The following is a 72,089-nucleotide window of genomic DNA, read 5'->3' as shown; positions in this document are numbered from 1 at the left end:
ACTGAGGTGGAATGGGCCCTAACTATCACTGTTAGTGAGGTGGAATGGGCCCTAACTATCATTACTAGTGAGGTGGAATGGCCCCAATATCACTGGTAGTCTGGTGGAATGGGCCCCAACTGTCACTGCTAGTGAGGTGGAATAGGCCCCAACTATCACTGCTAGTGAGGTGAATAAGCCCTAACTATCACTGCTAGTGAGGTGGAAAGGGCCCTAACTATCATTGTGTGAGGTGGAATGGGCCCAACTATCACTACTAGTGAGGTGGAATGGGCCCCACTATCACTGCTAGTGAGGTGGAATGAGTCCTAACTATCACTACTAGTGAGGTGGAATGGGCCCTAATTATCACTGGCAATCTGGTGGAATGGGCCCCAACTGTCACTGCTAGTGAGGTGAATAGGCCCCAACTATCACCGCAGTGAGGTGAATGGGCCCTCATCACTGCTAGTGAGGTGGAATGGGTCCCAACTGTCACCTAGTGAGATGGAATACAACTATCACTGCTAGTGAGGTGGAATGGCCTAAATCATCACTGCTAGGTGAGGAATGGAATGCCCTAACTATCACCTAGTAGAGGTGGAATGGCCTTAACTATCACTGCTAGAGGTGGAATGGGCCCTAACTATCAATGCTAGTGAGGTGGAATGGGCCCTACTGCTAGTGTGAGGTGAATGGGCCCCTAACCATCACATCTAGTGAGGTGGAGTGCCCTAACTATCACTGCTAGTGAGGTGGAATGAGCCCTATTATCACTGCTGAGCTGGAATGGCCTCAACCATCACTGCTAGTCAGGTGGTGGCCTCACAATCACTGCTAGTGAGGTGGAATGGGCCCCAACTATCACTGCTAGTGAGGAATGGCCCCAACTATCACTGGTAGTCTGGGTGAATGGGCCCACTATCACTGCTAGTTTGGTGGAATGGGCCCTAACTATCACTGCTGGAGGTGGAAGGGCCCTAACTATCACGGTAGTCTGGTGGAATGGGCCCTAACTATCACTGCTAGTGAGGTGGAATGGGTCCTAACTATCACTGCTAGTAAGGTGAATGGACCCTACTATCACTGCTAGTGAGGTGGAATGGGCCCTAACTATCACTGGTAGTTGGTGGAATGGGCCCTTAACTATGACGGCTGTGAGGTGAATGGGCCCCAACTGTCACTGCTAGTGAGGAATGGGCCCTATCACTGGTAGTCTGGTGAATGGCCCTAACTATCACTGTTAGCGAGTGTGGGGGGCCCTGACTATCACTGCTAGTGAGGTGGAATGGCCTCACTATCACTGGTAGTCTGGTGGAATGGGCCTTCATCACTTCTAGTGAGGTGGAATGGGTCCCTAACTCACCACTGCTTAGTGAGGTGAATGGGCCCCAACTATCACTGCTTGGAGGTGGTATCCCAACTATCCCTGGTAGTTTAGTGGAATGGGCCCCAACTGTCACTAGTGAGGTGGGAATGGGCCCAAACTACCACTGCTAGTGAGGGAATGGGCCCTAACTATCACTGCTAGTGAGGTGAATGAGCCCCAACTATCACTGCTAGTGAGTGGAATGGGCGCCAACTATCAGTGCTACTTGAGGTGGAATGGGCCCTAACTATCACTGTTAGTGAGTGGAATGGGCCCTAACTATCATTACTAGTGAGGTGGAATGGCCCACTATCACTGGTAGTCTGGGAATGGCCCTAACTGTCACTGCTAGTGAATAGCCCCAACTATCACTGTGAATAAGCCCTAACTATCACTGCTAGTGAGGTGAGAAAGCCCCAACTATCATTGTTAGTGAGGTGGAATGGGCCCTAACTATCACTACTAGTGAGGTGAATGGGCCCCAATTATCACTGCTAGTGAGGTGGAATGAGCCCCAACTATCACTACTAGTGAGGAATGGGCCCAATTATCACCAATCCAGAATAGGCCTAACTATCACTGCTAGTGATGGGGCCTCACTATCACTGCTAGTGAGGTGAATGGGTCCAACTGTCACTGCTAGTGAGATGGAATGGGCCATAACTCATCACTGCTAGTGAGGTGGAATGGCCCCCAACTATCACTGCTAGTGAGGTGGAATGGGCCCTAACTATCACTGCTAGTGAGGTGGAATGGGCCTTAACTATCACTGCTAGTGAGGTGAATGGGCCCTAACTATCAATGCTAGAGGTGGAATGGGCCCTATCACTGCAGTGAGGAATGGCCCTAACTATCACATCTAGTGAGGTGGAATGGTGCCCTAACTATCACTGCTAGTGAGGTGAATGAGCCCCAATTATCACTGCTGAGCTGGAATGGGCCCTAACTATCACTGCTAGTCAGGTGAGTGGGCCCTCACAATCACTGCTAGTGAGGTGGAATGGGCCCAACTATCACTGCTATGAGGTGGAATGGCCCTAACTATCACTGGTAGTCTGTGAATGGGCCCTAATATCACTGCTAGTTTGGTGGAATGGGCCTAACTATCACTGCTGGTGAGGTGGAATGGCCCCAACTATCACTGGTAGTCTGGTGGAATGGGCCCTAACTATCACTGCTAGTGAGGTGGAATGGGTCCCAACTATCACTGCTAGTAAGGTGAAATGGACCCTAATTATCACTGCTAGTGAGGTGGAATGGGCCCTAACTTGGTAGTCTGGTGGAATGGGCCCCAACTATGACGCATAGTGAGGTGGAATGGGCCCTAACTGGATAGTGAGGTGGAATGGGCCCTATCACTGGTAGTCTGGTGGAATGGGCCCTAACTATCACTGTTAGCGAGGTGGGTGGCCCTGACTATCACTGCTAGTGAGGTGGAATGGCCCTCACTATCACTGTAGTCTGGTGGAATGGGCCCCAACTATCACTTCTAGTGAGGTGGAATGGCCCCAACTGTCACTGCTAGAGGTGAATGGCCCTAACTATCACTGGTAGTCTGGGGAATGGGCCCCAACTATCACTGTTAGTGAGGTGGGATGGCCCTAACTACCACTGCTAGTGAGGTGGAATGGTCCCTAACTATTACTGCTATGAGGTGAATGGTCCCTAACTATCACTGCTAGTGAGGTGAATGGCCCTAACTCATCACTGCTAGTGAGGTGAATAGGCCCCAAACTATTACTGGTAGTTTGGTGGAATGGGCCCAACTATCACTGCTAGTGAGGTGGAATGGGCCCAACTGTAACTGCTAGTGAGGAATGGGCCCAACTATCACTGCAAGTGAGGTGGAATAGGCCCAACTATCACTGGTAGTTTGGTGAATGGCCCTAACCATCACTGCTAGAGGTGGAATGGGCCCCAACTATCACTGGGAGTCTGGTGAATGGGCCCTAACTGTCACTGCTAGTGAGGTGAATGGGCCCTAACTATCACTGCTAGAGGAATGGGCCCTCAACTATCACTGCTAGTGAGGTGAATGGGCCCCAACTATCACTGCTAGTGGTGGTATGGTCCTAACTGTTCATCAGAGGTGGAATGGGCCCTAACTATCACTGCTAGTGATGGAATGGGCCCTCACTATCACTGATAGTAAGTTGAATAGCCCTAACTACCACTGCTAGTGAGGTGAATGGCCCCAACTATAACTGCTAGTCTGGTGAATGGGCCATAACTACCACTGCTAGTGAGGTAGGGGCCCCAACTATAACTGCTAGTCTGGATGATCTCACTACTCGGTAGTCTGGTTGAATGGGCCCTAACTATTACTGCTAGTGAGGTGGAATGGGCCCTCACTATCACTGCTAGTCTGGTGGAATGGGCCATAACTACCACTGCTAGTGAGAATGGCCCAACTATAACTGCTAGTCTGGTGAATGGGCCCTCACTATCACTGGTAGTCTGGTATGGGCCCCAACTATCACTGCTAGTGGGGTGAATAGGCCCATGTCATTGCTAGCCTGGTGAATGGGCCCCAACAATCACTGCTAATCTGGTGGAATGGCCCTCACTATCACTGCTAGTAAGATGGAATAGGCCCCAACTACCATCTGCAGTGAGGAATGGCCCCAAACTACCACTGCTAGTGAGGTGGAATGGACCCCAACTATCACTGATAGTGAGGCGTAGGCCGTAATTATCACTGCTAGTGAGGTGGAATGGGCCCTAACTATCACTGCTAATGTGGAAGGCCTCACTATCACTGATAGTAAGTTGAATAGGCCCTAAGTACCACTGCTAGTAGGTAATGGGCCCCAACTATCACTGCTAGTGAGGTGAATGGGCCCCAACCACTGCTAGTGAGGTGGAATGGACCCTAACTATTACTGCTAGTGAGGAATGGGCCCCAACCATCACTGCTAGTGAGGTGGAAAGGGCCCTAACTACCACTGCTAGTGATGGAATGGACCCTAACTATTACTGCTAGTGAGGTGAATGGGCCCCAACTATCACCTAGTGAGGGTATGGGTCCTAACTGTCACTGCTAGTGAGTGTGAATGGGCCCAAGTACCACTGCTAGTGAGGAATGGACCCCAACTATTACTGCTAGTGAGGTGAATGGGCCCTAACCACTGCTAGTGAGGTGGAAAGGGCCCTAACTACCACTAGCTAGTGAGGTGAATGGACCCTAACTATTACTGCTAGTGGTGGAATGGGCCCTAACTATCACTGCTAGTGAGGTGGAATGGGCCCAACTATAACTGCTAGTGAGGTGGAATGGGCCCTAACTATCACTGCTAGTGAGGTGGAATGGGCCCTAACTATCACTGCTAGTGAGGTGAAAGGGCCCAACTGAACTGCTAGTGAGGTGAATGGGCCCCAACTATCAGAGTGAATAGGCCCCAACTATCACTGCTAGTGGGTGGAATGGGCCCCAACTTTTACTGCTAGTGAGTTGAATAGGCCCCAACTATCACTACTAGTGAGGTGAATGGGCCCAACTATAACTGCTAGTGAGGTGGAATGGGTCCTAACTATCACTACTAGTGAGGTGAATGGCCCTAACTATAACTGCTAGTCTGGTGGAATGGGCCCTCACTATCACTGGTAGTCTGGTGGAATGGGCTCTAACTATCACTGCTAGTGAGGTGGAATAGGCCCTAAGTGTCATTGCTAGCCTGGTGAATGGGCCCCAACTATCACTGCTAGTGAGGTGGAATGGGCCCAACTATCACTGCTAGTGAGGAATGGGCCCAAACTATCACTGCTAGTGAGGTGAATGGCCTACATCACTGCTAGTGAGGTGAATGGGCCCCAACTATCACTGCTAGTGAGGTGGAATGGCCCCAACTATCACTGCTAGTGAGGTGAATGGCCCAACTATCACTGCTAGTGAGGTGGTATGGGTCCCAACTGTCACTGCTAGTGAGGAATGGGCCCAACTATCACTGCTAGTGGGTGAATGGGCCCTAACTATTACTGCTAGTGAGTTGAATAGGCCATAACTACCACTGCTAGTGAGGTGAATGGGTCCCAACTATCACTGCTAGTGAGGGGAATGGGCCCCAACCCTAACTGCTAGTTCTGGAATGGGCCTCACTATCACTGGTAGTCTGGTGGAATGGGCCCAAATATCACTGCTAGTAAGGTGGAATAGGCCCTAAGTGTCATTGCTAGCCTGGTGGAATGGGCCCTAACAATCACAGCTAATTTGGTGGAATGGGCCCTCACTATCACTGCTAGTAAGTTGGAATAGGCCCTAACTACCACTGTTAGTGAGGTGGAATGGGCCCTAACTACCACTGCTAGTGAGGTGGAATGGACCCTAACTATCACTGATAGTGAGGCAGAGAAGGCAACTATCACTGCTAGTGAGGTGGAATTGGCCCCAACTATCACTGCTAGTGTGTGGGCCCCTCACTATCACTGCTAGTGAGGTGAATAGGCCCCAAGTGTCATTGCTAGCCTGGTGAATGGGCCCCAACAATCACTGCTAATCTGGTGGAATGGGCCCTCACTATCACTATAGTAAGTTGAATAGGCCCTAACTACCACTGCTAGTGAGGTGGAATGGGCCCTAACTATCACTGGTAGTCTGGGTGGAATGGGCCCCAATCTATTACTGCTAGGTGAGGTGAATGGGCCCCAACTGTCACTGCTAGTGAAGTGAATGGACCTAACTATCACTGCTAGTGAGGTGAATGGGCCCCAACTATCAGTAGTCTGGTGAATGGCCCCAACTGTCACTGCTAGTGAAGTGAATGGGCCCTAACTCCTACTGCTAGTGAGGAATGGCCCCAACTATTACTGCTATGAGGTGGAATGGGCCCCAACTATCACTGCTAGTGAGGTGAATGGGCCTAACTATCACTGCTAGTGAGGTGAATGGCCCCAACTATCACTGGTAGTCCTGTGAATGGGCCCCAACTATCACTGATAGTGAGCTGAATAGCCCTAACTATCACTGCTAGTGAGGAATGGGCCCACTAACTGAGTGAGGTGAATGGGCCCCAACTATCACTGCTAGTGGGAGGGAATGGCCCAACCATCACTGCTAGTGCAGGTGAATGGGCCCCAACTATCACTGCTAGTAAGGTGGAATGGGCCCATCTATCACTGCTAGTGGTGGAATGGCCCCAACTATCACTTAGTGAGGTGAATGAGCCCAACTATCACTGCGAGTGTGGTGAATGGGCCCTAACCATCACTGCTAGGAGGTGGAGGCCCCAACCATCACTGGTAGTGTGTGGAATGGCCAACTATCACTGTAGTGAGGTGATGGGCCCTAACTATCACTGCTAGTGAGTTGAATGGCCCCATTTATCAATGCTAGTGAGTGAATGGGCCCCAACTATCACTGCTAGTGTGGTGAATGGGCCCCAACTATCACTGGTATGAGGTGGAATGGGCCTCAACCTCACTGCTAAGGTGAGGTGGAATGGGCCCCCACCATCACGCTAGTAGGAATGTGCCCCAACTATCACTGCTAGTAAGGGGAATGGGCCCTAACTATCACTGCTAGTGGGTGGAAGGCCCCTAACTATCACTGCTGGTGGTGAAATGGGCCTAAATATCACTGCTAGTGAGGTGTATGGGCCCCAACTATCACTGCTAGTGTGAATGGGCCCTAACTATCATCTAGCAAGGTGAAGGCCCTTCACTGTGTGAGGTAATGGGCCCTATCTATCACTGCTAGTGAGGTGAATGGGCCCCAACTATCACCAAGCAGTGAGGTGAAATGGGCTCAACTATCACTGCTAGTAGAGGTGAATGGGCCCCAACTATCACCGCTAGTGAGGTGAATGGGCCCCCACCATCACTGCTGGTGAGGGAGGTAATGGCCCAACTGTCACCACTGCTAGTGAGGTGGGATGGGCCCAACCATCACTGCTAGTGGGGTGAATGGGCCCAACTATCACTGCTAGTGAGGAATGGGCCCCAACTATCACTGCTAGTGAGGTGAATGGGCCCCATCACTGATAGTGAGGTGAATGGGCCCTATCACTGCTAGTGAGGTGAATGGACCCTAACTATCACTGCTAGTGAGGTGGATTGGGCCCTAACTATCACTGCTAGTGAGGTGAATGTCTCATCACCGATAGTGGGTGAATGGCCCCAACCATACTGCTAGTGAGGTGAATGGGCCCATCAATGATAGTGGGGTGAATGGCCCTATCACTGCTAGTGAGGGTGAATGGGCCCTAACTATCACTGCTTATGAGGTGAATGGGGCCCTTCATCACTGCTAGTGAGGTGAATGGCCCCAACCATCACTGCTAGTAAGGTGAATGGCCCTATCACCGATAGTGGGTGAAGGCCCCATCACTGATAGTGAGGTGAATGGGCCCTATCACTGTTGGGGTGACCCCAACTGTCACTGCTAGTGGTGTGACTGGGCCCAGCTTGACCAAGCGAGGTGGAATGGCCCCAATTATCACTGCTAGTGGGGTGAATGGGCCCCAACTATCACTGCTAGGTGAGGGAATGGGCCCATCACTGCCAGTGAGGTGACGGGCCCCATCACCGATAGTGGGGGTGGAATGGGCCCTACCCACTGCTAGTGTGAATGGGCCTATCACTGCTAGTGGGTGGAATGGGCCCCATCACTGCTAGTGAGGTGGAATGGACCCTAACCATCATCACAGTGGGGAGGTGGGCGCCTGTGCTATTACTGCTGGTGAGGTGAATGGGCCCCAATCATCACTGCTAGTGAGGTGGAATGGGCCCCAATCACTGCTAGTGAGGTAATGGCCCCTCACTGCTAGTGAGGTGAATGGGCCCCATCACTGTGTGAGGGGTGTGGGTGGAATGGCCCCTAACTATCACTGTTAGTGAGGTGAATGGGCCCTAACTATCACTAGTGAGGTGGAATGGGCCCAACTATCACTGCTAGTGGGAATGGGCCCAACTATCACTGCTAGTGCGGAATGGGCCCCACCAATCACTGCTAGTGAGTGGAATGGGCCCCAAACTATCACTGCTAGTGAGGTGGAATGAACTATCACTGCTAGTGAGGTGAATGGGCCCTAACTCTACTGCTAGTCTGTTGGAATGGGCCCCACATTATCACTGCTATGTTGGGGAATGGGCCCAACTATCACTGGGCGAGAGGTGATAGGCCCCAAGTATTGCTAGTGAGTGGAATGGCCCATTCATCATCAAGCAGTGTGGTGGAATGGCCCCAACCATCACTAGAGTGAATGGCCCCAACTATCACTGTTAGTGAGGTGGAATGGCCTCAACCACCACAGTGGAGGAATGACCCTAACTATCACTGCTAGTGGAGTGTGAATGGGCTCAAATATCATCCTGCAGTGGGTATGGCCTCAACTATCACTGCTAGTGGGTTGAATGGGCCCTAACTATCACTGCTAGTGAGGTGGAATGGGCCCCAACTATCACTGCTAGTGAGGTGGTATGGGCCCCAACTATCATCAAGTAGTGGGGTGGAATGGGCCCTAATATCAGTGCTAGTGGGGTGGAATGGGCCCCAACCATCACTGCTAGGGGAATGGGTCCCAACATCAGCTAGTGGGGGTGAATGGGCCCTAGCATCAGTTGGTGAGGTGGAATGGCCCCAACTATCACTCACAGAGTTGGAATGGCCCCAACTATCAGTGCTAGTGGGGTGGAATGGGCCCCAACATCACTGCTAGTGAGGGGAATGGGCTCCCAAATATCACTGCTAGTGAGGTGGAATGGGCCCCAACCATCACTGTAGTGAGGTGAATGAGTCTCAACCATCACTGCTAGGATGGGTGTGTAATGGGCCTCAACTATCACTGCTAGTGGGGTGGAGATGGGCCCCAACTATCACTGCTAGTGATGTGAATGGCCCTATCACTGTTAGTGGGGTGAATGGGCCCCAACTATCACTGCTAGTGGGTGGTGGAGGGCCCCAGCCATCACTGCAGTGGGGTGAATGGGCCATCCACAGTAGTGGGGGTTTAATGGCCCCATCAGTGCTTGGTGTGGGGTGGATGGGCCCCAACCATCAGTGCTAGTGAGGTGGAATGGGCCCCAACCATCACTGCTAGTGGGGTGGAATGGGCCCCAACCATCAGTGCTAGTGGGGTGGAATGGGCCCAACCATCAATAGCAGGGGGTGGAATGGGCCCCAACTATCACTGCTGGTGAGGTGGAATGGGTCCCAAACATCAGTGCTAGTGGGGTGGAATGTCCCCAACATCAGTGCTAGTGGGGTGAATGGGTCCCAACCATCAGTAGGTGAGGTGGGTGGAGGCTCACCATCATGCTAGTGGTGGTGGAATGGCCCAACTATCAGTGCTAGTGAGGTGGAATGGGCCCACCATTAGTGCTAGTGAGTTGAATGGGCCCCACATTACCGGGTAGTGGGGTGGAATGGGCTCAACTATCAGTGCTAGTGGGGTGAATGGGCCCAACCACTTGCTAGTGAGGTGAATGGTCCCAAATATCAGTGCTAGTGGGGTGGAATGGGCCCCAACTATCAGTGCTGGTGAGGTGAATGGGCCCCAACTATCACTGCTAGTGGGGTGAATGGGTCCCAACTATCAGTGCTAGTGGGGTGGAATGGGCCCCAACTATCACTGCTAGTGGAGGTGGAATGGCCCCAACTATCACTGCTAGTGAGGTGATGGGCTCACAACCAATGTGCTGGGTGGTGGTTGGCCCCAACCATCACTGCTAGTGGGGTGGAATGGCCCCTAACCATCAGTGCTAGTGAGGTGGAATGGGCTCTAACCATCAGTGCTAGTGGGGAATGGGTCCCAACCATCAGTGCTAGTGAGGTGGAATGGGCCCCAACCATCAGTGCTAGTGGGGTGGAATGGGTCCCAACTATCAGTGCTAGTGGGGTGGAATGGGTCCTAACTATCAGTGCTAGTGGGGTGGAATGGGCCCAACCATCAGTGCTAGTGGGGTGGAATGGGCCCTAACCTTCATCAGTGCTAGTGTGGTAATGGGCCCTAACCATCAGTGCTAGTGGGGTGAATGGGCCCCAACATCAGTGCTAGTGGGGTGGAATGGGCCCTAACCATCAGTGCAGTGGGGTGGAATGGCCCAACCATCAGTGCTAGTGGGGTGGAATGGGCCCCAACCATCAGTGCTAGTGGGGTGGAATGGGCAACCATCAGTGCTAGTGGGGTGGAATGGGCCCCAACCATCAGTGCTAGTGGGGTGGAATGGGCCCCAACCATCAGTGCTAGTGGGGTGGAATGGGCCCCAACCATCAGTGCTAGTGGGGTGGAATGGGCCCTAACCATCAGTGCTAGTGGGTGGAATGGGCCCCAACATCATCAGTTAGTGGGGTGGAATGGGCCCAACTATCAGTGCTAGTGGGGTGGAATGGGCCCCAACTATCAGTGCTAGTGGGGTGAATGGGCCCTAACTCTCAGTGCTAGGGGGTGGAATGGGCCCCAACCATCAGTGCTAGTGGGGTGGAATGGGCCCAACCATCAGTGCTAGTGGGGTGGAATGGGCCCTAACCATCAGTGCTAGTGGGGTGGAATGGGCTCAACCATCAGTGCTAGTGGGGTGGAATGGGCCCCAACCATCAGTGCTAGTGGGGTGGAATGGGCCCCAACCATCAGTGCTAGTGAGGTAATGGGCCCCAATCATCAGTGCTAGTGGGGTGGAATGGGCCCCAACCATCAGTGCTAGTGGGGGGAATGGGCACAACTATCAGTGCTAGTGAGGTGAATGGGCCCAACTATCACTAGTGAGGTGGAATGGGCCCAACCTCAGTGCTAGTGGTGGAATGGGCCCTAACCATCAGTGCAGTGGGGTGGAATGGGCCCAACCATCAGTGCTAGTGAGGTGGAATGGGCCCCAACTATCAGTGCTAGTGAGGAATGGGCACCAACCATCAGTGCTAGTGAGGTGGAATGGGCCCTAACCATCAGTGCTAGTGGGGTGGAATGGGCCAACTATCAGTGCTAGTGGGGTGGAATGGGCCCAAACTACTGCTAGTGGGGTGGAATGGGCCCAACCATCAGTGCTAGTGAGGTGGAATGGGCCCAACCATCAGTGCTAGTGAGGGTGGAATGGGCCTAACCATCAGTGCTAGTGAGGTGGAATGGGCCCCAACTATCACTGGTGATTAGGTGAATGGGCCCCAACCATCAGTGCTAGTGAGGTGGAATGGCCCCAACCATCAGTGCTAGTGAGTGGAATGGGCCCTAACCATCAGTGCTAGTGAGGTGGAATGGGCCCCAACCATCAGTGCTAGTGGGTGGAATGGGCCTAACCATCAGTGCTAGTGGGTGATGGGCCCAACTATCATGCTGGGTGAGGTGGAATGGGCCCTAACCATCAGTGCTAGTGGGGTGGAAAGGCCCTAACTATCAGTGCTAATGTGTGGAATGGGCCCTCAACTATCAGTGCTAGTGAGGTGGAATGGCCCCAACTATCAGTGCTAGTGGGTGGAATGGGCCCCAACCATCAGTGCTAGTGAGGTGGAATGGCCCTAACCATCAGTGCTAGTGAGGTGGAATGGGCCCCAACTTCAGTACTAGTGAGGTGGAATGGGCCCCAACCATCAGTGCTAGTGGGTGGAATGGGCCCCAACCATCAGTGCTAGTGGGGTGGAATGGGCCTCAACCATCAGTGCTATAAAATGCTAGTATGGAATGGGCCCTCATCAGTGCTAGTGGGTGGAATGGGCCCCATCAGTGCTAGTGGGGTGGAATGGCCCCAACCATCAGTGCTAGTGAGGTGGAATGGGCCCAACCATCAGTGCTAGTGAGGTGGAATCAACCATCAGTCAGTTAGTGGTGGAATGGGCCCCATCAGTGCTAGTGGGGTGGAATGGGCCCCCATCAGTGCTAGTGGGGAATGGGCCAACCATCAGTGCTAGTGGGGTGGATTGGCCCAAACTATCAGTGCTAGTGGGTGGAATGGCCCCAACCATCAGTGCTAGTGAGGTGGAATGGGCCCCAACCATCAGTGCTAGTGGGGTGGAATGGGCCCCAACCATCACTGGTAGTGAGGTGGAATGGGCCCTAACCATCAGTGCTAGTGAGGTGGAATGGGCCCTAACCATCAGTGCTAGTGGGGTGGAATGGGCCCCAACCATCAGTGCTAGTGGTGGAATGGGCCCTAACTCAGTGCTAGTGAGTGGAATAACACCATTATCAGTGCTAGTGGGGTGGAATGGGCCCCAACCATCAGTGCTAGTGGTGGATGGGCCTAACTATCAGTGCTAGTGGGTGAATGGGCCCCCAACTATCAGTGCTAGTGGGGTGGAATGGGCCCCAACCATCAGTGCTAGTGAGGTGGAATGGCCCCAACCATCAGTGCTAGTGAGGTGGAATGGGCCCCAACTCATCAAGCAGTGAGGTGGAATGGGCCCTAACTATCAGTGCTAGTGGGTGGAATGGGCCCCAACCATCAGTGCTAGTAGGGGGAATGCCCCAACTATCAGTGCTAGTGGGGTGGAATGGGCCCCAACTATCAGTGCTAGTGAGGTGGAATGGGCCAAACTATCAGTGCTAGTGAGGTGGAATGGGCCCCAACCATCAGTGCTAGTGGGTGGAATGGGCCAACCATCAGTGCTAGTGGGGTGGAATGGGCCCCAACTATCAGTGCTAGTGGGGGAATGGGCCTCAACTATCAGTGCTAGTGAGGTGGAATGGGCCCTAACTATCAGTGCTAGTGAGGTGGAATGGCCCTAACTATCAGTGCTAGTGGGGTGGAATGGGCCCCAACTATCAGTGCTAGTGAGGAATGGGCCCCAACTATCAGTGCTAGTGAGGTGGAATGGGCCCCAACTATCAGTGCTAGTGAGGTGGAATGGGCCCCAACTATCAGTGCTAGTGGGTGAATGGGCCCCAACTATCAGTGCTAGTGAGGTGGAATGGCCCCAACTATCAGTGCTAGTGGGGTGGAATGGGCCCTATCAGTGCTAGTGGGTGAATGGGCCCCATCAATGCTAGTGAGGTGGAATGGCTCAACCACTGCTAGTGAGGTGGGATTGGGCCCCAACTATCAGTGCTAGTGAGGTGGAATGGGCCTAACTATCACCGTAGTGAGGTGGAATGGGCCCCAACTATCAGTGCTAGTGAGGTGGAATGGGCCCCAACTATCGCTAGTGGGTGGAATGGGCCCTAACTATCAGTGCTAGTGGGGTGAATGGGCCCAACCATCAGTGCTAGTGAGGTGAATGGGCCCTATCAGTGCTAGTGGGGTGGAATGGGCCCCATCAGTGCTAGTGGGGTGGAATGGATCAGTGCTAGTGGGGTGGAATGGGCCCTCAGCTAACAGTGCTAGTGGTGGAATGGGCCCCAACCATCAACAAGCTAGTGGGGTGGAATGGGCCCCAACCATCAGTGCTAGTGGGGTGGAATGGGCCTCTAACCATCAGTGCTAAGTGGGTGGAATGGGCCCAACCATCAGTGCTGGGTGAGGTGGAATGGGCCTAACCATCAGTGCTAGTGGGGTGAATGGGCTAACCATCAGTGCTAGTGAGGTGGAATGGGCCCTAACCATTAGTGCTAGTGGGTTGGAATGGCCCCAACCATCAGTGCTAGTGGGTGGAATGGGCCCCAACTATCAGTGCTAGTGGGGTGGAATGGCCCTAACTATCAGTGCTAGTGGAGTTGAATGGGCCCCAACCATCAGTGCAGTGGTGGAATGGGCCCCAACTATCAGTGCTATGGGGTGGAATGGCCCCAACTATCAGTGCGAGGTGGAATGGGCCCTAACCTCAGTGCTAGTGGGGTGAATGGGCCCTAACATCAGTGCTAGTGGGGTGGAATGGGCCCCAACTATCAGTGCTGGGTAGTGGAATGGGCCCAACCATCAGTGCGTGGGGTGGAATGGCCCTAACCATCAGTGCTAGTGGGGTGTGAATGGGCTCCAACTATCAGTGCTAGTGAGGTGGAATGGGCCCCAACCATCAGTGCTAGTGGGGTGGAATGGGCCCCAACCATCAGTGCTGGTGGGGTGGAATGGGCCCCAACCATCAGTGCTAGTGGGGTGGAATGGGCCCCAACTATCAGTGCTAGTGGGGTGGAATGGGCCCCAACTATCAGTGCTAGTGGGGTGAATGGGCCCAAACATCAGTGCTAGTGAGGTGGAATGGGCCCCAACCATCAGTGCTAGTGGGGTGGAATTCCCCAAATTGCTAGTGGGGTGGAATGCACCATCCATCAGTTATGATGAGTGGAATGGGCTAACCATCAGTGCTAGTAGCGTGGAATGGGCCCTCACTACTACCAGTAGGTGGAATGGGCTAACTATCAGTGCTAGTGGGGTGGAATGGGCACAACTATCAGTGCTAGTGGGGTGGAAGGGCTAACCATCGTACTGAGTGAATTGGAGACATAACCATCAGTGCTAGTGGGGTTGGAATGGGCCCCAACCATCAGTGCTAGTGGGTTGAATGCATCTAACCATCAGTGCTAGTGGAGTTGGAATGTAACCATCGTACTAGTTGAGGTGGGAATGGACTATACATCAGTGCTAGTGGGGTGGAATGGGCCATTAACCATCAGTGGTAGGTGGAATGGGCTGACCATCAGTACTAGTGGGGTGGATAATTTTAACCATCAGTATAATTAGGTGGAATGGATCCAACCATCAGTGCTAGTGGGTGGTGGGCTAACCATCAGTGCTAGTGGGGTGGAATGGTCCAACCATCAGTGCTAGTTGGGTTGAATGGGCTAACCATCAATTACTAGTGGGGTGGAATGGTCCAACCATCAGTGCTAGTGGGGTGGAATGGGCCCCAACCATCAGTGCTGATGGGGTGGAATGGGCTAACCATCGAATGCTAGTGGGGTGGAATGATTTAACCATCAATTCTAGTGAGTGGAATGGATTCAAAACTATCAGTGCTAGTAGCGTGGAATTTAACTATCAGTGCTATTGGGAAGAATGGATTCTAACTATCAGTGCTAGTGGGGTGGAAGGGCTACAACCATCAGTGCTAGTTGGGTGGAATGGAGCTAACCATCAGGTCTTGTAAGGTGGGAATGGGCCCCAACCATCAGTGCTAGTGGAGTTGGAATGGGCCCCAACTATCAGTGCTAGTGGGATGGAATGGGCCCCATCTATCAGTGCCAGTTGGGAAGAATGGGCAACCATCAGTGCTAGTAGTGGAATGGGCCATCTATCTCACTACCGAGTGGGATGGGAATGGGCTAACTATCAGTGCTGGTGAATGGAATGGGCCTCAACTATCATGCTAGTGGGGTGGAATGGGCCCAACCATCATTGCTAGTGGGGTGAATGGGCCCACTATCTAGTGCTAGTAGTGGAATGGGCCAACTATCAGGTGCTAGTGGGTTGGAATGGGCCCCAACTATCAGTGCCAGTGGAGGTGGAATGGGCCCCAACTATCAGTGCTGATGGAGTGGAATGGGCCAACTATCAGTGCTAGTGGGGTGGAATGGGCCCCAACTATCAGTGCTAGTGGGGTGGAATGGGCCCAACTATCAGTGCTAGTGGGGTGGAATGGGCCCAACTATCAGTGCTAGTGGTGGAATGGGCCCCAACCATCAGTGCTAGTGGGTGGAATGGGCTACTATCAGTGCTAGTGGGGTGGAATGGGCCCACTATCAGTCTTAGTGGGTGAGATGAATTGTATCAGTGCTAGTGGGGTGGAATGGCCCCAACTATCAGTGCTAGTGGGGTGGAATGGGCTCACTATCAGTGCTAGTGGGGTGGAATGGGCCTCAACTATCAGTGCTAGTGGGGTGGAATGGGCTAACTATCAGTGCTAGTGGGTGGGCCCCAACTATCAGTGCCAATTGGAGTGGAATGGGCCCAACTATCAGTGCTAGTGGAGGTGGAATGGGCCTCAACTATCAGTGCTAGTGGGTGGAATGGGCCCCAACTATCAGTGCTAGTGTGGGGTGGAATGGGCTCCCTATCAGTGCTAGTGGATGGAATGGGCCCAACTATCAATGCTAGTGGAGTGGAATGGGCCCCAACTATCAGTGCTAGTGGGGTGGAATGGGCCCCAATAATCAGTGCTAGTGGGGTGGAATGGGCTCCAAACAGTGCCCAGTCCGCCTCTGTGCCACTCGGTGTATCAACATTTTTCATTGGGGGACTCTTTCATAAATGCAAAATAGGAACACCAAAACCAACTCTTATTTTTATTTATATAATATACATAATAATATATGAAAAACAAAGAACATGCATTTATACAAAATAACTAAAATAATCCCTTCGTCTCTCACTGCAAGAAGTAAATTTGGAAGGCAATTTAGTTAGGCTGTTCTCCTTAAGTCTATTGCACTACGCCAGGTTTTGATACGCCTGAAAGTAGAAAGTTTCCATTCTGCTGTTGCTGTAGTAACTGGAATGGTTTAGTAGAGCCTCGAGAATTTCATCCAAGAGGGAATTACAGACTGGTTGTTGATTGATAAGTTGACATATCTCCACCTTCGTCATCTGCCTGATTGTCTGTGGCTTAACACCTGCCATCATCAACAACTTCGTCGAAAGTTTCTGAATTTCAAGATCCTCCTGATATTGTTCCCTAACCTCATTTGCGATATCCACTTCCTCTCCATTGGCTGATCAATATCATGGGCATTTCGAAGCCATATTCTGAGTTCAATAGTATATTACTTTTTACTACACAAAAACGCCTCACTACAATACTGCATTAAAGAAAAGTTTTTGAATTTTCTGATGAAAAGGGATGGTCTGGACCCCCCCAGACACACAGTGTGACCCGTGATACAGAAGCTTCCTGTGGCTCACTGCACACAGAAGCAGTAAGCACAAGTTTAAACCAGTGTAGACCCGTTTGTACCTCTTAAAGCGATGGTATGCTTTGAGTGTACAGTATTGTATTGCAGTAAATGTTAGTGTTTCATTATGCAGCTGAGAACTGAGCAACGAACAATTCTATCTCAAACATACAGTATTTAAATAAAAAAACATATATAATCAAGAACTTTCAGTGAAAAGTCCTAAGATGTAAACGCTCCATCAGATACTGTTATTTAGCCAATATGACAACAGTTCAGAGGGACTAGCTCAGTGTTGAATAAAAAACATAATTATTGTGGCCGGGTGAGCAGGGAGGACGCACGTGACGTTACCCCGGCCATGATCAACAGCAACCCTCGTACAGTACCTCTTATGCCAGGCAAGGTTTTACGAGAATTACGTCCGGTTGACAATAAGGTGTCTGCTTGGTGATACTCATAGTTCTTGGCACCTTTATCTTTATGACAGTTATGTGGCTGTGTGTGTGTGTGTGTATGTATGTGTGTGTGTGTGTGTGTGTGTGTGTGGGTGTGTGTGTGTGTGTGTGTGTTGTCCCTCCACCTACAGTAGAGCAAGCCGGGTAAATCTCCTTGTATATAATAATTATATTTTTTGAAGTTTGTAGAAGAAGCGTCATGTAATGTGCTTACGTCGATTATGATATCATACCGTACTGATATTCGTACTGATATTCGTCCCAGCTTATTTCACTCTATCGCTACCTGGGGGTTGGGTTGTGTTATATTGTGATAGGTTAAGTGAGGTTATTTTAGATAACGTTACGTTAGAACAATCTCCAGGTGAAATAAGCTTGGAGGGTCGGCAAATATGCAGGTGGCTGATCTTTACTACTGTATTTTATTACACAATATTTTCAATTTCTGGTTTTACAAAATAATTACTCACGTTGTTAACGCTCATAGGAGCGTTATTGGTTTGTTGCTGGAGAAATAAACCCTCAACGTTGACGCGTACCATATATTTCGGTCAAAACCTGTTAAAGAACAACTCACATATAACAAATGCTGTTATCTCAGGACACATAGTATGAATAATACAATCAATATACAGTACATAGCCTGTTAACATCTTAAGTATAACTCACATGTTACATCTGTTGATACATCAGGAGACAAGTTGTATAATATGATCAAATTACAGAACATAAATATACTTATTAAAGTTATTTAGAGTTTATATTTACGTTTTAGGGTCTTGGGGTCTTGGGTTCGACCAGTGTTGTTTCTCCTGCAAGAATTGGTGGCTACTGTGAGCAATCGCCACCCAATCGCAGCCCTAGGCGAGCCATCTGTTTTGTATTAGACACGACCAACAAACTCGTTGTCAGCCCTACCCCCTTTTTCTCACCCTCTCTCTCTCTCTGTCATGTTTATCACGAATAGCAAGAGAATCAGGCGAATCCCAAGGGATTTTCCAGTTATATAGAACAAATGTCAAGGACAAAGTTGGGCCTTTAAAAGGTCGGGGAGAAGTGATCAATGGCAGTGGAGAAATAAGCAAAGCATTGAACAGCTACTTCTTATCGGTTTTCACAGAAGAATTCGCCAGGAAATTCCAGAGGTGAAATAGATATTTAGAGGAAAGGAAGAAGAAATTAAAGAATATTACTATCAGAAAGAGGATGTTCTTAAGAGGATAAATAAACTAAAAGACAAAATTCCCAGGTCTGGATGAAATTTTCCCTCGAGTCTTGAAAGAGTTAGGGAACAGATTAGCATACCCTCATAAATTTATTTACAAAATCATTAGACACGAGTTGTGCCAGAGTTGTGAAACAGGCAAATGTAGTACCCATATTCAAAAAGGGAACAGAGCATCAGTGTCAAATTACCGGCCGATCAGTTTGACGTCAGTAGTGGAAATTTCTTGAATCAATTATAGCAGATAGCATCCGATCGCATTTAGAAAAGCAAATTAATCTACGATTCTCGACATGAGGAAAATCTTCTCTAACAAATCTGCTGACGTTTTTAGGAAAAGTCTTCGAGGTAGTAGATAATGACGAAAATTACGATGTTATTTACTTTGACTTTAGCAAAGCATTTGACAGAGTACCGCATCAGAGGCTTCTGAGAAAAGTTAAGGCTCATGGTATCGAGGGAAAGTTTTAAATGGATAAAATCATGGCTCACCGATAGAAAGCAGAGGGTCAGCGTAGATGGTGTTAAATCTGAGTGGGGCTGTGTAACCAGTGGAGTTCCCCAGGGGTCAGTACTAGGCCCACTCTTGTTCATAATCTACATAAACGATCTAGATACTGGGATCAGCAGTGACATAAGCAAGTTTGCGGATGACACCAAAATAGGGTTGGCACATTAATTCAGGGCAGGATGCAAATGCATTACAGGAGGATTTAAATAAACTGCAAGAATGGTCTGAAAAATGGCAAATGAAATTCAACACCAGCAAGTGCAGCGTACTTAATATTGGAAGAACAAATACTGTCAATGTACAGCCTTAACAACATCAACCTAGAAGTCGACTTGTGAAAGAGACTTGGGTGTACTTATTGCCAGGACCGACGGCCTGAAAACAGTGCGTTAATGTTCGAAATAAGGCAAACACAGTATTGGGTTTTATATCTAGAAGTGTAGTAACAAGAGTGCAGAGGTCTTATTGCAACTATATCTTGCGCTAGTCAGGCTGCACCTCGATTATGCGGTTCAGTTCTGGTGCCCTTATTATAGAATGGATATCAATTCACTAGAGTCAGTGCAGCGAAGAATGACGAAAATGATTCCGGGACTTAGAAACCTTCCATATCAGGATAGGTTAAAGAAACTAAACTTGCATTCCTAAGAAAGACGAATGCGGGAGATATGATAAAAGTATTTAGGTGGGTGAAAGGAATCAATAAAGGGATAGATAAAGTCCTTATAATATCCGAGCAGGATAGGACTCGGAGCAACGGATTTAAGTGGGATAAGTTTAGGTTTAGGAGGGAGATAGGAAGGAACTGGTTCACAAATAGGGTGGTGGACGAGTGGAACAAGCTTAGCAACTTTGTAGTAAGTGCTGTAACGTTGGAAAGTTTCAAAAGGAGGCTAGATAGATTCATGGATGATAGAGAGTGGTAGTAACTCTCGACAGGAGCTGCCATGCACAGGCCAACCGGCCTATTGCAGACTCCTTATTTTCTTACGTTCTTACTGTGGCGTAACACACGTTGTTTACTCGTTAGGCAGCGAGCCTTGGCAGAATGATGCCTACTTACGATTTTTTTGTTTTTGCCTAATGGCCACCCAACTTGAAGTGACCATGAGGAGGGAAGGAAATCTCTTGTGTATGTACAGGTTAGGTTAGGTTGCATCTTTACCGCGGAATTATAGGATCTATGATGTTATCTGATTATTCGTATCACTGTAATTTTTTTATGTTTATAGCATCAAAAAACACTTATATATATATATATATATATATATATATATATATATATATATATATATATATATATATATATATATATATATATATATATATATATAGTAAACAAGCTCTAGTTGTTTAATCAGCCAATCAGAGCTGGCGTTCAAGAGTGCATACCTGTTATCCATGTAAGAGACATCACGGGGTGTTAAGTTGCCAGGTCGGGATAAAGTAGGCTTTGTGGTGTGGTACCTCAGTCCTAGTCATTGTGTGTTTTGACCTGAAGACTCCCACGAGGCAGCCACCACCACGTGCTTGTACTCTACCTAACTGTTAGTAATTTTTCGAGTAGCTTGGAGGTTCTTACTCAACCTTTACGAAGCACAATGAAACTTCCATCCAAGAGAATGTAAGTCATTGGTGTTGTTCATACAATATTCTGTAAATAGGACAATGAATAGGACTATTAATAGCGGTGGTGACGTATGGATCTGCACGCCGTATTCTTTCCAACACTCAAAATTGTGTATTTAAACAACCAGTTTATGAGCCCAAAGGTAAATTACTAGATACTATTCTGAGATGAAAATGCTTAATATTAATTTAATAATCATAACAATAATAATAATAATCGCTCGCTATTTACATATTAATCAATAAAAGCTTGTTATGGACTGTAGACTTCTTATCTAATGTTTCACTTAAGCTATGGCAGCAAAAATGGCGCCAAAATAATGTAGCCTGTAAGTCTTGTGTTAACCACCTGAGCGAGTGGATGTGTGGTAAACGAAGTTCAGGAATGCCGTTTGCTGTACCAATGATATGGCGTGAACCTAAAGACCACAGTAGTGACTGCTACTTCTGTCTCACAAATATTAAGGGAATAAAAATCAAGACACGAGGCAAGGTACAGTACCCCAATATTGCTTCTGCAATCCGACCAGTACCGCACAGTGCTGAACTTCCAGTCCCAAATCCACCGACTGAACAAGAATTGAGTGATTCCGATTCTACCTCTACCTCAATGGAAAACGACTACCAGGATGACTCTGAAAATAACAGGCCTAAACTATTTACTCAAGAAGCGCTTCATGATCTCATCAGGGACCTAAACTTGTCAAAAGAAAAGGCTGAAGTTTTGGGATCCAGACTAAAGCAGCGTAACCTGCTAGAAGATGGAGTGCATATCACTACAGCGCGTTACCGACATAGACAGCTGTCTGCATTTTTCAAGATGGCAAACAACCTTTGTTATTGCGAGGACGCAGTATCTCTCATGCAACAACTCTGCAAGTCTGAAACATACAAGACAGAGGATTGGAGGCTGTTTATAGACTCAGGAAAAGACTCTCTGAAAGCTGTTCTTTTACACAATGGCAGTCGGCTTCCATCTGTCCCAATAGCACACGCAACAAAAATGACTGAGAGCTATGAAACAATGAAAATTCTGTTGGCCGCTATAGAGTATGAGAAACACCAGTGGAAGATATGTGGCGATCTCAAAGTCATCAGTTTACTACTGGGCCTTCAGAGTGGCTACACAAAGCACATGTGCTTTTTGTGCTTGTGAACAGCAGAGCTGATGCAGAGCACTATGTGAGAAAGGATTGGCCGACAAGACCAAGAGATGCGCCTGGAAGGTTTAACTGTGCTCACAATCCGCTTGTAGATCCAGAAAAGATATTTTTGCCTCCACTGCATCTAAAGCTCGGTTTGGCTAAAACTTTCATCAAAGCTATGGATCAATTCGGTGCTGGGACTCTATACTTATCTCAGAAACTAGGTGGTGTGGTTTCCGAAGCCAGTTTGAAAGCAGGTGTCTTGAATGGACCACAAATTCGTATACTAGTTAATGATAGCGAATTCACCAAAACATTGAACCCACTGGAGAAAAAAGCATGGGAATCATTTGTCAATGTGTCAAAGAATTTTCTTGGAAACTATCGTGCTGACAACTACAAAGAAATCGTAACAACCATGCTTCAGAATTATCATGCATTGGGAGCAAGGATGTCCTTGAAATTGCATTTTTTCCACTCTCATATTGAATTTTTCCAGGTAACCTTGGAGACGTTAGTGATGAACACGGCGAAAGATTTCATCAAGATATCGCCATAATGGAGAGCAGATATCAGGGACAATTCAGTCCTAACATGATGGGCGACTATTGCTGGACACTGCAACGAGAAGAGAGCAAGCTGTACAAGAGAAAGAGTAAAGTTCAGAAGCACTTTTAGAACTTCATATTTTGTCATTATAAAGGATTTGAACTTATGTTTTTTGGTACAATTTTTATGAGCTTATCTGTGATAGGTTTAAAATTGTATCTTGCATGACGCGATAATGTTACTATATTTACTATTTTTTTTATTCTTTAAGAAAGTAGGTCTGATGGTAGAATGAAACATCCAATTAATATTCATTAATATGAAATTAGTCATGAAAGCACAGTCACATGAGATAATCTCATCTTTTGCACGACACGTGATGGAATATTAAATATTTGTACCTATTGATTTTTTTATAAAACCTGGTCTGATAGAACAAAACAAATATCAGATTCGAATTCAGCAATATGAAATTAGTTGTGTGAGCATGATCTCATATGTGAACCATTTTGGCTGTTGACCAGTGTTATTAGTCAAGGTGGTCTAGACTTATAGCGGTAACGTGTGTCTTATAGTCACTACCGCCTGGGAAGATATTGGAAGCCATATGACATCACAAAATTTGTGACCAAGTCCCAGGTTGCTGATCTGAATTTCTGCCTCATTTACACACAATTGCAGGGTCTCAATTGTTTCTCTTACTTTGACAACACAACATACATAATGTATATCGTTTCTCACACTGTATTTATATTTTTCGTTTTTGTATTTATGGTTATTATTATTTTATTAGTTTATTTTTATTTTTATTTTGTTATTAATTTTCATTAATTATAATAATAATAATAATAATAGTTATTATTATTATTATTATTATCATTATCATTATATTTTCGCCCACAGGCCCTGATGTGGGTCAGTGACCTGTGCCGGGTTGGCTAATCCCCGTAAAAAAACAAAAAAAAAACTTCCTGGGCCTGGATACACGCGGGAAAGTCACTGTTATCCCAGGTGACCCTATCAGTCATCACAAGTTTCTCCTTGGTACGCCTTTCCTCCTGTACTACTGTAACACTGGACAGGTCATCCGCCCAAACGGCTAGTAAGCTGATAAGTGATGAAATGATAAAACGAAAATAGGAAATAAAAGAGAAAATAAAAAAAAGTTCATGAAGAAAAAGAGGATTAATAATAAAAAATGTGAATGAGTAAGCAAATGAGTGAGTGAATAACTTTTTTGGGCTACCCATTGCTTGTATACCTCTATTGTTTATGTACTACAAGCTGAACCAATGTAAACTTATGCTGATAAGCAGTGGCGGCTCGTGAAAAATAAAATGGAGGGACTGCAAGCCTCACACAACAGTAGGATACACAAATTTGACCTACCTCAGGTATGAGTTGTAGTTGATGTCCACGAATTCCCAGGGCATGGTAGTAGTGTTGGTGGTAGAAGGGATGGCCGAGGTGGTGATGGACCAGTATTAATTGAAAATAAAGCTTGTATGCTGTGTCAATCTGAGCTGCAATGTTCACTTTACCCAGCAACGATAAATTAATCATGTTATTCATATGTTTGGCTGACTGCTCATGTTTCACTATTTTCTGTGGCAAATGCCTCAAGTCAGTCACACCACTTTTCGTCCATGCCGAGTCCCCACCAAACAATAAGCATGGAAAGCAGAATAAAGTATTTGCCTCGTCACAACCACAGAGCCATTCACATTTCTGATAAACACTCATGTTAAACTGGCGTGTATATTCTTTGTTCCTGCTTGTACTGTTCTGTTGAATGGATAAAACTGGTGTAGGTCTTCCTCTTGCTTTGATTTCAGTCTTTTCATTTAATGTCAGCTGGGAAAAGTTGATGTTTTGCAAATACTTCACTCGATTTTCCATCGTCAAAGGGTAATTAAAGAAAGCACGATTTAACCACACCGTCCACACGTTGTACGAGACTGAGCTGCTTCAAGTGCAGCGGCGGCGCCAATTAATAACAGACATGAATCGTACAGCATTGACAGCAACTATGAAAGTAACTTAAATTTTGGTCTGATTTTAATGAAAATTCACTTAGCAACGTATTGAAAATAATTAAATAACATATAAAATGATATATTTGTTGGTAGTGTATTATTCAGCTGTCTCTCTAAAGGAATCATACGCCTGGCAGTGAGTGTCTGGGGGGACTGCAGCTCTGCAGCCCTATGCACGAGCCGCCACTGCTGATAAGTGTACAGGTACTTTTCAGTCAGGCCCTTTAGGGGGGCGAACAGGGGTGACCGCCCGGGGCCCCGCGCGTGTGGGGGCCCAGCGCTAGACCCAGTGACCTCGGACACATTACCTGTTGACTGGTTAATCTGACCTGACGGCTTACCCCACCATCGCAACTGTGACCTGACCATCCATAGCAACAGTCCCATGGTGGTTGGTGGGGGTGGGTTCCTCTGACCGCATAATCTGACTCCATATATATATTTTCTGGGGCCCCGCAGTGTCTGAGTTGCCCCGGGCCCCGCACCCTCCTAAGGGACGCCCTGTATACAGTACTGTATAGTCACCCACAAACGTCCTGTCGCCTCTTCACCACGAACCCCGAGATTATGACTCGTGAACCCGAAGCAGTAGACACTGATGTATAATTCTGTCCATAAATGCTTGGAATTCAAGAGTTTCGCTCTCGGGGTTTGTGGTTCAGGAGGAGAAGCGACAGGACTTTTGTGAGTGACTGTACAAGCTATTTTTTTTTTTTTTTACGGGGATTAGCCCACCCGGGCACAGGTCACTGACCCACATTGGGGCCTGGGGGCGAAAATGTAAGTGTAACAATTGAGACCCTGCAATTGTGTGTAAATGAGGCAGAAAGTCAGATCAGCAACCTGGTCCTTGGTCACAATTTTCGTGATGCCATATGGCAGCAGGGTCTACCATTAGACAACACATTATGCTTCCAATATCTTCCCAGGCGGTAGTACCTCCCTGTTTGGTAGCTGCCTCATACCTAGTAAGAATAGGCTAATATTTTAGCATCTTTGTTGGGCTATCTTTGGTTGAATCGATTTACTGTTTTCCATTGCTTATATATTTACATAGGTTATATGCTGGATCAATGTGAATTTATATGTTTATTTTGCTGAATAAATGTATATGTAAGGACAGCGTGAGTGGTCGTCATGGTAACGGGAGGTTGCCGGGGCGGCCGGTAGGGGGCTCCGTCAGCCACACATGTTTTGGTTTAGCGACGACAGGTCAAGGATAAGCCGACCAAATTGAATGTTACAACTTATTAAGGTAATTCATCGGCTTCAGAACCAATTGCAGAGATAAATTGCGTTGGAGATAACAATAAACCCCTCAATATTGTTCTGACTTACCCGAAATTACGGAAAACCCCGAGAATGACTGTTAGTTGACGTGATATAATGTCATCGTGTTTTTTCATTATTGTCCATGTATTCATTATCCTTTGTATATATATTTTAGAGATTTTTCAACCCTGTGGTTTAATCCACTACCATTCCTGTTATCAAGATGTGTAATCGCTAGTATTACTTTTATTAAAAAATCATTAATTTTGAGAAATGAAAAAAAAACCCGCATACAATCACGTTTAGTTTATTAGTTATCATTGAAGGAGGTGGAGCTATTACCTGAACACTACTGCTTCACTGTGTCTTTATTAGTGTGGGTAGTGGATATGCTACACTATTTTGGGGGGAAATAGTGGAAAAAAGACTAACTGAAAAATGGTGGATTTTCGGAGATCATTGTCAAAATTTAATATAATGTTAAAAAAATCTTCCTGAAATATGAATAATATACAGTATATAATAATCCAAGTTAACAAAATGGAAGCCTTTGTGAACCTAAATATTCCATTGTTAATAATCTTGGTGCTTGTGTGTGTAGTGTGAAGTTTGTATCAGTTTTATTTGGTCTTATTTTGTGGTATTATTTGTTCTAGTTCCTTAGTGATGATAGAAACTTTATATGATACCTCTCAATACACTGGTGAGTAAGAAGTGTTACTATCACCTACTCGTGAATAAATAGGTTAAGTAAGACTTCCGCTTTATTTAATGTACTCGGTTTATTTATTTTGGTTTAGTTTATGAAGTTAATAGGGAAGTGTTTGGTCCTGCAGTTAGAGGTATATAGAGCCTGAAGTACTTAAGGTGGACGGCTAGGTGAAAGTAATGTTTCAAGGTGAACATTGATCTCTATTGTTGAGTTACAGCTGGGCTCCTTTTGTTTTGTTTCTGCATCATTAAGTACAGTAATGCTAATGTTGAAATTACTTACACAACATCTAGAGAGGGACTGCTTAATAATTTTGCTGTGGGAGGTAATGCTTTGATTTGGGGCAAAGATACAGTTTCTGAATACCAGAATATAGATCATTCATCTCAACACAACACGAACCAGCCAAACTTTTGTACTGTACATAACTTAGCCTGATGGTCTCGCACTAGTGTTTACGTTAGTTAGGTTAGGTTGGTGTCTTGTTCTGAAGTACAGTAGCTATATATATATACTCCCCAGAGACTAAATCCTTGTGGGCATTGTTTGGGTATTGTCAGAATAATAAATTAAGTATGTGGGTACGTGGGATTTTCACTTGGAGTTTGTGAAATTTAACTTAAATTAATTATGTCACCAAAAGAAATAGGTAATATTTAAGGAGAGTAACCTGTGTTAACTAGCCACTTAAGGATAAATCTCTAAAGAAGAAAACTTATTTCTTAGACAGTATACCTCTCTAATGAAGAAAATTGAGGGGGGGGGGGTGTGGTAACATTTTTCCCCTGGGTTTTTGTCCCTATTTTTTCTCATTGTAAAGAAAGGTGGAGTTTTTGTTGCTTGCACTAGGACACCTTATATCTTGTTTACATGGGCATCAGGAGTCATTCAACCATCTCATAGACATTTATGATAATGTTATTCCTACTCCTATGTCTAACTTAACCTAATCTCCTGGACCCCTGGTGTGTAAACCTAACCTAACCTCCTGAACCCCCAGTGTGTAAACCTAGCCTAACCTCTTGGACCCCCCTGGTGTGCAAACCTAACCAAACCTCCTGGACCCCTGGTGTGTAAACCTAACCTAACCTCCTGAACCCCCAGTGTGTAAACCTAGCCTAACCTCTTGGACCCCCCTGGTGTGCAAACCTAACCAAACCTCCTGGATCCCTGGTGTGTAAACCTAACCTAACCTCCTGAACCCCCAGTGTGTAAACCTAACCAAACCTCCTGGACCCCTGGTGTGCAAACCTAACCAAACCTCCTGGACCCCCCTGGTGTGTAAACCTAACCTAACCTGGACCCCTGGTTGTAAACTTAACCTCACCTCCTGGACCCCTGGTGTGAAAACTAACCTCCTGGACCCCCCGGTATGTAAACCTAACCTAACCTCCTGGACACCCAGTGTGTAAACCTAGCCTCACCTCTTGGACCTCCCTGATGTGTAAACTTAACATAAGAAAATAAGGAGTCTGCAATAGGCCGGTTGGCTTGTGCATGGCAGCTCCTGTCGAGAGTTACTACCACTCTCTATCATCCATGAATCTATCTAGCCTCCTTTTGAAACTTTCCAGCGTTCCAACACTTACTACAAAGTTGCTAAGCTTGTTCCACTCGTCCACCACCCTATTTGTGAACCAGTTCCTTCCAATCTCCCTCCTAAACTTAAACTTATCCAACTTAAATCCGTTGCTACGAGTCCTATCCTGCTCGGATATTATAAGAACTTTATCTATATCCCCTTTATTGATTCCTTTCACCCACTTAAATACTTCTATCATATCTCCCCGCACTCTTCGTCTTTCTAGGGAATGCAAGTTTAGTTTCTTTAATCTATCCTGATATGGAAGGTTTCTAAGTCCCGGAATCATTTTCGTCATTCTTCGCTGCACCGACTCCAGTGAATTGATATCCATTCTATAATAAGGGCACCAGAACTGAACCGCATAATCGAGGTGCGGCCTGACTAGCTCAAGATATAGTTGCAATAAGACCTCTGCACTCGTATTACTTACACTTCTAGATACAAAACCTAATACTCTATTTACCTTATTTAGAACATTCACGCACTATTTTCTAGGCCGTAGGTCCGGGCTTACAAGTACCCCTAAGTCTCTTTCACAAGTCGACTTCTCTAGGTTGATGTTGTTAAGGCTGTATACATTGACAGTATTTGTTCTTCCAATATTAAGTACGCTGCACTTGCTGGTGTTGAATTTCATTTGCCATTTTTCTGACCATTCCTGCAGTTTATTTAAATCCTCCTGTAGTGCATTTGCATCCCGCCCTGAATTAATCTGCCGCCCTATTTTGGTGTCATCTGCAAACTTGCTTATGTCACTGCTGATCCCAGTATAACATAACCTCCTGGACCCCCCCGGTGCGTAAACTTAACCTAACCTCCTGGACCCCCTGGTGTGTAAACTTAACCTAACCTCCTGGACCCCCTGGTGTGTAAACCTAACCCAACCTCCTGGACCCCCATGTGTGTAAACCTAACCTCCTGGACCCCCATGTGTGTAAACCTAACCCAACCTCCTGGACCCCCATGTGTATAAACCTAACCCAACCTCCTGGACCCCCATGTGTGTAAACTTAACCCAACCTCTGGACCCCCATGTGTAAAACCTAACCCAACCTCCTGGACCCCCATGTGTAAACCTAACTAACCTCCTGGACCCCCATGTGTGTAAACCTAACCCAACCTCCTGGACCCCCATGTGTGTAAACCCAACCCAACCTCTGATCCCCATGGTGTAAACTAACCTAACCTCCTGGACCCCGGTGTGTAAACTTCTAACCCAACCTTCTGACCCCATGTGTAAACCCAACCTAACCTCCTGGACCCCGGTGTAAACCTAACCCAACCTCCTGACCCCCATGTGTAAACTTAACCTAACCTCCTGGACCCCATGTGTAAACCCAACCCAACCTCCTGGACCCCCATGTGTTTAAACCTAACCCAACCTCCTGGCCCCGGGTGTAAACTTAACCTAACCTCCTGGACCCCATGTGTAAAACCTAACCCAACCTCCTGAACCCCGATGTGTGTAAACCTAACCCAACCTCCTGGACCCATGTCTGTAAACCTAACCTAACCTCCTGGACCCCATGTGTGTAAACCTAACCCAACCTCCTGGACCCCATGTGTAAGTCAACCCAACCTCCTGGACCCCCATGTAAACTAACCCAACCTCCTGGCTCCCCGGTGTGTAAACTTAACCTAACCTCCTGACCCCCATGTGTGTAAACCCAACCTAACCTCCTGGACCATGTGTAAACCTAACCCAACCTCCTGGACCCCATGTAAACCTAACCAACCTCCTGGACCCCATGTGTAAACCTAACCCAACCTCCTGGACCCCATGTGTAAACCTAACCCAACCTCCTGACCCCATGTAAAAACTAAACTGGACTCATAAACCTTAACCCTGGACCCTATGTGTAAACCTAACACACCTCCTGGACCCCCATGTAAACTTCCCAACCTGGACCCCTATGTAAACTCAACCCAACCTCCTGGCCTCGTGTGTAAAGCTAACCCAACCTCCTGGACCCATGTGTGTAAACCCAATCAACCCTCCTGACCCCCATGTGTAAACCTAACCCAACCTCCTGACCCCATGTAAACCAACCTAACCTCCTGGACCCCATGTAAACTCTAACCCTAACTCCTCCTGGGTCCCGTGTAGCTAACCCCAACCTCCTGGACCCCACGGTGCAAACCTAACCCAACCTCCTGGACCCCACATGTAAACCTAACCCAACCTCCTGACCCCCACGTGGTAAACCTAACTCCAACCTCCTGGACCCCATGTGTGTAAACCTAACTCAACGGACCCCCATGTGTGTAAACCCAACCCAACCTCCTGGCCCCCAAAGTGTAACCTAACCTCCTGGACCCCCTGGTGTGTAAACCTAACCCAACCTCCTGGACCCCCATGTGTGTAAACCTAACCTCCTGGACCCCCATGTGTGTAAACCTAACCCAACCTCCTGGACCCCCATGTGTGTAAACCTAACCCAACCTCCTGGACCCCCATGTGTGTAAACCTAACCCAACCTCCTGGCTCCCCAGTGTGTAAACTTAACCTAATCAAACACAACAAAACAAAGGAACCTAAAGAACCAATGCTGTAATTGAAGGGTCTATGAGATGTTTGAATGACATCTGATGCCCATGTAAACAAAGATATACTGTAAGTGTCCTAGTGCAGGCATTTTGCTTTACAGTATTTCTTTATACAAATCAATACCTGTATACTGTAAAGTTCCATTGTTGACCTTTTCTGAATCTTAATTGTAGGTAGGATTTCCTATTTGCTAATAATAATATGTAGCTTGTACAGTCAGGGTCAAAAGTTTGTGTGAAGCAATAAAACTGTGTCACGAGATGATTCTCCGAACTTATACACCCTGACCGTCATCTGGTGCGGGTGTGCTGTTTTATTCCATTTGGGGTTGAACTGCTCCACACAAGCTTTTGACCCTGAGTGTACATATATTAGTTTGGCAATATACACACCAATAAAACCTACCCACCTAACCTAGGGTGGAAGTTTGTTTTTATTTTTTTGAGTCAGTTTATATACAGGTAGAGGTAAATATTATTGGTCAATGAGCATTGTATTTGTCACGCACAACATAGAGTCGAAACTGGTGGGTAACTGCAGCGAATCATTATTTAGAGAAAACTGGGAATAAAAACCTGAATATGGTGTATTAAAAGTACTATTCCTCCTCCCAATTTGCTTCAGTCTGGAGACAATGGAAAGCACGATGTAGCTACAGTCCCCAAAAAGTATCATTATTAGTTATTCCATCTCTACAATTTGAAATACTTTGATATATCCTCGTGTGCATCTTCATATGTTGGCATGCCTGCTGTCTGTCTATGGTGGTATCAACTAGAGAATGGGTATTTATAGAATCTCTGCAGGAATAAAATTAAAATTATTGATCATTTTGAAATTCTGGCAGTTCTCAGAGTGTTGCTAGATAATTTGATCCACTTAGTAGATAATGGTGTATAGCCATGCCTGTGGTCGACTGTACCAACCATTCAGAAACTGGTGAACTGTGCTCACAAAACCATGAAGCACATCGACCCCATGGTTGACAATCCTGCACTCTTTTATGGACTTGAAGTTTATTGATATGTTTGACCATCGTTTCTAGCTATTTCAGTGTACAGAGTTATTTGATCCAGATTTAATTCTTCAGTTGTATAGTTACACCTAAAGTGGGTTTACTGAGAAAGAAGTAACTTTTATCTAACATCTTAAAATTCTGAATAGTGATAAGTGATATCCTGGTTACTTGGAGCAGAGCTGTTCCAGGGATAAGAGATTTCCTGGTAACGAGACAACTCTCTCAAACCCAGAAAAATCTCACATCCCCGGAATTTTTCTGGGAGTCGAAACATTACATCATCCTCAGAATTTGCTTCCAGGCCTAGAAAAAAAATTGGATAGAGTTTCCAGAATTATGCATTATTTCATCCCCGGAATTTGCTCTCCGATACGGAAATTGTTTGGGGGGGGGGGAGATTCACAGACCCAGAATTGAGAGAATTTTTTTGAAAAATTGTGAGCCAATTTTAATTCCAGGTATTGGAGAGTTCAGGCTAACATAGATACAGTCATATTACTATACCTGTACAGTAATAATTTTTTGTAAAATTACTCCTCTTTTTCATATTCTGAAATATATTGCAGGATGAGTGGAGAAAGAGAAGACATTCTTCTTCAGATGAACAATGTTCGCTACAAAAAGGACAATGGTCAGCTGTACTTGTCTCAGACACGAGTTGGCTGGTTGATGGACGAGTCAGATACCTCCACAGTGAGCGTCCCCTACAATGATATCAGAAGTTTGTACCCAACATTATTTTTCTTAACTAAGTTAGTTTAAACATCATGTTTACTCACTTACCTCTCTAGCCTTGGCAATTTGCTTGAAAATATACTACAGTACTGTAGTATGTACCAGTGAATTATAACACTGTACTGTACAGGGTATAAAGTATTTTCCTTCCATCGAGTGCTGTACTGTACATACTGTACTATAATAATACAATTTTATCCTCAGGTATGACATTTTGACTCAAGGTTGTAGTCACTCTTCTGCCTTGACTGTCAAACAAAATATAAATTATGTGTACAGAAGGTGCTACTACAATTTGTTATACCTGTACCCACCCAGTACAGTACAGTACTGTACAGTGCAGTCAATGTCGGTGTTTTGTTGAGATTGTTATACTTTCTAGATGTCAATGCCTTGGTTACCTCTGTTAGATATTTTCAGCTGATTTACACTGTATTATTAGGTTCCACTTTGACTATAACTCATAAAAAAGGAGGATATTGATAAAACAATTAAATCCTGTATACCTATACTGTATTAAGTAACTTACAACTAATAGACAACAATGGCTCATCAACACAATTCATAGGCCTAGTTACAAGTCGGCACTGAGGTAACTGGTGAGGCAGGGTGACACACAAGCCTCATGGCAACTGCTTGTCACACACACACAGCTCACCGCCACACACGGCCCACCGCTGCACACAGCTCCGACACACAGGTCACCAGGCCAAAATTTTCTTATCTAACTTATTGTTATGATATAAGAAACAAAATGTCCACTTCTTATTACATCTAATAACATCACTGCTCAGATCACTACCTAACTAATTACGTTTATAACTAAGACACATAAACTTTGAGTGGGGTAAGAGAGTAGCTCCTGGCAAGGCAGATCTCGGTTAAGTGACGGAACATGCCTGGCCATCCCCACCTCAACTCTGACCCAAAACAGTGAACCACTTCGAGATTCATGAAACAAAACACCCCAAAGGAACTGAAAATATTTGTCTATGAGGTAATTCCTTCACACTAGATCTGTCATTGCTTTTTTATGTACTAATTATATCCATAGAGTATTTGGTCATTGTCACCACATTTCTGTTTATTAGTAGCTAAGTCAAAAGGAACAGAGCCAAATCAAAGATATATATTTGATACAGTACTGTGAAACTTGTTATGTCTCGAAGAAATCATTTTACCTCCACTGTTGGTCACAATAAATTTAAATTGATATTTTTTTCCAGCCCAAAAAATCTCACCTGAGGGTAAACCAAAAGTTCAACTCCAATTGGTTCTCCATGATATGTCCTCCTACACATTCCACTTCTGCACTCCAGAGGGCAGAGACAAGCAGGTGGCTGAGAGGAACCAAGTCAAGGTAATTTCTTAAAATTACAGTACAGTACTCAGTAGCTCATGAAAATGTTTGTTTTTTGTATCAGTCTGGGAAGAAAATGTGTAGAGGTTGACATGTATGTAAGAAAATTATGTGTTTGTTACACTGTATGAGACTTCAGAGTAGTGTTTAAAATGTACTTAAATTTTGTGCTGTTACCACACTCTTCTACATGGTTGTCTTATATACACATTCACATCAGTTTTTGTACCAGTGCAGTATCTGTTATCTTCACAGTTCTCTCATATTTGTGTTTTTGCTGGATAAATGGTTCCAGAAACTACCAGACAGGAATGAACTAGTTACCAGAAGAGTGATTGGTGGAAGACAAAAAGTAGAGTGACAGTAAAGGTTGAAACAGATAAGAAAATCTCTCTCTCTCTCAGATTGCTTACATAGTATACAGAGTGAAACATCATCTTTCTCATTGATATACAAGACTTTACATAAAATTTCTTAGCATACTAAGTTGAATGTTCAGCTTTTTTGAGGTAAATTCAGAATACAGTATCTAGAAACAAGTACAGGTAGTACCATCTTCTCTTGACAACTAACAGGAGCGCCTGAGTCAGCTGATGACCCAAAACAGACGGCAGCCTCCAAATGACTTAATGGAGAAGAAACGGATGTTGGACGAGAACGAGCAGCTCCACCACCTGTACCGTGCACTGGTCCCCACCTCCATCATCTCTGTGGATGAATTCTGGAAAGAGATTGCAGGACAATACATGGGGGAACATTCTTCCCCAATGGTGCCTGATAATTGTCATTAATATATGACAGTGACTTTATTTGACCAATCACTGACAGTCTTAGCGACCCAGTAGTCTATTCCAGTGTATGTTCTGATACTTAATATTGTTTTCTGATTTTTGTATTTGAGTTTGAATGTACCATGTGATGGTGATATGAAATGACTTAAGTAGAACGGAATAATTCAAATCCCTGATATTTCTCCAAAAAGTATAAGTATGGACATGAAAGGTAGAGAGCACACACTACAATGTCTGAATAAGAACTGAGGAAACTGAGAACTAGTTGTACCTTCTCACTACCCACATCACCTGAGCAGTACAGTACACTGCAGTGATGGGATGGGTGAAGGTAGACCAATCAACATGCATGTTGAAGGGGAGTTGGGGCTAAATTGCTCTGATAACCTCTTGGTTCAAGCAGGATTAAAATGACCAAAACCTTACCGATGATATTCTTAATACTGTATGAGGCATCAGGAGTCACTGTTCAGACTTGGGTGGAGGAGCACTAACATACAGCATGATAACTAATAGCTAAGTCCTTTGTAAGATTATTCAAACTTTTACGACCAAAGCAAACAGAGACTATAAAATCTTCTAAATTTGTTGAGTGTATTTGCAGGACATACCCCAAGCATACTGACTTTACTGTACCTACTCATAGGATGTGGTACAGTAGAACATTGTTGATATAACACGAGATAGGTTCCAAGAGAGGTCGCTTTAAACCGAATTAAAAAAATTAATTCGAAGTGTTGTTTCAATGGAATAATTTAGTTTGGTACGTGAGTGAAACACAAAATACTAAAAGACTGAGAGTCTACCCAGATGCACCTCAGCCCATCTCCTAGAATAAACAAAACATTGTTTTTTGTAGTACAGTATAGTGGTCCTTTGGTTAACGAACGGTTCGATTAACGAAATTTCGGTCGAATTACCTCCCATAAGGATCTTCAATTTGGTCAACGAACAAAACTTTGATTAACGAAATCGTGACAAACATCACGTTTTGTTGTGAGCATCAGCTGATGCACTAGTCTGCCAATTCAGTAATCTGTTCTATGTTTACATTCGTTTCCAGTGGAGTAAATATCAAGAAAGTTGTGCTCTTTAATATTTTTTCATTTTTTATACAGTCATGCGCCGGTTAACGTCCTAGATACGTTCTTGGAAACGTGATGTTAACTGAAATGGACGTTGTCCGAAATTACAGAAACCTATGGGATTTATTCTAATTGGTTCCAGGCACCCAACCCCAAGTTTCCCATTTTACGACCATATAGACCCACTAAATATATATATACAGTGGTCCCTCGGTTAACGAGCGCCTCGGTTAACGAGATTTCGGTTAACGATTTACCTTCCATAAGATTCTTAACTTCGGTTAACGAGCAATCCCTCGATTAACGAGTTTTTTACGAGCCGACTTCAACATGTTTTCGCTTGCATTTGGCTGTCCACCAGCTGTAGTATTAGTCTGCCAATACAGTAATCGGTTTTAGGGCTTAAATTCCTTACTATTTTAGTAAATATCAAGAAGTTTATACTATTCAATAATTTTAAAAGTTTAATATTAACTTTTTTAGTCATTTTAACAATTATTGAACATAATTGAAGGTAAAGAAACTAGTTTCTGGCGTGCCATCCAGCCTGTTAACACACCAGACAGGCGTTAGTCTCTCTCTGTTTTCAGTGGAGGTAACATCTTGCTTGAGACTCTCTTCAACTAAATGCTTTTTTCTGTGTTTCCAAGCAAATTATTGGTCATTTTGAAATATATTTTACATATTGACAATATATAATGCAGTGCAGTGTTGATTTAAAGAAAATAATCTTGAATTACACCAAGAGAACTAAAATTTTATGGGTGAAATAGTGCCATGGGGTGACTTCTCTTCCACCCCAATGCCTTCTCTTCCTTCTCCTCCACCCCCATTCTAATTCCCATCATCATCATCATCATCATCCAGGAGCCTTCTACATACACACCTCAAAGTAAGTGTACTTTTCTACCTTTTTTGTTGAATTTAGGCAATTTTCGGTGATCTGGAACCAATTACCCAAAAACCCATTGAAACAATGATTTCGGTTAACGAGTTTTTCGGTTAACGAGCAACCTGCTGGAATGGATTGTGCTCGTTAACCGAGGGACCACTGTACAGCTAGACCCCGACTTACGACCGTCGGGACGTACGACCCCCGCAGTTGTGACCTTTTTTTTTTTTTTTTTCCCCAAATGACACACGCATTTTCTATACCGAAACGTTTCTAGTTAATGTAGTCTCCATGTATAATTAGAAAATTATGGGGGCCCCATGTGCATTCAGCTGACTACATTAAAGGTAAGTTCTCAGTCACACTGTATCCATTCCTCATTATTTATTACTTTCACTGTACTGTATCCATTCCTCATTATTTATTACTTTTACTGTACTGTATTTCATTGTAAATTTTTTATTTAAAATAAAAAAATTTTTTTTTATCTATGTCGGACTTACGACCATTCGGACTTACGACCTGGATTTGGGTCCCTAACCCCGCCGTAAGTCGGGGTCTAGCTGTATAATGTTATGGTAAATATCATAAACACACACAGGCATGATTAGGTTTATTACAAAGTGATGAAAAGGATACGATCAATACTGTACAGTGGGTAGTCCACAAAACATGTAGCCATGTCTCTTTATTTGAGTGCCCCGTCATAGGAGTTCGTTTTCTCTCACTTCAGGACGCCTGAGTCGTCCGTTTTCTCTTAATCTTAGAATGCAGTGTACCAGAGACTTCGCTATTCCTTAGTGATGACACAGAATTTGAAATTGCAACCCCAATTGCAACTGGGGTTGCAATTGTTGAGGCAACTAGATATGTCTGATTACAGCAAATGTGTTATTATCAATTTGTAGGTGAAAGATTTTATCCTCAATAGATGTAGGTTAACATTACACCTGGAGGCAAATACCTAAGGAAGGAAGGATATTCCTTTAACACATAATATCTGGCCAGTATGGGGAGGATCATCGTGTCTCCGTCAGGGGGCTGTGGAGTGGTCCAGCAGGCGTCACGGAAGTGTTGTGTTTTTTTGGGGGGGGGTGGGGGCACGGACGTATATGCGATCGGACGTTGTTCGGTTGGACGTTAACCGGCACATGACTGTATTAAAATTATTAGTAATTTTAACATTTATTTAACATATTGATAATATATGCAGTACAGAGAACTAGTTTTTTGTGCTCCCATCAGATGCTTGACTCAGCCATTAGGCATCAACTGGGCTTTGTTGACAGTGGAGTGAACATCTATTTTGTTGGTGTCTTGAATAATTTTGCATTTTTCATTGAAATTATTGGTCATTCTGAAATTTAGTTAACATATTGATAATATATAGCGCAGTGCAGTGTTGATTTAAATAAAATAATCTTGAATTACACCTAGTGAACTAAAATTTTATTGGTGAAATGACGGCATCAACCATGGGTCCCCTGAAAGGTGATTTCTCCTCCATCCTCACTCCCTTCTCTTCTCCCTTCTCCTCCGCCCCCACTTCTAATTCCCATCATCATCAACCAGGAACCTTCTACAAACACACCTCAAAGTAAGTGTACTTTACTGCATTTTTTTTTTTACTTTGTATGTACTTTTCGATGAGCTGGAACCAATTACCCAATAAGTATCCCATTGAAACAATGGATTCGGTTAACGAAATTTTCGGTTAATGAACGACCCTCAGGAACAAATTGTGTTCGGACCACTGTATTATGTTAAAACAAACACTCACAAATCAACACAGCTAAAATTAAGGGATGCAAAATGGTCTGTTTACTGGCTGGGAAGATGGGGGGGGGGAGGGGGAGGTGAGGTGATATGTTTGACAGTTGATGCCAAGGTCTAGTGCTTATTTATTTATCTGTCCTTAAGAGTGACTAAGTTTTTCTCGTATAAAATGTCATTGAACTGACATGGGAGAATATAATTAACATTGCTGAAATTCTTATAAGATAGTGATTAATTTGAATATAAACATGTTATAGCTTGCATTAGACATACAAATTTTAGTTATAATTTAAGAATTTTATTACACAGCAAAATTTTTTATCTCTTGTGCAAAATATATGACATTTATATTCAAATTATTCGCTGTCTTGCAAGGATTCCAGCAATACAAATTATATTCTCCTAACTTTAGTCTGTGACATTATATAAGATAAAAACTTTAAGCCTAAAACACCAAACTCTGGCTGGGAAGAGGTGGGGGGGGGAGGGTAAGTGACAGTGACATGTTTGACAGTTGGCACCGAAGGTCTAGTGAAGTATTTATTTGTTTATTTATGTCCTTTAGCTTGAGTTGATGTTTTTTGCTTATAAAATGTCACAGAAGTGACCGGGGAGAATAAAATTTACATTGCTGGAATTGTTATAAGATAGTGATTACCGTATATTCTCGTCTATAATTCTACCTCGTTTATAGGTCGACCCTGATTTTTTTACCAAGAAATCATTAATTTATGATATGCCTCGTTTATAGGTCAACCCAAGTTTTTGAGGGTAATGGAACAGCAAAACCTTCACTAAAAACACTCTACGTCCTATAAACTGAGGGTCACCGTGCCTGAAACACTGAGCGCCGAAGGCAAATTGTTTACCATTATTACGCCACTACACTGAAACGCGGGTAGTTTCAGCAAAAATATTGTATACAGTGGTCCCTCGGCTAACGAGCACAATTAGTTTCAGAAGGTTGCTCGTTAACCAAAAAACTCGTTAACTGAAATCATTGTTTCAATGGGTTTTTGGGTAATTGGTTCCAGCTCACCGAAAATTGCCTAAAATCAACAAAAAAGGTAGTAAAGTACACTTACTTTGAGGTGTGTATGTATAAGGCTCCTGGATGATGATGATGGGAATTAGAATGGGGGTGGAGGAGAAGGGAGAAGAGAAGGCATTGGGGTGGAAGAGAAGTCACCCCATGGCACCATTTCACCCATAAAATTTTTGCTCTCTTGGTGTAATTCAAGATTATTTTCTTTAAATCAACACTTCACTGCATTATATATTGTCAATATGTAAAATAAATTTCAAAATGGCCAATAATTTGCTTGGAAACAGAAAAAAAGCATTTATGTTGAAGAGTGTCTGATGCCTGTATGGTGTGTTGACAGGCTGTTTGGCACACAAAAAACTAGCTTCCTATACTGTACTTCAATTATGATCAATAATTGTTAAAATGACTAAAAAATTTAATATTAAACTAAAAAATTTAATATTAAACTTTTAAAATTATTGAATAGTACAAACTTCTTGATATTTACTAAAATAGTAAGGAATTTAAGCCCTAGAACCGATTACTGTATTGGCGGATTAATACTACAGCTGGTGGACCGCCAAATGCAAGCGAAAACATGTTGAGGAGCGCTCATAAGAAACTCGTTAATCGAGGGATTGCTCGTTAACCGAAGTTAAGAATCTTATGGAAGGTAAATCGTTAACCGAAATCTCGTTAACCGAGGCGCTCGTTAACCGAGGGATCACTGTACAGTATTTCCATTCAAGTATTTATTCAAATCAATAAGGAGGGAATATTATTGTAATACAACAGTTTTTTTAACTGAAAACCATTCGAAAAGCGATTACAGTAATATCTTTTGAACAACGAAAGAAAGCGAAAGTCGAATGTTTTTGTCATGGTTTTATCCCACTTTCCACTGTAATACGTACGTCATTTCAGCAAAAATATTATATTTCCGTGAATGTATTATATCAAGCCAGTATGAATAGAATACCATTGTAATATAACAGTACTTTAACCGAAAAATATTAAAAAAACGAGTAACTTCTCTTGAACATCGGAAGGTTAGGTAGAGTCTTTTGTTTTCGTCATGTATTTTATCCTATTTTACATTGAAATACATCACATTTCAGCAAAACTACTATTTATTTTTGAGAATATATTCATTCAGGCGCAGTTAAGGTAAAATATACGTGTTGTAACAGCTTTTTAACTGAAAACGATTTGAAAAACACGTGTACCGTGATTCTCAACAGCTGGTGGTGCGTCGTGCATCGTTGTAAACAATATGAGGTTGATGTGGATTACCGGGTATTATATTAAGTGTGAAATATCGAAAAGGTTTTTATTACTGGTATTTTTTTAGATCAATGAGTACTGTATATGATACGATAAGTTAGCCTGTGCTAAGAACTTCAACATTGACTACTGAAAGCACATTATAAGGTAAGTTAGCCTTTTGTAAGTTGGTGAGCTTCATCTGCTGAAGGTACTGCATAGCTTTTCATTACTAATTGGTACATATTTTACGTTTCCATTGTTTACTGGCAGTAAATGGTAAATATTTTTCATGTCTAAAGCTAAAAGTTGCTCCTCGCCCTTCCCATCATGCACGGACTCAACCTAACAAAACTATTACCCATGTAGAGGTCTACCCCCAATTTTTTGCCTAAAAATTTGGTCTTAAAAACTCGAACTACCCACGAGTATATACGGTAATTTGAATATAAACATGCTGTAGTTTGCACTAGACAAAAATTTTAATAATCATTTAGTACATTATTTTGAGTACGTACAGTACAGCTTTGCCCTTAGGACAGTGTAGTGTGCCTAGAGAAACATTAGGTGCAAAATTTTAAATTTGATGCTCCTGATTGACTCGAGCAAAATAGGAAAGATTCGCTTTAAATTAAAACATTGTCCTTAATTGTGGGTGTCTCTTTAAACCAATAATCTTAAATTGAATCGCTTTAATCGACATTCTACTGTACTGCTACCAGTACTAACAGTGGCATCCTCAAACTGAGTGAGAGAGTTAAAGTGTCAAGTTTCCTAAAGGTAAAAAAACAGAAAGGTCAAACTGTGGGTGGACATGGGAGTTAAGACGCTTGTGAGGGATTTTATAAGTCAGCTACACTGTACTGTTAGTGATCAACAGTTCATTAGGGTTATATTAAAAATAACAAATGGATTACAGAGTTGGACAATAAAACTGTGGATAAAAAACCACGCCTCAAAACATGAGGTGTATGCTGATGTCCCAAATGTAAATATAAGAATAATTAAACTGTAAAAAGAACACTTATCTTCCTAATTGTTCCTTAAGGAAATAGAACCTGTTGATGCTTCAAGGTGATGGCAGGGAATTGATATGATTGGAGAAGCAGACATTTATGTGACTGAGGGTTCGTAGACGAAATAATCAGTTTGTTCAAGCTCCCGACCTGAATCATCACTGCTTATCTGGCTGAAGTTGGATAAATGGAATGAGAAGGCTGTTTCGTCTCAGGCTAACAGTATTAAATTATCCACATATCCATTCAGTACATTCTGCATAATGGATATCACATAGACCATAAAAGAGTATAGATTCATACAATTTGATCTTATGCCTTCTGAACTTCATTAGTTTCTAAGTTTCCTTTTGTGTGTTTTATTAGTATAGTGGTCAAATATGCACCAGTCCTTATAATTTTCAGTGTAACAAGCCTCTAATATACTGTTTAAGGTTAAGTTAAGGCTGGGGCCTGTTTGACCTAGCCACAGCTTCTGATTACTGGATATGCTGATAGTATTGTTGTAATCACTCATAGGAGCAATTGTGGCTGTGCAGACAATAAGACCCTCGTCGTTGACGCGATGAGTATAATTCGGTCAAAACCTGTTGAATACATTTCACATAAAACAACTGCTGATACATCAGGACACAGTTTGAATAATATGATCAATATACAGTACATAATTACACTTATTAAAGTTATTTAGAGTTCTCAGAGGATTCAACAGTTCACAATCACACTCACGTTTTGTGGTCTGGGTTAGACCAACGAGAACAAATATAATGTCCTGCGGGAAGATGTTGGCTGATGAGAATCAAGATGTTGCCTCTACAATAGAAGGCAATAGTGTGCCCCTCAGGCGGTCACACTTAACATGTGGCCGGCGCGCACAATTGTGCATGGTGATAACAATTATGGTTACATCTTTATGCATCTCACTTTTTCTTTTTTCTCTTTAGGCAGATATAAAACCTCAGACTGATGGCAATAACGGGAAAGTTCAGTACAACTTGACTCCAGAGATTATGTCCTCCGTGTTCAAAACTTATCCGGCAGTGAAGAAGAAACATATCGAGTACGTCCCTCACAGGATGACCGAATCTGAGTTCTGGACACTGTTTTTCCAGTCCCATTATTACAGCGTGCATACAACCAGCCGCATTGAAAATGTATTCTCAGAATGCTCAAAACATGATGACAGAGGTAGGTTGGGGGTCTTTGCGTTTTGCTTTTCTGTGGTGGCTCAAACAGTGTGAGAGTTTATTTGGATGTTATCTTGACTTTATTTATTGTTTTAGTACATTATTGATTTGCCCCATCCATTTTTGCAAGCCCTCTTCATATGTAATATAGTAGGATGGTCAGAATTAACAATAGTTCATAATTGTCTCATATTATGTTGTACAGGACTGCTCTGTAGCTTTCTTGTTGTGCACCAAGGTAAAGCCAAAAAAAATTGGTCACTCAATGTACTGTACCATGTTTCTTTATTTCCTGTATTTCTTTTGTATTTCAGAATGGAATCGTGATGTCAGCTCAACACAAAATGATCCTTTACATGCTTTAAATGACATCTACGATGAAAAACCCATGTCTACAGAAAGTGATCTGAGAGTTGCCGGTGTCAAAGCCGGAAGTAACGTCTTTCATGCCTTAATGATCAAAAGGTAGAGTAACCTCCATGTATTTATCAAATTATTTAACTGGTCATCAACATTTAAATCATAACTTACTGCTTCTATAATTTTATTCAAATTGGTATTGCTTGTGTCTGATTAAGGTGTTAAATACATATGGTCCAGTTAAATGTTTGTGTACAGTTTTTGGCTCTTTACATACTAATCAGAAAAGCTGTGGAAGGACTTAAGGCAAGTTGAAGGGTAGATAGGGTCTGTGGCATGAGGGGAGAAAGTGGGCTACAGGCTGTCATGGTACTGTATACAGTATGGAATATTCCTTCTGATATGAAGGCATCCAGCTGGGAGAGGAGCGGGAGGACAGTAGGGTAGCAAAAATTACTGAAGTATTATATTGTATACCTTTTGTCATTGATATACAGTATACAGCAGGGGTGCCGGAGCTCACCAGCACCTCTGTTTGTTTATTGCTTAAGAGGAAATAACATTTGTCACTTCCAAAATATGACATTTTTTATTATTCGTATTGATACGATAATAATTTATGTGAAGATTCAAGCTTCTTTAACTTCTTATATATTTAAAGACTAAACAGGATTTGTATTGGTCTAACCATGTAATACCCGACGTGTGAGGACATTGTGAGTATCGACACTCACTGGTACACTTCCTGTCCAAACATTTGTGCGAGAGAAACGGTACGAGGCAAAGTTGCCAACCTGCCACTTTTGATGCTAATATTCAGCGATATTTGTGGCTTTAGCAATAGTTCATTGGACTTTCTATTTTTCATACTTGATTACTTGGTGACAATTTAAGTGGCTAAAGGTGCAAAAAATTATTTGCTTTATTTCTAAGTTTTTAACTGGGATTCTTTAAATATTCTCTGACTCTGTACTATTTGCCAGATTTAAGGATAAATCTAGCATTATTTTTGTAACTGCTTAGCAACACTGCTAAGCCTGCCTTGACTCAGTCGCATTAGTAAGGCTACATTTGTGGTGGTCCGTGGATTACTCGCTAATACTAAATTTAATTTTCCTCACTAAACCCTATCGCTTCTAAGCAAACAACATTAACTTCTTTCTTTCGTAAACGAGCTGAGGAGTGTAACAAGAATAACGTACAAGAGACTGATAATAGTAAAAGTGACAAAAGCTGTGTTTCACCTGCTTCTAGTGCAAATTTTCTAACCGGGTCCAAATGCAGTTCTGAAAGTAATGGTGCTTCGAAGTCAGGCTTGTATCCCTGTGCAGGTGTTTGGACTGAAGAAATGTGGAAGAAAACAAAGGAAACTTATCCCTGGTTAGACTTCAAGGATGATAAACTTGGGTGTAAAGTACAGTACAGTGGTCCCTTGGTTAACGAACTCAATTCGTTCCAGAAGGTCATTCGTTAACCGAAAATTTTGTTAACCGAAACCATTGTTTCAGTGGGATTTTGGGTAATTGGTTCCAGCTCACCAAAAATTTCATACAAAGTAAAAATAAATGCAGTAAAGTACACTTACTTTGAGGTGTGTATGTAGAAGTTTCCTGGTTGATGATGCTGATGATGGGAATTAAAAGTGGGGGTGGAGGAGAAGGGAGAAGAGAAGGAAGTGCCGTCATTTCACCCATAAAATTTTAAGCTCACAAGGTGTAATTCAAGATTATTTTCTTTAAATCAACACTGCACTGCACTAAATATTGTCAATATGTTAAATAAATTTCAGAATGACCAATAATTGTACTGTAAAAATGTAAAAATAGTTTATGTTCAAGAGAGTCTCAAGCAAGATGTGGCCAGAGATACAAACTGACGCTTGTTTGGTGAGTTGAGTGGCTGTTTGGCGCGCTAAAAACTAGTTTCCTGTACTTCAGTTATGTTAAGTAATTGTAAAAATGACTAAAAAATTTAATATAAAACTTGGAAAATTATTGAATAGTACAACCTTCTTGATATTTACTCAAATGGGAAAAAATTTAAGCCCTAGAACCGATTACTGTATTGGCGGACTAATATTCCAGCTGGTGAGCAAGCGAAAACATGTTGAGAGGAATTCATAAGGAATTCGTTAACCGAATTGAATATTCTTATGGAAGGTAATCTGTTAACCGAAATTTAGTTAACCGAGGGACCACTGTATGTGCAAACATAAGCAATCTGACACTTTTCACTTCTAAGGGTTAAAGGCTGTCATATGAATGGCAAATGTGCCAGGTATCCTATTATGGAGCCGATCGAAGTACATGCTTGAAGTCTCTCAGAAAAAAAAACTGTTGATCACAAACTATCAAAAGCTCACATTGCTGCTCTAAGTGTTGGAAATAAAGCTAGTGAAGATGCTCTTGGAAAATTATGTGACGCCATGAATGCTTCGCATCTAAAGGCAACTTGTTCAATTTTTCGTTCTGCATATTATTTAGCTCAGAATGACAGACTATACTCTGATCACTTTGGCTTACTGGAACCTCAAAACAAAATTGGTATTGATATTGGATTTGGACCTGCATTCTCGCACTAGTGCTACAGACATCATTAAGCACATAGCCATTAATATGAAGAAGAAAATTTGCCGGCATATCAAGCAGATAATTGGTAAAATTTCTGTTCTCATTGATGACTCAACAAGCCTGAGCATCAAGACTGCCCTAATAGTTTATTTGAAATGTGAAAGTGATAAGGAAGGTGATCCCCATTTTATGTTTTTAGATCTAATTGAACTGCCTGATCAAAAAGCTGCAACTATTGCTAAGCATCTAATGAACTGTCTCAATAACCATGGTTTTGATGACTCTTACTTGAAACAGAACCTTGTAGCATTTGCTAGTGATGGGGCGAGCATAATGCTTGGTGTCAAATCTGGTGTTGCTACAATTCTCAAGGAACATTACCCTGATGTGATAATTTGGCACTGTCTTAATCACAGATTAGAACTTGCAGTCGGTGATTCGGTGACAGAAGTTCATGGAGTTAATCATTTTCAATCATTTATGGACAAATTGTACTCTGTTTACAGTAGATCACCTCTAACTCAAAGGGACTTTCTGAATGTGCCTCTGAACTAGAACAACAAATTTGCAAAATAGGCCGTGTTCTGAGCACCAGGTGGGTGGGTAGCTAGCTCTTTTCGAACAGTTTCAGCATTGTGGTAAAATTGTGAAACACTGTTTTCATTTTGAAAAAGCGATGAAGAATAAAACAAGATCTGGGAGTGACAGAAAAACCTATGAAGGTCTGTTGAAAAAACTCTCTTCAGAACAGTTTCTTTTGGACTTGGCTCTATTGTATGACACGTTGCATGAACTTGGTTTACTATCAGAGTGTATACAGAAACGCACTACTACGATTGTTTATGCAGACAAACAGATCCAACGGAGCATAAGTTCACCGGAATGGGGCAATTGGGCACAGCCATTTGGCCGCGGACGTTTGGTTGCCAGCTGATTGGGCGCCATACATTTTGGCGCTAGGAAATAAAATGTCGTTTGATTCGTCATAATTCAAAGGTCAAACTTTAAAAAATTTAAAAACTGTAATTTACCTTTATACCTAAAAAGTTAAATCTGTTAGGTTAGGTTAGATTACTTTGTGTATCAACTCTTGAATTTAAAAATATGTAGAATAAAAACCAGTTTTCCAAATAAACAATGTCCTTAGCGCCAAAACGTCCATCGCCAAATCGCCAGCGCCCAAGCGGCTGCGCCAAAACTTGCCAAACTCTAAGATCACTGCATGGACTGAAAGAGGAACCTGGCACAAAAACTCTAGAAGCTCGAGAGGCAGTTGAAAAGGGGAAGTTTGGAGCAATTACCTTAGTAAGCAACAACAAAATTGTCTCCATTAATTATCTACAGTTTCTTACTAATCTCATAAACAATTTGCAGCACCGTATGTTCATGACAACATCCTTGAAAGGTTCTCATTCTTCTGAACCTCAAAGTATGTATAAATCCCTTCTAAATGAAATGTGTGTCCTTGATAAAGACTACTGGCATGCTGAAATACCGCCTAATTATGGAGGAGCTGCAATATCATCTCTCTGTAAGAGTTGTAAGCTTTCTTCTTCCTCTGTAATAAATGCCTTCAGAGATTATGTGGAGGATGGTGGATGCCGCATCCCCCAAGATTTATGGCCATTACTGAGCTGTTCACAAGTTATTCCCACTAGTACTGCTGAGTGTGAGAGGGAATTCAGTCACATGAATTTGATAATAACACCAACACACTCAAGAATTCTCATAAATCATGTATCAGCACTTATGCGATACCACAGATCAGCAGAAGACACCAGGACAAGAGTTGCTTCACATCCACGAACACATATTACGCCTGACCCTTTGTGGAAATTATTGTGAAACTTCTCATTGGTGGCATTTGGTAAGTAGGTAATTACTTGTAAATTGATAAAATACACGATTACCGTCTTTTTCTTTACTAGTTTGATATGTATATTTCATGATAATTAGTGAGTGCAACCATCAATACTTTGTCATATTATTAAATTAAGTATTATATGTTTTATTGTACCAGTTATACACTGACATGTGGTGATAGGCTATAATCTTGTTAATGTCTTAATTATCACTATATTTCTGTGGAGCTCTGAAATTCATATATTTCCTTCATCTTGGTTTAGTGCATGAAATTACAGTGACCCCTCGTTTAACGAACGCCTCGGTTAACGAAATTTCGGTTAACGAACTGCCTTCCATAAGGATCTTCAATTCGGTTAACGAACAAAAATTCGGTTAACGAATTTCTTACGAACCGACCTCAACATGTTTTCGCTTGCACTGACCGGACAACCAGCTTTAGTATCAGTCCGCCAGTACATTAATCGGTTCTAGGGCTTAAATTCCTTACTATTTTAGTAAATATCAAGAAGTTTACACTATTCAATAATTGTAAAAGTTTAATATTCAATTTTTTAGTCATTTTAACAATTATTGAACATAATTGAAGGTAAAGTGACTAGATTAATGCGCGGCATCCAGCCTCTTAACACAGCAAACAGGCGTTAGTCTCTCTCTGTTTTCACTGGAGGTAACATCTTGCTTGAGACTCTCTTCAACTAAACACTTTTTTTCTGTGTTTCCAAGCAAATTATTGGTTATTTTGAAATATAATTTACATTGACAATATATAATGCAGTGCAGTGTTGATTTAAAGAAAATAATCTTGAATTACACCAAGAGAGCTAAAATTTTATGGGTGAAATGGCGCCATGGGGTGACTTCTCTTCCACCCCAATGCCTTCTCTTCTTCCTCTCCTCCACCCCCCTAAATCCCATCATGTCATCATCATCCAGGAGCCTTCTACATACACACCTCAAAGTAAGTGAACTTTTCTACCATTTTTTGAATTTAGGAAATTTTAAATTGAGCTGGAACCAATTTAAAACCCATTGAAACAATAGTTTGGAAACGAACAGTTAATGAAACGACCTTCTAGACAGTTGGTTAGATTAACGAGGTCACTGTATAAGCGTTATTCATATATATATATATATATATATATATATATATATATATATATATATATATATATATATATATATATATATATATATATATATATATATATATATATATATATATATATATATATATATATATATATATATATATATATATATATATATATATATATATTCAACCCTCGCTTTACGCGGTCCCACATTCTGCGTTTACGCGGTACCCTGTCGAAACCGGAATGCTCACATTCCGCGGTGCGTGTACCCCTTTACTCGGAGAGCAGCTGGCGAGCCGCGCCATTTTTGGATCCAAACCTCCCGCCCTCTCCCGCCATCCGCCATGTTGTGTAAGCGGCGCGAGTAGGTTGCGCAGTGTGTGTCTTTGTTGCGTTATCAGTGATGTCATATGACATATCGGACTGTAATTGGGCCATGCATCCTTACCTCCCTCTGCTGCTAGCTGTGATTGGTTTAAAGTAATATGACGTGTCCACCCGCGGGAGGGAGGGAGGGAGGGAGGGAGGGAGGGAGGAAAGATGACGCTTGACCTAGCCGCAGCAGTTTCATCCCTCCAGGCCACACCGTGTAATCGTGCATCCATTGTTCTGTAAAATGGCTTCCGCCGGACCACCGCCCCCAGAGAGAAACCTTTCCCTACCTGGACCCAGGCGCCCTAAGCCAAAGAAGACACGACGTTCCTTAAGATACGAAATTAAGTATAAGATCATACAAGAGTTGAAGAAAGGAACAAGACAGGTTGAGCTCACGCACCAGCATGGTGTTAACGAGTCTACGATCAGGATAATTAAGAAGGATGCAGCCAAGATAAAGGAGCACATGAACATCACAAAGTCTACAGGTGCTTCTATGATCAAGTATTTCCACAACCAGGTGCTTCTCAAGACGGAAAAATTACTTGTGAGCTACTTGGTGCGTCAGGCGCGACGGAACATGGCGGTGGACACGTGCTCAGTTAAGGAGTACGCACGTGAACTGTATGATGCAGTGTCACGAAAGATGGGAATTACAGAGCCCAAACCCTTTAATGCTTCCTCTGGGTGGTTACAGAGGTTTAAGAAGAGGAACAAGATCACCAATATCAACATTGGTGGTGAAGAAGCTAGTGCTGACCGTGTTGCGGCTAGGGAATTTCCTCCATTTTTACGTGAGATTATGGAGGAAGGACAGTACACCGACGACCAGATGTTTAACATGGACGAATCTGGTCTTTTTTGGAAAAAGCTACCTTCCAAGACCTTCGTTGTGAAGAATGCCAGCAAGATTCGGGGCCGGAAGTTGCAGGAGCACATCACCGTCCTGTTTACCACCAATGCCTCCTCCCTAAATGCCACACAACGTAAACACCTAGAAAAAGTGCAAAAGAGGGCATGCAAGATTATTCTCTCCCCTTCCTACTCCACATATCAAGAAGCGCTCAACACACTGACCCTTTCGACTCTCACTGACCATCACCACGACCTCATCTGCAAATTTGGTAAGAAGCTTCTACACCATCCCCGACACCGGCTCCTACTACCACCTGAGATCCTTAGTCCGAGAATTGCTGTTCGACACCACAACCGCATCCAGCCCATACGAGCACGAACTGATCGCTATAAGAACAGCCCAGTCCCAACCATTGTAAAAATTATCAATAACTTGTAACCAAATCAGTGTATTCACTCCCAGTAAACACTACTCCTTGCACTGTCACTATGTTGAAATGAACTGTAGTTTGAGCTTTTCCCCATCTAGTTATTATATGTCTTATTTGTGTCACCCATGTTACTTGTATATTATTTGTAATTCGTAACCCATTCCCCAAATATGTAACTGTATATTTTCAGCCTTCTGGCTGCCAAGCTCTTTCAATAAACCGTTAATTATTTATTATTATTATTTATTATTACCTGTAAGCTCAAGTTATCGGTGATCCACACAGCACGCAAGCCGCACGCCTACAAGAGCATGGACATGACCAAGCTAAATGTCCACTGGCTGACCGCACGTAAGGCGTGGATGTTCTCTACACTATCCCTCTCCTGGTTTGATGACTGTTTTGTTCCCGATGTGAAGAAATTCTGTGAGCAACAGAATGTGCCATTCAAGATTTTGTTGCTGCTGGACAACGCACCAGGACACTCACCCCTACTGTTAGATCATCACCCCAACATAAAAGTGGTCTTCCTTCCTCCCAACACTACGTCTATATTACAGCCCATGGACCAAGAGTTAATCTGTAATGTAAAAGCTGCATTCTCTACTAAAAAATTCAAGCTCCTGAACGACTACACCAACACCAGGGAAGAGTTGCGTAACCTGAGTGACACCACCACCGATAGCAAGAGCGAAGACGACGAGGATCAACAGTTGGCAGAGCAACAAGTACTTTTAAAACAATTCTGGAGAATATTCAACATCAAGAAAGCTGTGGACTTCTTGGTGGAGGCATGGGATCAGCTGTCTGTAGCAACTGTTCGTCACGCATGGAGACATGTGTTGCAAGGCATTCCGGCCGTTAGGCAGAGTCAATCTGTGACTGGTGAGGTTCAGACTGTTGCAGTAGCAGTGGACCTTGCCAGAGAAGCTGCGCAGAGTGTTACAGCTGCAGGCTTCTCCGAGACCACCAACGACGACATCCTGGAGGTGATAAGGGATCCTGATGTGACTACCGACGAGATGGTAGATGATGATGTCAGTGAAGAGGCAGGTGGTGCGTCATCCCAAGAAGAACGCCGCTTATCCCATAGTAATGTTAGGGGTGCCATCGAGTGTATCGAGAAAGCCAAGCTCCTCCTTTCCGACGACCCTGACGCAAACAGGTATGAAATCTTCACTACCCAGCTGTTGCAGACTATGGAGCCCTACATCAAGGTTTATCACGACAACATAAACACCAGCCGTCAGCAAAGCATAACAGAGTTCTTCACCCGCAACCCACCACAGCCAGCCCAAGCCAGTGATAGTGACAGAGGTAGAGACAGTGATGATGACTTTGAGGGATTTGTCAGGGAGGCCCTGACAAGTGTGGATGACAGTGATGGTGACTCACCTGAGGGCCAGTAACCTGTCCTCTGCCTCGGAACCAGCCTCCATTCCCGTACGCCGACCCATCTCTTCTACTAACGTAAGTGTTAACCCCAACCTTGTTTTTTTCTAACCTAACCTTCAGTTTATTGACTGTTCCTTTCTATATTATGTGTGGGTGAATACCATCATAAAGTTAAGATGTTATTTTTAGTAAAACGTACGTATTGTGTCGGGAAAAAGTGGAGTTTGGGGGTCGGCCCGGTCTCTATTTCAATTAATCCCATATGTTATGTTGTTCACTTTACGCGGGCCGCCGTGGGTTGAATTAACCGCGTAAAGTGAGGGTTGACTGTATATATATATATATATATATATATATATATATATATATATATATATATATATATATATATATATATATATATATATATATATATATATATATATATATATATATATATATATATATATATATATATATATATATATATATATATATATACAGTATACTGTATTCAGTGGTCCCTCGGTTAAGGAACGCCTCGGTTAACGAAATTTCAATTAACTAATTACCTTCCATAAGAATATTCAATTCGGTTAATGAATAAAAATTAGGTTAACGAAATTCTTACAAAAATGTTTCGACATGCTTTGGCTTGCTCACCAGCTGGAAGATTAGTCCGCCAATACAGAAATCGGTTCTAGGGCTTACATTCGTTAAAATTGGAGTAAATATCAAGAAGGTTGTTCTATTCAATAATTTTCCAAGTTTTATATTAAATTTTTTAGTCATTTTAACACAGGGAACTAGTTTTTGGTACACCCAACAGCCACTTCACTCACCCACCAAGGCCTCAGTTTGTATCTCTGTTCAGTGGAGGAAACATCTTGCTTGTGGGTCTCTTGAACACAGTGTATTTTTACGTTTTTACAGTACAATTATTGGTCATTCTGAAATTTATTTAACATATTGACAATATATAGTGCAGTGCAGTGTTGCTTTAAATAAAATAATCTTGAATTACACTGTGGGGTATATGGAGTGTTTGTGTTCACACTCAGGATGGGATGGAGGAAGGAAATTCACAATGCGCTTTCTGTATATATATTGTTGTACAGTGCAGTGCTTAGGTGAGGAGAAGCTTGCTCAGAGGTCCTGTAGGGCGAGGAGGTTTCTGAGGAAGCTGGGTGGTGAGGAGTTGTGAGAGATGTTGCTGGGCCAGTAGCCGAGTGTAGAATGGTCTCCCTGGCCAGGCATGGCCGTATTTATACAATTTACGAGGATCAGGATTTGGGGTGAGCGTAGCGAGAGGGCCAATCACAGCGGCTTAAGCGTAAGGTGTGAAACGCTCTGATCCTGAGCTGGAGGTTGAAGATCGAGACTAGGTCGGCGATCGTACCCCTTCGTCCACTGCATAGACCTAGTCTCTCGGCGTAGCTGGCTGTACGCTGATTGGCTGGCAGGCGCGCGGCCGGAGCTCAGTTGGGAGTTGTAGGGAGAGGATTCACCACAACACCTTGTGAGCTTCAAATTTTATTGGTGAAATTACTGCATCAAGCATGGGTCCCCTGAAAGGTGATTTCTCCTCCATCCTCACTTCCTTCTCTTCTCCCTTCTCGTCCACCCCCACTTCTAATTCCCATCATCATCATCATTAACCAGGAACCTTCTACATACACACCTCAAAGTAAGTGTACTTTACTGCATTTTTTTTTTACTTTGTATGTACTTTTCTGTGAGCTGGAACCAATTACCCAATATCCTATTGAAACAATGGATTCGGTTAACAAAATTTTCGGTTAACGAACGACCTTCAGGAACGAATTGTGTTTTCTTGTTCTAAGACTTCACATCACTTTGAGTGAACGTAGAATTTAGCTGGATAAAAGTATGTGCTTTATGCAGAACATACAGTGACAAGTTTTCTTTAATAAATTGATATTTACTGAGGAAATAAAGGTTATATCTTTCTCTTGAAAGTACTGGATGAAGTTGGATCCTATTGTGCTCAGCTTGAGATGGTATCCTTCTCACAATATGCAGATTTGGGCACTAAGAAAATGGACGAGTTCATGGTCGGAATTTTTTTTAAGATGGCAGGTCAATGGGTAAAGAAAACACTTAAATTCACTGTGGTAATGATATTTTAAAATAAATTAAGCCCAAACGTTTCAAAAATAAGGGTTAAAGTTGCTAAAAAGTCACGTGACTGCGAAAAGCTCTGTGATTGGTTGTGACGTCACTGGTTGGGGCGAGCTTCCCAGCGGGTGGCAGCCAGCTGTAGTGTCCAACCTTCTCGGCTGATCGGCTCTGTAAATAAATATTATTAGATTATTAATTGTGCTTTACTGTGCACCACAGTAATACTGTTTTGAATACAGTCGGCCATTAACATACGCAGGGGTTACGTAACAGAGATACCCATGGATGTTAAAAATCCACGTATTTTTGCTGCCCCCCCTCCCCCCCAAAAACCCTGGCCCCCCATGTCCTTATTTACCCTATATACCTGTGTGTAGTTCGAGTTTTTAAGACCAAATTATTTGGCAAAAAATTGGGGGTCGACCTCTAAACGGGTAATAGTTTCGTTAGGTTGAAAAATATTTACCAGTAACTACCAGTAAACAATGGAAACGATGCACCAACGCACCACCAGCTGTGAGTGTCGGTACAGTTGCCAGGGCAGATCTCTTGCGTCATCATAGCAAGCCCAAAGTAGCCAAATCCATGGTATGGTAGCACAGGACGATGTAAAACATAAAGTATTCATTTATTAAAGTGTATTTATAGATACTGTACATAAATTTTTGTTCATTACATTTGAAACATCAATCTTTGTTAATTAAATTTGAAACAAAAGAAAACTACGATACCGTATTTTCATTAAAATATTACATCACAAGTATATTTTACCTTAACTGTGACTGAATGAATATACGTATTCTCAGAAATAAATATGGAAATATAATATTTTTGCTGGAATGACGTACATATTACAGTGGAAAGTGGGATAAAATCATGACGAAAACAATGACTTTCGCTTTCTTTCGTTATTCAAAAGATTTTACCGTAATCGCTTTTCGAATGGTTTTCAGTTAAAAAACTGTTGTACTCGTACTGTATTACAATAATATTCTATCCTATCATTAGCCTTATAATCCCACAACTGAAAACCATTCGAAAAGCGATTACGGTAACATCTTTTGAACGAAAGAAAGAGAAAGTCATTGCTTTCGTCACAATTTTATCCCACTTTCCACTGTAATACGTACATCATTTCAGCAAAAATATTACATTTCCATGTTCTCAGAAATAAATGGTAGTTTTGCTGAAACGTAATGTACAGTATTTAATATTAAAATGCAAAATGAGCTATAAAAACAATTACAGGTTGTACCTCTCTAGTCCGGCATTCTGTGGTCCGGAAACTCCCGTGGTCCGGAACGATTTTAGTTTGTCCAATAGGTAGATAGGCAGCTTTTTTTTTTTTTTTTTTTTACTTATCTGAATTATTATTATTATTACAGGAGTATTAAATTTTTGCCCCTCAGGCCCTAATGTGGGTCAGTGACCTATTCCCGGGTGGGCTAATCCCCTTAAAAAAAAAAAAAAGCCGCGGGAAATTAAGGTTTGTTTACATCCCGCAGTTCGGCTGCTCTCTCTCTCTCTCTCTCTCTCTGCTTGTCTATACAGAGTACAACATTTAACCCTTCAATATATATGAGCAGTAAATAAGTGTTGCTTTCATATTCTTATGTAGAGTAATGACGATATATTTTCACATGTGCGCACTTACATACGAGCAGTCTCACTTTTTTTTTTTACCATTAATGGTTAGCTACTTATATTGTTCCATTTATTAACATTAAATAACATTACAGGTACTTCAAGCAACCATATTCATTTTTACATTAATTTTACTACAGCTAAACTCAGGGTCTTATTTTCTTCAGTTTTATATGTAGAACCAATCAGTCACTGGTTTCGTAAGCTTTAACATAAACAATGCCGGCAGCCGTCTCGTCTCCTCTAATATTCCACGTATTATTAATAAATTGTATTGTTAATTTTGCACACACGTACATTAATTCAATAAAAACAAATTCAGAAACATTAATTAAAATATATATGAACAGTAAATAAGTGTTGCTTTCATATTCTTATGTAAAGTAATGACGATATGTTTTCACGTGTGCGCATGCGCACTTACATATGCGATCTCTCTTTTTCTTTACCATTATCGTTAGCTACTTCTATTGTTCCATTTATTAACATTAAATAACATTACTTAAAACAACCATATTAATTTTACTACAGCTACAACCAAGGTCTTATTTTCTTCAGTTTTATATGTAGAACCAGTCAGTCACTGGTTTTGTAATCAACGAAAACAATGCTGTGTCATTTCCTCATGTGTTTTAATATTCTACGTATTATTAATGAATTGTATTGCTCATTTTGCACACATAAACATTAATTCAATAAAAAAGACATTCAGTAATAAACAATAATGAATCTTTTGTACATAAGAGAAATGACGCTGTTTACACGATTATGCACGTCGTGTGCACGTTGGCGGGCCGTTCAAACCCGTCGAAATTCAAGTTTCCGCCGTCAAAATTTGTATTTATTTATTTTTTTGTGTGTTCCAATAAAATACGTTAAGAGTTAAAAACTCTCGAATTTTGAGAAGCTACTATACGACATTTAACCCTTCAATATGTCTTCAAAGAGACCATGATGCAGAGAAAGTGGTGCTAGTGCTTCCAGGCTTAAGCACAAGTCACTATCCAGGAAAAGGGTGAATTTCCATGGTCCGGCAATTTCCATGGTCCGGCACCGGTCAGGTCCCGAGGTTGCCGGACTAGAGAGGTACAACCTGTAATACACTCGTAATGTACTGGCTGGCATCTCCACTCGTCCCTGCTCCCGCCAGTCACCTCCTCCCCGCTCTATCCCTCCGCCTCCTCCACATCGTCACTACTATTGTATTACAATAATATTCTATCCTAATTCACTTGAATAAATACTACGATACCATATTTCTGAATATTTTCATTAAAATCCATCAAAATCATTTTCCTTTTCATCGTCTTCAGCACCAAACAGCTCCTCCCAGTCTTCTCCTTGAACAGGGCTAGAGGGTACGTGTTTTTCGAATCATTTTCAGTTAAAAAAATGTTACATCACATGTACATTTTACCTAAACTGCGCCCGAATGAAAATATTCTCAGAAATAAATAGTAGTTTTGCTGAAACGTGATGTATTTCAATGTAAAATAGGATAAAATACATGACGAAAACAAAAGACTTTACCTAACCTTCCGATGTTCAAGAGATGTTACTCGTTTTATAATAATTCACGGAAATGTAATATTTTTGCTGAAATGGCGTACGTATTCCAGTGGAAAGTGGGATAAAATCGTGACGAAAACAATGACTTGCTTTCTTTCGTTCAAAAGATGTTACCGTAATTGCTTTTCAAATGACTTTCAGTTAAAAAAAACTGTTGCATCACAAGTGAATTAGGATAGAATATTATTGTAATACAAAAGTTTTTTAACTGAAAACCATTCGAAAAGCGATTACGGTAACATCTTTTGAACGAAAGAAAGCGAAAGTCATTGCTTTCGTCACTTTCCACTGTAATACGTACGTCATTTCAGCAAAAATATTACATTTCCATATTCTCAGAAATAAATAGTAGTTTTGCTGAAACGTATTATATTTCAATGTAAATTAGGATAAACTACATGAAAACAAAAGACTTTACCTAACCTTCCGATGTTCAAGATATGTTACTCATTTTTTTAATAGTTTTCTGTTAAAATACTGTTATACTAGTGATATTCTATTAATACTGTGCTTGATATAATACATTCACGGAAATGTAATATTTTTGCAACTACAATGCTGATGTCAACACAAGCGTGGTTACAGCGAGACTGACTGAGTTAGGGAGAGCTATGCGTGTGTGTGTGAGGTTGCGGGAGCGGGCGGTGTCCTGTGTGAGGTGCCGCGCGATTTGAATGTACAGTCGACCCTCGTTAAAACGGACTAATAGGGGGGGAACGGTGTCCGTTTTAGCCGATTGTCCGAATTAACCGATTTAGGGGTTAATATTGCATTATACAGCTATGTGTATGGTCATTTGAGTGCCCCGTCATAGGAGTCCTTTTTCTCTCACTTCAGCACTCCTGAGTCGTCCGTTTTCTCTTAATCTTAGAGTGCACCAGAGACTGTTATATCTTAGTAGTGACACAGAATTTGATATTGCAACTGGGGTTGCAATTGTTGAGGCAACTTAGGTATGTCTGATTACAGTTGGAATATTCAAGATCCATTGTGAGTGATGTTTAAAGCTTCAACTGTCTTTATGGTTGGTAAAACTTGTCAAGTCTGTCAGTCTGAATGGCATGTGTGAGGCCTTGTGTTTGTACAACCGCTAAATATATAAATATATAATGTTATGATAATTATCAGAAACACATCGGCATAACGAGGTTTATTACAAAGTGATGAAAAGGATACTGTACAGTGGCTAGTCCACAAAACATGTAGCCATGTCTCTTTATTTGAGTGCCCCGTCATAGGAGTCTGTTTTCTCTCACTTCAGGACGCCTGAGTCGTCCGTTTTCTCTTAATCTTAGAGTGCACCAGGGACTTTGTTATTTCTTAGTAGTGACACAGAATTTTAAATTGCAACCCCAATTGCAACTGGGACAATCCCAGAACCAGAAATTTGATATGGACAGTTCAAATTTCGTCCAATCTATCCGAAATCCAGATTAAAGGGGTCCGAATTAACGAGGGTCGACTGTACTTCAATTACTTCAATATACAGAATATTCCTCCGGCGGGGCAATCCGCGTCTTTCCAAATCCGTGTATGCTAAACCCGCGTATGTTAAGGGCCGACTGTATATAAATATTACTAAGCACATAAACTAATTCAATGGATATTAGCTGCCCCATACAACAAATTTTATAGTATAAACATTCCAAACAATATTGGTATTATTTTGGCTTTGGTCATCTGGGGAACCTTAAGATTCTAACTATGGGATTAAGTACTTTAAACAATAAGACACATTATCTCTACGGGATTTCTGTCGCAAAACATTTTTCGATTGCATAAGAAAATACAGGTCATATGTTAGGGTATGATGAGTAATAAGGTTAGCTTAACATACATCGGTAAGGGGGGTTGTAGTAACTCAAAACTAGTTATTTCCGATGGAAATGAAGGTCAAAATCGTTCATAACTCATCACAAACCATTAGAAAAAAAAAAACAGTCTAAGTACAGGGATGAACAAAACTTAAAATTTACCCACTATAGCCTATCTCGGATCTAAACATCAAAATACTTGTGGTAGTTGAACTAAAATTTTACCCATTAATTAATATATAAGTGATGATATATCCCAGTGGTTCATAAGTGAATCATCAAAACAATAACAGCACTATGTTGTCATGTTTACCTAGCATCAGGCATTATCAAAACAAAGTCCAGACAATGTCATTACTTCTAAATTAACTCGTATCTCCATCTAGTACTGATATACTCTGTAAATGCACTGAAAAAGAAAGAGAAAGTCTACCAGGTAAGAGTACATGACAGCTGAGCTCGTGTGACCATGGGAGGTTTTATATCCAAAAGAACATAAGAATGGAGGAAACTGCATCGGGCCATACTGGGCAGTCCCATTTACACCCAACCCCTATCGCTCATATATCCATCCAACCTATGTTTGAAGCTGCTCTTCACAGCAAATTTCTTCACTTACGAAATGTCCATGATTTAGACCATAACAAAACACCCTTAAAACTTACCTGAACGTGGCATTTGGGGTCTGAAGAGGCCATCCTTTCTACTACCTCCGACTGCAGCGATGAGTTTGATTTTTTTTTTTTTTTTTTAATGCGGGGATTAGCCCACCCGGGCACAGGTCACTGACCCACATTGGGGCCTGGGGGGCGAAAATGTAATAATAATAACAATAATAACAACAACAATAATAATATTATAATTCAGATAAGTAAAATTTATAATAAATAATACAAAAATAAAAATAATAAAATTATAACAACACTGCAATAATAATAATGATGATGATGATGATGATGATGATAATAATAGTAATAATAATAATAGTAATAATAATAATAATATTAATAATAATAATAGACCCATAAAGAAATACAAAAATAAAGAAAAAAAGATCAAGGGTGAGAAGCAATATATGTATGTTGTGTTGTCAGTAGTAAGTGAAACAATTGAGACCCTGCAATTGTGTGTAAATGAGGCAGAAAGTCAGATCAGCAACCTGGGACTTGGTCACAATTTTTGTGATGCCATATGGCAGCAGGGTCTACCATTAGACAATACATTATGCTTCCAATGTCTTCCCAGGCAGTAGTACCTCCCTGTTTGGTAGCTGCCTACTACAGTGGTCCCTCGGTTAACGAGCACAATCCGTTCCAACAGGTTGCTCGTTAACCGAAAATCTCGTTAACCGAAATCGTTGTTTCAATGGGTTTTTTGGGTAATTGATTCCAGTTCACCAAAAATTGCTTAAATTCTAAAAAAAAATTTAGAAATTGACACTTACTTTGAGGTGTGTATGTAGAAGGCTCCTGGATGATGATGATGATGATGATGAGAATTAGAATGGGGGTGGAGAAGAGAGAAGAGAAGGCATTGGGGTGGAAGAGAAGTCACCCCTTGGTGCCATTTCACCCATAAAATTTATTTCTCTTGGTGTAATTCAAGATTATTTTCTTTAAATCAACACTGCACTGCATTATATATTGTCAATATGTAAAATAAACTTCAAAATGACCAATAATTTGCTTGGAAACACAGAAAAAAGCGTTTAGCTGAAGAGAGTCTCAAGCAAGATGTTACCTCCAGTGAAAACAGAGAGAGACAAACGCTTGTTTGGTGTGTTAAAAAGCTGGATGGCACGCCAACAAACTGGTGACCTTACCTTTGTTCAATAATTGTTAAAATGACTACAAAATTTAATATTAAACTTTTAAAATTATTGAATTGTATAAACTTCTTGATATTTACTAAAATAGTAAGGAATTTAAGCCCTAGAACCGATTACTGTATTGGCGGACTAATACTACAGCTGGTGGACCGCCAAGTGCAAGCGAAAACTTGTTGAGGTCGGCTCATAAGAAACTCGATAATCGAGGGATTGCTCGTTAACCGAAGTTAAGAATCTTATGGGAGGTAACTCGTTAACCGAGGCGCTCGTTAACCGAGGGATAACTGTACTAGTGCCGTCATTGCAAATGGTGGCCCTGCTTCTAGAGAAATAAACTTATCTCGACTATTATAGCAGGGCTTTTAAACTTATATAACAAATTATATACAGTATACCGTATCACTCTATGAATGTGGCTGAGTGTATTTCTTGTGTTTGCCCAGAACCGTCAACTCATCCTTAATGGTGAATCAAGTACCGTACTGTAATGAGTCTTTATCCAACAAATTGTCAGCCAGTTGTTACTCTTGACTAAGCAACAACTTTTCACCACAATAAAACACAATGCTCTTCTACATTCCAGATTCAACCAACACAGTCTCAACATTATTAAATCACAAACACATTCTGAAAAGGAGAAGGTGTTGGATGAGCTCGCAGCAAAAAACCCAAATGGAATTCCCAATGGTGAAGTAAAACAGGACATTCAAGTTCAGAAAAGTAAAAGGGTGAGTGGGTCACTGTTTGAATATTCCATTATTACTTGTGTCACATATTATTTAGTGGTCTGTCACAGGCTTTATGGACTCTTTTTCTTTTCTTTTTTTATTTAAACCTTTGCTACAGATGGGGGCAAACAATAGAGAGTTGGTCCCATCTGCCTATCCACCCATTTTTCTCTCCATCTTTCCCATATGACTTTGGGGCACTCTCTTTGTAAATTAAACTACAACCATTTTTTCCATGAAAGATTCTGAAACTTAACAGAATCAATATTTTATTTTTATAGTTTCCAAAGATGTGTTCTTGTCCATAACAAGGCACCAAATCTGGTTTATCCTTGATGCTTCACCCATCAGCAACACATTCTTTCCGGAAAATAACTTATAACATCTTGTTCTGGTCATTCATGCACAGTAGGGTGGTCCAAATTATAGGGTGAAAATTTGAAAGTTGTCTGAACCAAGCGAGCACATGGTGCCCTCGTTGCACTTCATGTACACTAGTGAAGCTTTGTATAAATTTGAAGAAAATTGGATGATGTTTAGGGGTCCCGCAAAACATTTACTGGTAGTTATTTTAGTCTCATAAAAATTCTAGCTCACCTCAGGGATGATTACAAGGAAATTATTGTCCTGTCATACACCTTCTTGGGGGAAATTCCAGAGAGAATTGTGAAGACCAGGGCACCTGGGGCCTTCCACAAAGCCAGTGGATGGCAAAGGCCATTTATTCTCTTAAGATCTTCCTCTTCAGAGAGCAGTTCACCCTCACTGCTCACGAACTGCGGGACTCCTGAATATGGGATAAGGAACTGAAATTTTGCCTGAAGATATGTTTGGGGTAAAGGTATTAGGGTGACATGTGTCTGAATTAAAATTCCAACTTTTAATTTTTGGACCACCCTAATGCACAGTAGAAATGAATGTTGTAACATATGTCATAGTGAATAATTGTCAGGACCTTAACAGAGATGTACTGTACTAAAAAAAATTCTCAAGCATGTTCTTGCTTCTTGCATATACCTGTACAGTACACTGGATTTGCGATAATTTGTGGATAAGGTACCAGAAGTCATCATGAGATCAAATTCTAAATTAAAATTTAATTGATTTAAATGGAAATACAGTAGTTAGTTAGGTTCCAGAAGCAAAAAAATACGCATAATTTGTTCCAAAACAGTAAGTCCTCGCTTAACGTTGTTTCGGTTCTACTTCGCTGAACTTTAGAGACCAAAAATTTGTTTAACGTCCCGGTGATCTGTACTACGTCGTTTTGCGTCGTCACGGACAACTTTCTACGGCACATCACCCGCTCTTGTCTGGCCCTGCTAAACTCTCGGCTCGGCGTGCTGCCCTCACTCGCGGAACGTCACAGCGTCCCCAAGCCAGTCTCTGATACGACTTCATATCATTCGTGTGTGCTTAAGTGCATTTGCTCTAAAACTGTACTCTAACCATTCGAAATGGCTTTCAAGTGCTACTGATGCTAGTGAAGTGAAGAGGCAACGTAAGACCATTACCCTGGCTACGAAAATGGATGTATTAGCCTGTTTTGAAAAGGGGGAACGTGCTGTGGACGTAGCCGCTGTGCTTGGTCTAACTCCCACAACGGTGTGTACTATCAGGGCCAACACTGACGAGATTAAGATTAGTGCTGGAAGTGGTTCTTCTCTGAGTGCAACTTAGACAACTCGTACTAGAAGCACTGATAGAAAAGGTGGAAAAGATGCTGGCAATGTGGATGGACGACCAGAATAAATGCAATGCCCCTGTGAGCCTTATGGTTATCATGAATAAGGCCAGATCCTTGTTTGATGACTTAAGGAAACCGAAGGTGAAGGATTGAAGGAAGAGACCTTTACGGCCATCCAGGGGTGATTTCAATGATTTAAGCGTCGGTATAACTTCCACAATACAGTTGGGTATGCTATAACGAATCTAATTGGTTCTAGAACCCGTTCGTTGTTATACCATTCGCTCAAGAAGGGATTAATCCGCTCCAGGCCCCCAAATACAAACTACACTTAACACTGAAAATATAAGCAATATAAAATTGTGCAATTGTAAAAAGTGCATAAATATGCATCTAAACCCTGAAATAAAGAATATCACACATTTAATAAAAAAACAATAAATTAAAAAAAAATAAAAATAAAAAAATAAATAAATAAATAAATAATGTTCGCTGTAGGAGTTTCGTTTGCTATAGCATTCTCAATTTTATAGGTAAAACCGTTTGCTATAGGAATACCGTAGTAGGATCCGCTCGTTATAGCATACCCACTGTAGTAAGAGATGACTCGGTGAAGCGCCAGTTCAGATATAGCGCGGCCGGTGACATTCCCACCAGAATTCAAAACGATTATCCAGGAAGAAGGCTACTCATCGGCAAGTCTTCAAAGTGGATGAGACTGGTCTCTTTGGAAGAGGATGCCTGAGAGGACCTATATCTCCAAGGAGGAGAAAAGAGCCGCCAGGTTTTAAAGGAAAAAACGCTTTGACGCCATGGTAAACTCAAGCTGAAGCCTACCGATTTTTTGTGCTGCTAACCCACGGGTCCTGAAAGGTTACTCTAAGGATCACCTTCCCGTGATCTACAAGGCAAAACAAAAAGGCATGGATAACCGCCATATTTAGCCAGTGAATCGTAGTGTACACCATCCCTGCACTGAAGGAATACTGTGCCAAGGAGAACCTTTTGACTTCAAAGTTCTTCTGATCCTGACAATGCTCCAGCTCATCCTCCCACCCTCGACGCACTTGCATCACAGCAAAAGTTGTATTCCTGCCTCCAGCACTGATGCAGCCTATGGACCAAGGCGCTATCGCCGAGATTCAAGGTGTATTATTTATGCCGCACTACGGTCTAGCTGTTCGGCTACAGACGGAGAAAATAAACCAACGATCCGAGAATATCAGTGTGGTTTCAACATTCTTCATGCAATTGACAACATTGGCAAGGCATGGGAAGAGGTTTCAGAAAGTTGCATGAATGGTGTGTATGAAACTGTGACCCAAGTAATTCAACAGTTTTACGGGATTCACGTATTCTACTCCATTCTGTGAATAGATATCCCCAGCTTGGCTAGACAGGCAGGCTTTGATGAGCTGGAAGCAGAGGATATTGAGGACTTCTTGGCATCCCATACAGAAGAGCTCACCAACGAAGATCTGGAACAATTAACAACACAGTCCTGAAGACTACATTATCATTTAGGATGCTAACTTCCAAGAGGATGGAAGAATCGTTCAACATGTTCCAGCAAGCAATGCAACTTTATAGATGACGACCAAACAGAGAATGTAGCTCAAAGGTTCAACGAACATTGAGGACAGTCTTGGTTGTTACACTGAGATGTATAGGAAAAGAAGATGAGAAAGCACCAAGCAGTCAACACTGATTCATTTTTTCATTGAGGGACGGCAGAAGCAGCAGGAGCTTTTCACAACCAGCAGCCTGGGAGGAGCACACAGCAGCCTCCTCAGCTTCACTCACTACCACACACTGCCTACCACCTCCCATCGGTGAGTACCAATACAAATTTAGTAGTTGTATATGTATGCATTATTTTCATAGAAATGTGGCGATTTTCTGTATATGTAATGTATTTCATGGGCAATGGGAGGCTCAGGAACGTAACTCCTGTGATTTTATCTATCTTATGGAGAAATTTATCCGCTTAACGTTGTTTCAGATTATGTCGCTTAGGCACGTAATCCCAACGTTAGTTGCGAGGACTTACTGTATAGTGAGGAAATCCTTCAGAGGTTAACATTGAATAATATGGGAGATATGTCAGTCATGAGCTGTGTGCACTGATGTAAACTATTCCAGACAGATGTTGGTGTGTGAGCTTATGGTGTATGTTTATATTAACCTCTTATTTCTGTTTAATTTTACAGGCTAGATTAGAAGAAAAATTAGTTTATGATGACTTGGAAAATGTCAACAAAGTGGAGACATCCTCATTAACCATCCACCAAAGAGACCGCTATCTTACAGGACCCACGGAATACAGTACCACCCATAGTTTACCACCACGCCAGGTCAGTCTCCTTGTTATCAAGTGAATGGTGTTTTGTAATATTTTGACTTTTGGGTTATTGGTTGCATTTTCTAGTCCCCTGTGTTCTGAGAGATATAATCAAAGTTCTATCCAAAATTCACTTTAAACTGGCTAAGTTGATGGCCTCTTCTATTGACACAGGTACTGTATTTATGTTCATTCAAAAATACCAACAAGATTGAAATATTAAATGTCTTTTTTTTTAGGATGGACAAATTTAAATTCTATCCATGCTAGGAATTTTAGTGACTTCAAGGTTCAGTAATAGAGCGATTTACTTGCAAGCAAAAGGCCATGGGTCAGTGGAGGACTGAGGTCTCCCTGATCACTAACCCTCACACAATCTGCTATAAAATTAGTACACTACCAGGTGCATTTGCTGAGACTGAAACAACCCTCTGATAGATGAGCATCCTGGTAAGATCAGGGTGTACATACCTGCCTGGCTGACCTAATCATAGCAGACAAAAGTTTACAAGATTAATGAAAAGAATTGTAAATTTGACAGTTTGGAAAAATCATTAACAAATAACTTTTTTTTATTTGTATAGGAACTTATTCAGAGATTATTATAAATTAGGCTGGCCATCCAGGTAGCTTTGTTTGTTCCAGAATTTCAACATTTTCAGGTACAGTTCAGTACTGTACATGAATGTCCTTGATAAAGCTCTTCTCCTCAGGTCTCTGCCTTTATGAGCAGTTAACAGATAGTATCAACAGTTGGTGTCCAAACTTGCACATCAGCCAGGACCCAGAGTCTGCCTATCGGTCTTTACAGCGCTTCAGTGAAATGTGCCGTAAGGGAAGATCTAGTGTAGGGGTTCGGACAGGTGAGAAAGAAAGAACCGATTTCCTCTCAGATAGATAATATTATACAGTATCAAATTTGTTTCCTCTGCATTAGAATTCAGTGTCTATCCAACTGTCACCAGATGTTTTATTATTGCTGAGGATGATAATACTGGAATAATATGGTAAAACACATTCTTCAATCTTCACTATAAAGAGTGTCAATAGTGACTTTTTCTACTTGTAAAATGAAATTGATGCTTTGCACCCTAATAGTAATAAAAATGTTCATGCAAACAGAAATCGCTAGTTATATGCAGAATGTTCAGTTCATATATTCATTGGATAGGATATTTGCTTTCTTGCAAGGTTTTCCCACTGCTGTACAGGGTATCTAGAATTAAGACCGATAACTCTTCAGTTGTTAACTGCCTGTGTTCTCAGATGGCATCACTGAATGTGTTAGCATGTAGTTCATTAAAATTATAATTTTCATTTTATAAATAAGAAATGTGCTTAGTGCTAATTTTTCATAGTGATATCTCTGTTAGCTGGAACACTGGTGCAGAGCATTTCTGTAACTAATGACTCAAAGCAGGAAAAAATACCCCATCCCCGGAATTTTCCAGGTAACGGAAAAATATTCTCGGAAGTTCCAGAAATTGCACATTACCGTATTTTTCGGCTTAAAAGACGGACTTTTTATGACAAAAATATACACTGCGATGAGTTGTAGCAGAGTTTTTTAAATCAGCCCCTTACAAAGACTGTTACCTCATTACAGTATTTTAACAATTACCTGTACAAGTATTCTCTATACAATACTATAAATCTATTGATATAACTAATATTGTTGATATTATAAAAAAAAAAAAACCCTTGCTGCTGTGTGGTTTGTTTACTAATGGCAGTGGTGTGGCAGCTGCCATCTATTGAGGAATTGCTGAAGGTTGTCTGGTGGTCTCAAATGCAGGAATGTTTGTTTCTATATATGTAGGCTCTCATATTTGACACCTATTTACAGTAGGCTCTCATATTTGGACACCTATTTACAGTAGGCTCATATTTGGACACCTATTTACAGTAGGCTCTCATATTTGGAGATCCACGACCGTAAAACCCCACAAAATTAAAATCTTCCAAATTGAAATACAGTCACTGCTAAACGTGACTAATAGGGGAAGGTGTCCGTTTAGCCTATTGTCCTATTAACTGATTTAGGGGTTAATATTGCATTATACAGCATGTAGTATGTTCATTTGAGTGCCCCGTCATAGAGTCCGCTTTTCTCACTTCGCAATTCCTGAGTCGTCCTGCTTTTCTTAATCTTAGAGTGCACCAGAGACTGTTATATCTTAGTAGTGACACAGATTTGATATTGCAACTGGGGTTGCAATTGTTGAGGCAGCTTGGTATGTCTGATTACAGTTGGAATATTCAAGATCCATTGTGAGTGATGTTTAAAGCTTCAACTGTCTTATGGTTGGTAAAACTTGTCAAGTCTGTCAGTCTGAATGGCATGTGTGAGGCCTTGTGTTTGTACAACCGCTAAATATATAAATATATAATGTTATGATAATTATCAGAAACACATCGCATAACGAGGTTTATTACAAAGTGATGAAAAGGATACTGTACAGTGGCTAGTCCACAAAACATGTAGCCATGTCTCTTTATTTGAGTGCCTCATAGAGTCTGTTTTCTCACTTCAGACGCCTTGAGTCATCTGCTTTCTCTTAATCTTAGAGTGCACCAGGACTTTGTTATTTCTTAGTAGTGACACAGAATTTTAAATTGCAACCCCAATTGCAACTGGGACAATCCCAGAACCAGAAATTTGATATGGACAGTTCAGATTTCGTCCGATTTATCCGAAATCCGGATTAAAGGGGTCCGAATTAACGAGGGTCGACTGTACAACTTCTATCCAAGTAAAAACACACACACAACAACATTGGCTGTCCTTATGTTTTCAACTTTATTACCACTGGTGGGTAGAATTTTTTTTTAATTCAGAAACATTAATTAAAATATATATGAAAAATAAATAAGTGTTGCTTTCATATTCTTATGTAGAGTAATGACGATATGTTTACACTTGTGCTCACTTACATATGCCATCTCACTTTTTTCTTTACCATTAATAGTTAGCTACTTATATTGTTCCATTTATTAACATTAAATAACATGACTTAAAACAACCATATTAATTTTACATTAATTTTACTACAGCTACAACCAGGGTCTTATTTCTTCAGTTTGATTACATGTGCAGTACAGCTTTGCCCTTAGGACAGTGTAGCGTGCCCAGAGGAAATATTAGGCGCGAATTTTAAAATATGTTAGCCAGCTTGACTCACTAAAATAGGAAAGATTCGCTTTAAATTAAAACATTGTCCTTAATTGTGGGTGTCGCTTTAAATCAATAATCTTAACTTGAATTGGTTTAAATCGATATTCTACTGTACTGGAAAATTTCTTGAACTTGGTAATGCACCTGATTTTCATCTTTCAAACCCAGAAAAAAAACTTCCTCGTCCCTGAATTTTTCGGGTACTGGGAAAATTTTCTCAGAATTTCCATAAAATGTGTCTGGAAAATCATTCCCAAAACAAGAATATCGGGAAAATTCCAGCTTTGGGAACGATTTTCCGAGAAAATTTCAATCCCGGATATGGGAAAGTTCCGGGATTGAGGGAATCCGGCTAACAGAGATATTACAAGTGCGTGTGTGTTATGTTATCACCTCATACAACTAGATATTTTTTCTTATTTATTTGATTCTGCCAAATTTCAGGGATCAAGGCACAGGTAGTTACACAAGGAGTTAGGCAAAGTTTATAGCAGTGTTGGAGAACTGTTATGCATTACTCTGGTCGTGGCTTCCTCCCGAGAACTCCCCAGTTACAGGAGAAGCTACACAAAATGCACGAGACCCTCTGTCGATACCACATTGTTACTATAAGACCATTCCAGGTGAGTTGTAGTTATGTACAGAACACTAAATGTTTACTTATAACCTTGATTCTGTGCTAGAAGACTATTCTACATGTGTACCAACTTTACTGTGTGTTTCTGTGAATTGTTAGCAAAGGGCAAAAATGTGTACTGACAATGTTGGTCTACTAGTTTGAATATTTTATAATTTTTATGAGTGAAGAGTACCTGCATGTGCACTTGTGGCTGTATGGTAATATGTGTATACAATATTCAAAATGTCAGTCACTGCCTCTGACTGTTCCTTGCAGTGACCTATTCATGATTACTTTCATTTCTTTCACCCAAGGATGGTTCTCCATACTCCAACCCCCTCCCCAACCTACCATACATTCCCTCTCTCAATTCTTTATTTTGTCACCATTCTTTTTGTATCTTAATTCCTTATTCTTCATACACAAATTTCATTTGTACCCTTTCATGCTTCCCACTTTTCTTTAGTATTGTTCTTCCTCCTCTTCCATTTATTTATCTCACTTATTTTCTTTATCATGTTCATATCTATTCTTGTGAATAGCCTTTTTATCTGCTAATAAACATGTACAGTAAAATATATCTGTGGATGTTCTGAAATAAAAGAAATTATCTCATAGATGTGATGTTTACAGTGGCACAAGTACAGTACAGTGTGTACAGTACAGTACAGTACAGTACAGTACTCTTATGTCCACACAACCCAGACAAACTCCAGTCCATTCTCTGCTTTATTTTTATTTTATTTTTTTGTACATTCTCCTCTCTACATATTATTTCTTTCTCTTCTAATATGGTCCATCCTTCTGCATCCAGAATCCATTCTTCACAACATTGTCATTGCTGTTTTATAGCCATTTGCCCACTTTGTTGTGGGGTTAATCAGGTTACCTGGTGGCAGCTCTCCAGTCTGCACTGTCAGTTGGAGCCTCATTCATCAGGTTCTTATCTTTAAGGTCATTTTTTACAACCCTTTCCCGTGTATTCTTTGGCCTACTCCTAAGTTTTCTCTTTACAATATTCCAACTTATGCATCTATTGCCCCAGTTGGCCTTCATTCTCTCCACATACCTGAACCATCTCACTATACCTCTACATAACACCTCATCAAACTGTCTCACCCGACAGCCCTCTTAGTTAGGAATGGGTTTCATTCGGTGTCACCATTCTCATTGGTCTGTCAAGCTTATGTTATCCTCTTGACTGCCCATCTTTCACTGCCATACATCATCACACTTCTCAGGGTGGTTGCATACACCTTTCCTTTCATGAAGGAAGGTCCACAAAACAGCTCAACTATTCCATTGTATTTCCTCACCTTTGCTTCCTTTTTTAAGTTTTACTCTTTTGATACTTTTTAATATACCTATCACTTTCTTTCCCTGTGTTCTCTGTTACTCCATGGTTAATTACATCATTCATTGTTCCAGTGGACATAGAATATCAGAGAGGTAGTGACTTAACATAGATGTGTTCCCTAAAATATAATCAACATTTTCTTATCCACATAGTAATGGAATCATGCTGCTTCAAAGCTGTTTCTTTAAAATGTACATTGTTCATTAGCTGACCAATTTTTCTGTGACAGTGATTCCCAAATGCCTTGTATCGTGCTAGGAAATACAGTACGTTTAGTATTTAAATAATCTTTTTATTCATCTTTGTAGGTCTATAGTTTCTCTGGAGTGTTTTTAATTTAGGATGTAAGAAAATTTATCCTTGTTGTTCAAACAAGATCCTTTCAGGTTGTTAATGATTATAACTGCAATAGTAGCATTCTCGATCACCTCATAGAAATGTTTCACATCGCCAATACCAAGTTTGAAAATTGGAATGAACTCCAGGTGAACATTCTAGCTGCAAGGAAATTTAATAGAACTTTATATGTAGATTTAATGATTTTATACAGTCATTTATGAGCAAAAGCACTCACCTCACTCTCACCAGTTAACTAATGGTGTTTTAGTGAGCCAAAACTTGAACAAATGTACCAAGTATATTGTTTTAGAAATTATACATATTCAGTGATTCAGAGACCATGAATTGAACAGATAATATAGCCCAGTGAGATTTTTTAGTAGTTGGAGCCTGAACGCTTAGCTCCACTGGAGAGTATTATGGGTCAGTATTGGCGTGACATAATGGCAGTGTCCTCAGGTTTTACACACTGAGTACTGTAGTGTGGTGGCCCGGATAATACATACCTTATTCTCTTTCTGTCATTTAAGGGTCATAATATATTAGTGATGCATGAAATATTTTGTCTCCATTATTTAAGAACGAACAGTATGGAGGAAAAAAAATTAGCTAGATGTGCATTTTGAAGTGTTATTTCCATTAAAGGTCAATATTTTCTGGCGAAGTCACTTGTTTGATCTTTTCTGTTGTATATAACAATATTTGGAAGGAAAGTTTGAATCAGTTTAATATTTCACATCTCTGAGATTTTACTAAGATCTGGATATTTGTCCAAACAATACTCATCTGATTACACAAATGTATTAAAGCACTTAATTCTTTTTGGTCTAAAAAAAATACTATCGTTGATAACATTCTTAAGCTGCTATGATGGTGGTTTAATATAAGACACAAGGTGTTAATATGAATAAGAACGTCTCAATAGTCAAATTTTGTTTAATTTACATTTTTAAAGTCATTTATTGGAAAAATAAGGTTGTAAGTGCTGTTGACATAAAGATCTGCTACAGTACTCTGGTAACTCACAGATGGGTGTTGGGGATACAAAGATACAGAACTGAATTAGAAAT

At 42.0% G+C, this 72,089-nt stretch overlaps 1 protein-coding gene across 1 annotated transcript; it reads left to right on the top strand.

Moving 5' to 3' along the window:
• Nucleotides 1–25,760: 25,760 nt before the first annotated feature.
• On the top strand, nucleotides 25,761–66,500 carry LOC121863331 (general transcription factor IIH subunit 1-like). Its single transcript, XM_042361955.1, has 9 exons — nucleotides 25,761–25,839; nucleotides 32,286–32,440; nucleotides 33,681–33,814; nucleotides 34,390–34,584; nucleotides 42,609–42,852; nucleotides 43,166–43,316; nucleotides 61,357–61,501; nucleotides 65,399–65,542; nucleotides 66,243–66,500. Exons 2-9 carry the CDS (start codon nucleotides 32,287–32,289, stop codon nucleotides 66,264–66,266), a joined length of 1,191 nt encoding a protein of 396 aa, XP_042217889.1. The 5' UTR covers nucleotides 25,761–25,839; nucleotide 32,286; the 3' UTR covers nucleotides 66,267–66,500.
• Nucleotides 66,501–72,089: the final 5,589 nt, after the last annotated feature.

Source organism: Homarus americanus, unplaced genomic scaffold, assembly GCF_018991925.1.
Source record: "Homarus americanus isolate GMGI-L3 unplaced genomic scaffold, GMGI_Hamer_2.0 scaffold46197, whole genome shotgun sequence".
In the NCBI taxonomy this organism is placed as follows: Eukaryota; Metazoa; Arthropoda; class Malacostraca; order Decapoda; family Nephropidae; genus Homarus; species Homarus americanus.
The sequence above is the reverse complement of the archived record's forward strand: the minus strand, read 5'-3'. Positions and strand labels throughout refer to the sequence as shown.

Coding starts and splice junctions, on each gene's coding strand:
- LOC121863331 (XM_042361955.1), top strand. CDS start 32,287: ATGAGTGGAGAAAGAGAAGACATTCTTCTTCAGATGAACAATGTTCGC. Junction 33,815..34,389: donor CTGAGAGGAACCAAGTCAAG/GTAATTTCTTAA, acceptor GACAACTAACAG/GAGCGCCTGAGTCAGCTGAT. Junction 34,585..42,608: donor GGGAACATTCTTCCCCAATG/GTGCCTGATAAT, acceptor TTTTCTCTTTAG/GCAGATATAAAACCTCAGAC.